The sequence below is a fragment of the Triturus cristatus genome, chromosome 12 (assembly GCF_964204655.1).
Source record: "Triturus cristatus chromosome 12, aTriCri1.1, whole genome shotgun sequence".
NCBI classification, from domain to species: Eukaryota; Metazoa; Chordata; class Amphibia; order Caudata; family Salamandridae; genus Triturus; species Triturus cristatus.
Window position 1 is genome coordinate 361785333 of NC_140595.1, and position 72089 is coordinate 361857421.

Consider the following 72089-nt stretch of genomic DNA (forward strand, 5'->3'; position numbering starts at 1 on the left):
GGTCTGCACATGGAAACAGAGGGCTGGGGGCAAGGGGGCAGGGCAGGAGCAGCAAGATGACCATGGAGGTCAGGCAGGTTGGGCACTAGAAACAAGACACACCATGGAGAGCAACAATGAGACTATGATGGCATACACACAGACCATGAAGGGAAGGAGGGAGGGGGTCAGGGGCAGCTAGCTGACCACACAGGGAAGGTGGGAGGGGCCATGGCAGCACAGAAGACCATGCATGGCAAGCGGGAGGGTTAGTGTCAGCACAATGGCTATGATGGGCAAGAAGGAGGGTGCAGGGGCATGCACAAAGGACCATAGAGGATAGAAGGGAGGGTCAGGACCTGGGCACAGACAAGAGAGTTCAGGGGAAGGGGCCTCACAACAGACCGCGTGGGGCAGGCAGGAGGAGCAGTTGCAGCACAACAGACCAAGGAGGACAGAAGGGTGTGGCAGTAAAATGGACCATGGAGGACAGGAGGAAGGGGATAGGGGCCTGGCATGTGGACAGGCAGGGTGGAGGTGGCAGGGACAGGTTACAGTCATCTGACAAAGCTAGGCAGGTGGGAGGGGGGTGGCAGCTCAACAGAACACTCAGAGTAGATAGGAGTGGCAGGTCCATGGAACATGGTGGGCAAAAAAGATGGAGCAGGGGCATGCACAAAGACATCAGAGGGCACGGGAAAGGAGAATAGGGGCAGCAAGCTAAGCACAAAGGCTAAGCAGGAGGTCAATGATGGGCCATAGAATTGGGCAATGGAGGGCAGGAGGAGTGGACTGGTACATCATGCTAAATGGAGGGCAGTGGCAGCACATCAGACCATGCATGGCAGGAGGGAGGAGGCTAGTCCATGGATTCAGACAACAGAGGATAGGGAGGAAGTGGATGGGGCAGCAAGTTAACTGATCAGAGAAGGTGGGTATTAGGAACTTTATTGTTTTTAAAATGTGTGTCTGTGCAAACTACTTAAAATATGAACAAGTATGCAGCATAATCTCACTTTTATTCAGGAAGAAGAGGACGTTTGTGACTGTGACTCTGGGCTCACTTGGCAGAAACACCCCCTGAACCTCCACCCCCCATCGCACAATGTAAAGCCCATGAAAAGGGTAGGTGGACGCAGTGTTATATAGAACATAGTCCTGAGAGCACTATTGAAAATGAAAACTAGATATAGTATATGGTATAAACTATGCACCAAAAAGTGTGATATAAGATGAACCGGGGCGTGAAATATAATATGCAATACATTGTGCGCAGTGACAGATTCATTGGAGAGCGCGAGATAGCACAGGCACTAGTGTGTGCTATGCAATATGCGCCTTGGAGTGTAATATGCACAGGGCAGTGTTGTGTAACCTAACTAGTCTCTAAAGTTGTCATATAAAATATGTGCTGGGGAGTGTAACGTTGCATATGCACTGTGACAAAGATATGGATCCCAGATTGTAATATGTATGGCATAGCGCTGTGCGTTATAACATAGGCATCGAGGAAGGCACGTTAGATGGGGCAATATAACCTGTGCGAAGGCAAGTGTGGCATGACATATTCACGGGGTGGTGTTACAGTGCACATGTGCTAGAGAGTGTCATAGCATACGCACTAGCTGGTGGAATACAACACAGAGGTGTGAGGCACTTGGCGGGCACTGGTGGGTGTAACACAGCATTGGGCTCAGCCAGGAGCACGCTGTGACTCTCAAGTGAGGTTCGTCTCCTTTCCAGAGAGTAAAATAAAAAGTATTACACATCCGGTGATGGATGTGTGTTTTATTAACCATGAGGGGGGTTTCTTGCATAGTTTGGTCGAATTTTTGTCGAATCCCCTTTGAATGGCTTGGTGTGCGTGTATATTAAATGTACCCGTCAATAGCTACCCATGTTTGTATAAATAAACGACAAGGGTGTCTACTTGGAGAGTACCCACCGGCGGGGGCGCCGGGATTAGGCACAGTAGGGCGTCAGACACGTCAAAGCTTCACTAGCGGTGTAAATACATTCCATGTGGATTCATTCTATGCATAGTCGCCTTTTAATGAATATCACGCAAATCGTCATGGTGATAGGTACATACGGTTTGTCCAGCATGTGCTAGGTGTTTCTATAAATATATACTTTTTTTTAAATAATAAAAAACAAAGGCCGGCCCCGGGGGATGAGGTCCCCGGGGCCACAAGTGGCCTGAGGAGAGGGGCAACGCAGCCCCCTCCTAAAGAATAAAAAAAAAAAAGGCCATGACCCGGGGGTTGGGGTCCCCGGGGCCGATTAAGGCCTTGGGAGGGCCAAATTTATTTTTTTCAACAAAAAAGATTAGGGTGCAGGCCCTGGGGGATGGGGTCCCCAGGGCCAGTAAATTAGAAAAAGAAGGGGGGCCACACAGCCCTCCTTCTTAAAAAAATAAAATAAATAAAAGACCAGCATCGCGCCGGAGGCCACTCCCCCTGCTTGCAGCACTCTGCAATCGCGCCCCCTGGCCAGTTGTAAGTTGGGGAATTAATTCCCCTTCAATACTGAGGGTCCCTGAGGGCCAACTAGCCCAACAGGTATCTCCAGTATGCGCCAGGGAGCCGCGTTGCAGACAGGTGTTCTGTGGTCACGCCCCTTTTTACACCTCTATGCAACGCAGCACTGTGGCGCTTACTGGAGGTACCTAGTGGGCTAGTTTGACCCTAGGGACCCATAGGATTCAAGGGGACTTAATCTCTCAACTTAGAACGGCCACAGGGCGCGTTTACACAGTGGTGAAGGGAGGGGACGGGGCCTGAGGTGACGTGTGCAAACACGCCCTGTGGCGCATTTTAAGTTTGGGAAATAATTCCCTTTCAATCCTGAGGGACCTTGGGGGCCAACTAGCCCACCAGGTGCTTCCAGTAAGCGCCACTGCTCTGCGTTGCAGAGAGGTGGTGCAGGCCGTGCCCCTTTTTACACCTTTCTGCAATGGCGTTTACTGGACTTACCTAGTGGGCTATTTTGCCCCTAGGGATCCTCAGGATTCAAGGGGACTTAATCTCCCAACTTAAAAAACGGCCACAGGGCGTGTTTACACAGTGAGGAAGGGAGGGGACGGGGCCTGAGGTGACATGTGCAAACACGCCCTATAACGCGTTTTAAGTTGGGGAAATAATTCCCCTTCAATCCTGAGGGCCCCTGGGGGCTAACTAGCCCACCAGGTGCTTCCAGTAAGCGCCACTGAGCTGCGTTGCAGAGAGGTGGTCCAAGCCGTGCCACTTTTTACACCTCTCTGCAACGCAGCTCTGTGGCGCTTACTGGAGGTACCTAGTGGGCTAGTTGGACCCTAGGGACCCCCAGGATTCAAATGAACTTAATCTCCCAACTAAAAACGGCCACAGGGCGTGTTTACACAGTGGTGAAGGAAGGGGACGGGGCCTGAGTTAGCATGTGCAAACAAGCCCTGTGGCGTGTTTTAAGTTGGGGAAATAATTCCCCTTCAATCCTGAGGGACCCGGGGGCCAACTAGCCCACCAGGTGCTTCCAGTAAGCGCCACTGCGCTACGTTGCAGAGAGGTGGTCTAGGCCGGGCCCCTTTTTACATCTCGCTGCAACGCAGCTCTGTGGTGCTTACTGGAGGTACCTAGTGGTCTAGTTGGACCCTAGGGACCCTCAGGATTCAAGGGGACTTAATCTCCCAAATTAAAACGGCCACAGGGCGTGTTTACACAGTGGGGAAGTGAGGGGACGGGGCCTGAGGTGACGTGTGCAAACACGCCCTGTGGCGCGTTTTAAGAGGTAGTTTTAAACCCCTGCCCCATTATATACTAGGGGCTTACAGAGGAGGTCATGCTGAGCACAGGGGGACCCCAACGCATAGTGTTCCCTAGTGTATGTAGGTGTTTTCACTGTATTCTGAGTGTCTTTTAACATAGCACTGGCTCTAGGACTGGTTAGTCAGACTCAGTTACCACCAGTATCCGTCTGAAAAAGTTGAGGATACAGGATGATTTTGCAACAAGGCTTCTTTCTGCTCTTCTGTTTGTTCTTTCTGCACGTTATCCTTCTTCCTGCACTTTTCTTTGTCTTTGAGGATTTCTGTTGCTTCTTTCTGCATTTCTTTTTTTTCTTTCTGTGCTTTTTTCTTCTTTCTTCACATGTCCTATCTCTGTAGGCATAGTTAGAAATTAGCATTTAAAAAACCTTTGAAATTCACTGAAAAAACCATAGGTTTCAGGCACGTTATAGTTAGGAATTAGCATTTAAAAAACCTTAGAAATTCACTGAAAAAACCATAGGTTTCAGGGGCGTTATAGTTAGCTGGACTTTTCACTCGTACAAAACCATTGAAATTCCCCCGTTATAGTTAGTTCAGCTAACTATAACTCGCGCGCCCGCAATGCACTGCTGATGACGTCACATATTACATCACTCATGACATGGTCAGTGACATCACTCATGACATCACTGATGACATCTCAAATGACATCACTGATGACATCATCTTTGTGATAGAGTGGCAGACCTCCTCTCCCCCTAATATAACCTTTGATACACACATTCAAAAATAGAAACTAAAATTTTCAAAAAAATGGACATACCAATATCAGTTACAACAACCTATTCAGTAATTCTAAGATCCACATACACACACGCTCATTCACCAACAGTCCTATACAGTCACTCATACATGTACTCACTCATCATATGTACTCATACACCTATACATCCTGTTACACAATGCCACTCATCCATAGAGTTACTCACACACATAGTCACTCATGCTAGTAAAGAATCAAACATCCATTTACTTGCATATACAGTTATACACACACCACCACACTTACTTCTACAGAAACTTACACATACTTAGTCTTTTAAACAATCACTTATAGAAACACATACTTATTCATACAGGAACTCTTTCAATCTCTCACTCTCACATATACTCACTTATATACACCAATAGTCACATATACTAGTTTAAAACATATGTAGTTACGGTATACAACCTTTACAACGCAACTTTTACAACGCACTACACTTACAACGCATTTTTTACAACGCAACATCCACTACAACGCATTCCATTACATCGCAGGACACTACAACGCATTTTTAAAAACTACCTTTACAACGCATTCCATTACAACGCATACTACCTTTACAACGCATACCATTACAACGCATATTATTACATTAAAACCCCTACACTATCCAACACTTACCCTACTGTTGCACCCCCTGGAGTTAGAATAGTAATTTTTACCCCTATACTATCCAACACTTACCCTACTGTTGCACCCCCTGGAGTTAGAATAGTAATTTTTACCCCTATACTATCCAACACTTACCCTACTGTTGCACCCCCTGGAGTTAGAATAGTAATTTTTACCCCTATACTATCCAACACTTACCCTACTGTTGCACCCCCTGGAGTTAGAATAGTAATTTTTACCCCTACACTATCCAACACTTACCCTACTGTTGCACCCCCTGGAGTTAGAATAGTAATTTTTACCCCTACACTATCCAACACTTACCCTACTGTTGCACCCCCTGGAGTTAGAATAGTAATTTTTACCCCTATACTATCCAACACTTACCCTACTGTTGCACCCCCTGGAGTTACAATAGTAATTTTTACCCCTATACTATCCAACACTTACCCTACTGTTGCACCCCCTGGAGTAAGAATAGTAATTTTTACCCCTATACTATCCAACACTTACCCTACTGTTGCACCCCCTGGAGTAAGAATAGTAATTTTTACCCCTATAGTATCCAATACTTACCTTAAATGCAATGTAATATTATGCGTTGTAATGGTATGCGTTGTAAAGGTAGTATGCGTTGTAATGGAATGTGTTGTAAAGGTAGTTTTTAAAAATGCGTTGTAGTGTCCTGCGATGTAATGGAATGCGTTGTAGTGAATGTTGCGTTGTAAAAAATGCGTTGTAAGTGCATGCGTTGTAAAAGTGTGCGTTGTAACGACGTACATCCGTAGTTACTCATAAAGACACTATTGAGACAGTCATTCACTTACTAACACACCCATGCACACACTCATCCACCCATACAGTTCTGCACACATGCTGTCTTCAACACAAACAGTGAGTCACTCATTCATGCACCTATGCACTACGTAATACCCCCCACCGAACCATACAGACACTCAGACACTGATACTGATACTCAAAAAACCAACTAATAACCTATATAGACACTCATGTAGCTACTCACCAACCCATGCAGCCACTTATACACAAAGTGAGAGACTGATACAGATATTTACATATTTAAACATTACTCACTAAGCCATGTATTCACTAAGATACACTTAATCAGTTTTACAATCAATTTTTCAAAAACAAATCATCCATTTAGACACTTATATTCCCATTTATTCTTCCATCGACCTTGAGATATACATATATAAAATATATGTAATTTTCAGAAAAACACACATTCACTGGATGATGTCATCAGTGATGTCATCAGTGATGTCATTTGAGATGTCAACAGTGATGTCATGAGTGATGTCACTGACCATGTCATGAGTGATGTAATATGTGACGTCATCAGCAGTGCATTGCGGGCGCGCGAGTTATAGTTAGCTGAACTAACTATAACGGGGGAATTTGAATGGTTTTGTACGAGTGAAAAGTCCAGCTAACTATAGCGCCCCTGAAAACTATGTTATTTTCAGTGAATATATATATATTTATACTTACTGGTTTAATTAAACTAAATTAATAGATAAATATTTATCTTTTTAAATGAATAAAAAATATTATGAACACATAGACATATGTATAGCTTTATCTTTATGTATCCATATATAAGTAGATCAATTTCAATTGTCTATTTAACTTTATTATGATACGGAACTCCGAAGGAGGATTCATGAGACTTTTTCAGGCCAATCATACCCATTCGAGTTAAAACATGGGGAATTTGCCAACACCGCAGTACTAATACCGACCAATACAATTTTTCATCAGTAATGCTGTTTTTCGTATTATTTATTTATTTTTTAAAAACTGTACATTTGGGATATTTGTGGTACTCAAATTTGGTTAATTTAATAGAAGAGAGAATACTCAAGGTGTACATACAATTTTGGCAGTCGTTTTACCAACTTTCAATACATCTAATCCTGCTAATCACATCCTATGCTGTTCTCTTGCCCCTCATCTCTCATTCCGCGCTCTTCCCTCCGCAACGGAAATTATATTTCCGCAAGACAGGAAACAACCTTGTGTTTAATTTCTGCAATGGTAGCGTGGAATATCCATAACATCTCCATTTCAGTGGTCTAGTATTACCCTATCAGTGACTGCCACCGGAGCATGAACATGTGAGTGGCACTTGTGGCGATAATTATCTGTCCTTAAAAGGGCAATGTGACATACCGATGGTAACTCCACTCATCCTCGTGGGAGACAGTGATGTTTGGTGGCGCTTAAACGTTCTCAGAATTGTAAGGGTTGTTAATTAATGGAGGGTCCCCAGGTGCTTAAATAAGTGAAATGAACAAATGCAAGCATGGGAAGCTGTGCAAATAAAATATCAGCACATTGGGAACATGATAATAATGTGTCTGTTTTTTCAGTGATAATGGTATGTAAGTGATAATATAATAAGTGACATGTTGCACAATCCTATAAGCAACTACAAATCAAGAGGGGAATGAAAATGTATAACTGTGACTTCCCAGTGGGCTGTAGGAGGATGATATATTTTCAATGTAATCTTACATTGTACTAAACTTGCTAATAATTGTTATGAGGTTGACTGCACTACCGACCTGTTAAACATCGGAAACATTTTTTGAAGTTAGGAGTGACATACATTTGTTAGCATAAACAAACAATCCATTATGGTAAATGGAAATTGCACATTTTATGGCATGAACAAGTCATTCAAATAATACTTGTAGTTCAATGTTGAACTATTCTCTTTTTGCTTGTTTTCTATCACACACTTATGTTCATAAATCTGAATATTATAAAAAAAAGGCTTGACAGGAGACATATGTGTCAAAACTATTTACATAAATAAAAAAGAAGATGCAACTATAAACATTCATTATATATATATGACTATGTAAGGAAACTCAATGGAATGTATGCCTGTCCATAGGGTTTTTAGCAGTACAATGGCAGAAAAGAACTGAGAAAAAAATCTTTTTCCGTTCCCTATTCTCAAAAACTAGATGCTTTCAATTAAATATGACCTGGAAAGAATAGACTACACGCTTCTGTGTACGTGTTCATATCATGATGTGCAACGAGATATCTGAAATGTGCTGCAATGTGTCTTCCTGTTAATACTATTTCTGCCCACCAATTAAAATCTCAGTTTTACGCTGGACACGATTCCCAAACTTCTTTGCATTCAGTGCACTGATAAAAAGAAAATGCGTTTTGTTATTGGTGGTATCCAGAAAAGGGAAATGAGCAACTCTCAATGTTAAAAAATTAATTAGGCAGGAGCAGTTTCTGCACTTGCACTAGGTACAAGGGTGTGCAGAAGCAAATACGTGGTCATTATTTATTGTCAAAGACGGGAGGAAGGCTTTGCACCTTCAATAAACCACGACTACAGAGAAGTATGCCTTGACCAAACATGGGACTCATGCAAGACAAGGAGTAATAAATACGTGGGGGGAAAAGGGGGTATCCCCCTGGATGCATAATAATCTTCGGTAAGTCAAACTGATGCAGGGTACGACCGTCAATGTACAGGATTACTTTCATAGTTCTATATTAGGGTTAGGAATGAAATCCTTTATATTTCTCTAAACAGAACACTTAAGCACTGCCCAGACAAATTTGCTTACTTGACCACAAGTGTGGAGTCCTGGATGGGTACGTGCATGAGCAGATCCCTGTGCTTTCCCCCACGTTGATATGCGAAATTATTTTTGTGAGTATGTGTGGATTACTCTTAGAGTATTCCTCTCTTAGTCTTGAATTTTCAGGGGTGAGTCAAGAGCACTCCAAGAGCATATGTCAGCAAAATCATTGTGAATCAGACCCATGGAATTGTAAAGTAGAGGACATTTCCCTGCTCCTTTGGTATTTAAGGAAAGCACTAAGGGGCAGATTTCTGTTTCCTGGCGTATCTCTGCAAATCAGCAGGGATGCGCCAGGAAACTTGCGACACGCATCTCAATCCTTGCGCCACCACGGATGCACCGCATTTACAATGCAGCACATCATGACGCAAGGAAATGCAGATGCATGTCGCATCTGCTGCCGTAAGGTTGGCGCAGTGCTGGAGTTGTGTCACGGGCACGACGCAACTCCAGCACTGTGCCAAACCTGCCTATGTCTAACATGGTGCGTCAAGCCTTTCGCCTGCCCCTAAGTTTGCAGCAATTGCATGGTCAGTCCGACCCTTTTATTACACCAAGAACCTGTAGGAAATTGGATAACTAGGTGAGGGTGGTGAAATTCTACTCAAGCGGCAACCACAATCTTTGTGTGGGTTAAACACAAGCAAACCCCAAATTAACCTGTGCTTAACCATTTGTTAACTTGGTACAAAGCAGTAAGGCTTAACATAGAGGTGATGTGTAAAGTATTTATTCCTCACTTCAAATAGTAATAAAGTGAAAACACAATGCAAGAAAAACCTAATTTAGAAAAACAGAGTCATATTTCATTGATTACTTGAGACTAAAATGACAAAAATCCAATTAATAGAACCAGAGATGAGCAATTTAAAAAATATAAGGAAAACCTCGAGACCATCATACTACATGCCAGTAAGCTGCGAAATTCTAAACAGTTTTCGGCAAAAATAAATCTCATGCTTAACGGCAAACATCGGCAGTTCAACTCAGACATGACAGATCAAATTTGGAGCACTCACATCGACGCAACATACAGTACCACACTGGACATGCGCATAGACAGCATAACTGACATTTCAACAGAGCTCAAACAGACTCTCAGTTCGAGAACAACACCAGAAGGCAGGAATCCCAGCAAGCAAAAAGGTTCACATTACACCCTCCGTCTGGTATCAGGGGAAGCCTCAGCCGCGGACCCAAAAAAGCCATTCAGAATCAATTCACAAATGACAAATAGAGAAACCTATAAAGAAAGTAGTAAGCTTGCCATTCTTGAGCACAGGGAAGAAACAGACCAGATAACTCCAAAGCAGGCTCTGAAGACAATAAACCACTTGATAACGGACGGGGCTCCCGGACCAAATGGCCTACCTAACGCTCTATTTAGGCAAGATCCTACGTTTTGGTCCAGCTTCTTATCCCCCTTGTTTTGCAACAGCTTAAGGACCGGGAATATTCCCGACTCCTGGCGGGGCAGCATCCTTCAACCGATTCACAAATCAGGGACTCGCTCAGACCCAAGCAACTATAGGTTAATAGCCCTAATAGACGTTGAGGCCAAGATCTATGCATCCAACCTACTGGCAGACGTGGAGACTTGGGCCAGAAGCAAAAACCTGATCCCAAAGACACAAACAGGATTCCGGGCCGGCATTGGCACCCTAACAAACTTATCAGCATTAACTCTTCTTGCTAAGAAAGCAATTGACAACTCTAACATCGTATATACATGCTTTCTAGACCTCAAAGCAGCTTTTGATAAAGTGCCAAGAGCCAAACTATGGGCTAAAATAAAAGCTTGGGGCGCCCCTCCTAACCTATTGGGAGCAATCATCAACTTATATTCGCATACCTGGGTCCAAATAAAAAAAGGGGACGGTCGGCGTCTCACAAAGAAATTTCCAACAATAAATGTGTTAAAGCAAGGATGCGTGCTGGCCCCTAGCCTATTCAACATCTATGCTGCCGACCTAGAGAGCAACCTACGCACAATCCAGGGTGACCCACCAAAATTGGGACAAACCACCATAGCGAGCCTGCAATATGCAGACGATATCCAGCTTCTCTCTCAAACTCCACTTGGCTTACAACGGCTGAATTCACAACTCGCGCTGTACATCTGAAGCGCAAATTTAACAATAAACCTAAAACCTAAAAAAATCTAACGTCCTATGCTTCTCGAGGACTCGCAAAAAATGATCAAAATTTGTTTGGAGGATAAATTCTTGTAATTTAAATGAAGTGGATGAATACAAATATTTGGGCATCCTACTAGATCACCAATTAAACTATAAACATCATTTAGACCTTGGGAAAACAAATTCACTTTCAAAACTATACAAAAAAAAACTACGTGGAAGCTCAACCAGTCACTTACTAAACGTTGTAACAGCAAAATTTCTGCCCTCAATCACATATGGCTCGGAAATTATGGACACCAAGGACTCTAAAACGCTAAATCTTGTCCATTCAAGATTGTTAAAAAAACTTTTCTTAATTCCGCTGCATATTTCCCAAACGCAAATACGCCTGGAATACGGATTAACAAACCAGATACCAGTCAGACAAGGGGTCCTGGCCAAATATTACTGGCGAATTAGGGCCGCTGAAGACAACACGCTAGCCCGTCACTGTTGGGAAGAAGTCGAAAAACAGGCTAGGCAGACCAATTCCACATGCTAGACTCTTAGGCAAGCTCTTCTATCGCTAAACTTGGAAAAAGCTTGGCATTCACCAATGTCATATTTTGCTTTTAAACAAATCACCAACAAGGCCATTAGACAAGCATCATTGCAAATAGACAAAGCATCAGTGCCTGGCAAAAGTCATGATTGTGATGCCAACGTATAAACAACTGAAACAGCAATCCTATTTACAAGAATGCTTCAGGGATCACTATAAGAGGAAACTAAGCTTACTGAGATTGGGGTGGTTTCCGATCAAAGACCTTACCCCAAAACGGTTACGGATTTGGACATCTCTGGATTGTCGCCTCTGTGACAAGGGAGAAGAGCTGCTATTACATCTATTATGTATTTGCCCGGCCTTACACAATCTAAGGAAGATCCTTCTGAGGCTAACCATAAGAGAAACACAAGTCAGGACCTGCAGGGCGGCTGTGATAAAATGCCTCAGTGGGTCTTTGATACAACTTTCCTGCAAAACAATAAAATTCCTGACATTTGCGGCTCAAGAGCTCGAAAAAAAGGCAGCAGCAAAACAGGAACTGGGCCATATGGACACTTTGCAGCTGGACCCAGATCCTCATTGATGCACTTCACAGCCTACTCTCCTCCCTCTTTTCTTTTATTCCATGACACTGCAAGCACTTTAGTTGAGACAGGGGGGACAGACACATTTAATCAAATATAAGCCCTAACGTGTACTGCATCTGTGGTGATGTCATGGTATTAGGTCACATGTGGAACTTTGTTAGGTCATTTAGAGTGTTGATAGATTCTGTGTGTTCAATGTACTTTACTGCCAGTTGGTTTCCTGGGCTGGTGATGCAAGGGACGGCTCTCTGTGTCCGAGAATAAATCTACATTACAATCACCGTGTTCAAGTCATCATTTCATTGGCGACAGAAGGATGGGATTTCGCTCCACAAGCTACCACCATACAACGAGGTGCCAATTCTGACTCGCTTACGCTTGAATACAGTGTGCTCTTATCTCGTGAGATTGAACTTCTACTGTGAGTGAGTTCGTTTTGCTTTAATTTTACTCTCACAACACGTCTTCATTATTCAGGACGCGGACTTTTTGACTTTTAAATGGAATGGGAGCAGAGCCTTATTTAAACAGAACGAAAGCAGAGAGCCGTGCCCTTTTGAACTCTGCTCCGAGTTTTTTTTTCTTTCCGCTCATTTAACTAGACTCGCTTTGTGCACACTGTTTAAAAGCCTGTAATATTTAAAGATACAGTTCGATCGGCAGTAACATTTTATTTTTAATTGTCGCGCTTGTATTGCTCGAGCTCGAGCACAGTTTGAAAACGCTCACGCGGCTCACCTTCGTCAATGTTCTGTCATTCTTCGTCTACCGAACTTCTGCTGCTCTGAATTCTTCGGTAAGAACGCACAGAACCTCTTGACGTAATAGCACTGTGGAACGCATCATCAAGGAAGCCTCACATTCACGCTGATGCGCACAGCGTATGCGCGTCAGTTTCACTGCTCTACAGCACTGTGGAACGCATCGTAATTGTCTTCATCAAGGAAGCCTCACATTCACGCTGATGCACACAGCGTATGCGCATCAGTTTCATTGCTCTACAGCACAACAACCGAGCGTCAGTTTCGTTTTTTTTTTGTTTTATTTGTTAACGCTGATACGCACAGCAGGAGCGTGTCAATCTCAAAGAGGATCACGAAGTTGCATATCGCGCTGATGTGCACAGCAAGCACGTTTTGGCTCAAATCAATCAAAGGATTTATTTTGCATCGCGCTGATGCGCACAGCTTTGTCTGATATTACTAAGAACTTTACATGACAGTGTTCTAGTGTTTGCGCTCTATCTCGTCAAACAAATTACTCATACATTATAAATAAAGTATCGTAACAGTTGCAGTTCCAATATTGCAATTATTATTTTTTTTCTCTCTTCCTTTTTCTTCTTCACTTATTTTTTTTTTTACACTTTGCAGCATGCAGAGTGTTACTCCTCCGGCACCATTTTTACAAGAACCAGGTGATCCTCCACTTGAATGGAAACTATGGATTAGATCTTTTAAGGCTTATCTTGGTGCAATTGATGGTCAGAGGTACAGACCAGAAAGGAAGAAAAATGTAATGTACTATCACTTGGGGGTAGAAGGTCAAAATGTGTTTGATCATCTTCCTGACTTTGAGGCACCTGAAGGGGAAGATCCTGATGATTTTGATATTGCAGTTATGCACTTTGCGAAAACTAAAAATATAGTTGTTTATAGATACAATTTTTTCACTAGAGCGCAAAAACCTAACGAAAGCTTGAATACTTTTATAACTGCTTTGAAAGTTCTTGCTGCAAAATGTGAGTTTGACAATTTTACTTCGCAGTTGATAAGGGATCAACTTGTGGCTAGGTGCTATTGTAAAAAAGTCCAACAGAAATTGCTCACTTGTAAAGATCCCACTTTAGATGAAGCAGTAGATATCGCTAAAAGCATCGAAAGGTCAATGGAAGATGCGAAACAACTTGAGTCTGCATTATCGAATTCAACTATTTCTGGAGCAATCAACTCTAAGCCTTCATCTTTTGGTTCATCGTCTGCTCCAAGAAGACCCATTACATTTAGAGGTGGAAGAGGTTTTACACCTAACAGGGCTGGAAGAATGTTCACACCTAATAGACAAAATAATTATAACATAAGCTGTTATAGATGTCGATCATCCATGCATGTGTCATCTTTTAAGAATTGTCCTGCACTCAATCGTCAATGTACTAAGTGTGGTAAAATAGGACATTTTGCAAATGTTTGCATGGGAGGTAGAAGAGGCAATGTGAGATGTGTAGTTAATGATCCTGTAGGGGTATCTAATGATTTTGACAGTCAATTCAGTGATGAAGTTACTAATCAAGAATATCTTGTGGTTGTTAAAAATTGCACGAACAATTGTGTTACACTAGATATTCCTGATCCAGAGGTTGATGTCATCATTGACAGCAATCACATTCAACTTCTTGTTGACACTGGTGCTCGCATCACCATAGTGTCGCAAGAAAAATACCTTGTGTATTGGTCCAACAAGAATCTATTACCTCCTGACATACTCACGGTTGCCTTTGAGGGCAGTAAAATTGACCTCCTGGGTTATTTTTGGGCAAGTATTAGTGTTTTCGACTCAACTATCAATGGTAAGATTTATGTAGCCAAACAGGCATCAATGTCCTTGGTCTTTTACATCAAGCAGAATTTGGTCTCACTATTAAACCTGGTCTACCAAATCCAGTTTTCATTGACAAGCAAAGTCACGCTAATCTTGGTACTAGTATTGGCTCTACGGTTGTCCCTCAATTAAGTACCTCTTGGGAAAAGAAATATTCAAAGATTTTTGAGGATAGATTAGGCAAAATTACAAATTTCCAGCATTTTATCAAAGTTAAGGATGGTTCGTTACCAATTAAACATAAACTTCGCAATGTTCCTTTAAGCATTAGAAGTGATCTCTCAAAACATTTGCAATCCCTGTGTGAGCAAGGCATAATAGAGAAGGTTGAGTCCACACTTTGGCTTTCTCCCATAGTTTTGGCTAAAAAGAGATCTGGGGCTCTGAGGATGTGTGTTGACTTGAGGAGTCTCAACGAAGCTATTTGGGTTGATAGTTTTCCTCTTCCGCGTATTGAAGATCTTATCGCCAAAATAGGGAAGTCTTCTTGGTTCACCAAACTTGATCTCAAAGCGGCTTATCACCAAGTTGAGTTGCATCCTCAGTCCCGACATCTGACAGCGTTTGTTACTCCTGATGGGGTTTTTCAATTTTGTCGTCTTCCTTTTGGTCTTGCTTCAGCTGCGGCAATATTTCAGAGATTAATGACAGAAATGTTTAGTGATGACCCCAATGTAGTGGTTTTTCAAGACGATATCCTTATTTTTTTGGAAAATGAAGTTGAACATGATGCTGTGATTGATAGAGTGTTCAATGTTTTGTCGAATAGAGGTGTTACTTTGCAAAAGAGTAAATGCATTTTCAAAGTAAGGGAAATTGAGTACTTGGGGCATGTCATCTCAGAACAAGGAATCAGACCCAGACCAGGCCTTATTAAAAGTATAATTGAGGCTCCCTCTCCACAAAACAAAGAACAACTAATGTCATTTCTAGGCCTTTGCGAATTCTACTCCAAATTTATGAAAGATTTTGCCAAAACCACTGAATGTTTTAGGGCATTACTTAAGAAGGGTGCAGATTTTATATGGTCTGAAGAGTGCCAAAAAGGTTTTCAAACTATTAAAGATCACATTGTCAAGGCACCTGACTTGCAGGCATTCAAGGAAGGAAATCAAACTGTCATCACGGTTGATGCTTCTGACTATGGTTTAGGAGCGATTCTCTCACAGTTTGCTTGTGGGAGAGAATATACAGTTGGTTTTGCTTCCAGGACTCTCCGTCCGGTTGAACGGAAGTACTCTGTGATTGAAAAGGAGCTTCTAGCCTGTGTGTGGAGTGTGGAAAAATGTAAGCAATATGTTTGGGGTAGATCTTTTATTTTAAAAATTGACCATAGACCCCTTGTAGATATTCTCTCTGGCAAAAATGTCAAACGTACCACTGCACGCATAGCACGCCTGTCAACAAAACTCATTCAATACACTTTTAGTGTAGAATACATTCCTGGAGGAAAAAATTGTAGAGCTGACTGTCTGTCGAGACTTCCTATTTCTGACCCGGATGATCAAGATTGGGAAAGTGAAGTTGAGGAATGTTTTGTAGCTCTTATTAGTCAGGAGAATTTATCCTTTGCAGAGGAGGATTGGATTATACAAACTGACAAAGATCCGGTTTTAAAAGAGGTTGCATCTTTAATAAGGAAAGGGTGGCCGAAAGAGAAGTGTTTATCACCTGAACTTCAAATGTTCTGGAAAATCAGTAGTGAACTTTCTGTAGAAGGTGGTAAAATAATTAGGGGTGACAAACTAATTCCTTCCAGTATTTATCGTGAGAAAATTGTTTTGGCCGCGCATTCTGGTCACCTTGGGTCAACTATCACTAAAAGAAAAGTCAGGAATGATTTCTGGTGGCCCAGGATGGACATTCAAATAGACACATTGGTTAGAAATTGTTCACGTTGCAATACCAGCGACAAAGTGTGAGTACTTGAGGGTACTGTTGAGTCTCCTGTGGTTCCTCCAAGTAGAGCGTGGCAAAAAATTGGAATGGATTTTCTTGGTCCGTTTCATGTTCTTCCCTCTACTTCAAGGTATTTTTTAGTAATTATTGATCATCTCTCCAGGTGGGTTGAAGTTGAGCCCATCTCTGCACCAAATTCGAAAAGTGTTATTAATTGTTTGAACAACATTTTTGCTAGAGAAGGCTGTCCGGAAAAAATTCTTACGGACAATGGGGTGCAATTTGTGTCACATGAAATGACCACTTTCTTAAATTCCTGTGGCATAAAACATACTAGAACTCCTTTATATCATCCACAGAGTAATAGTAAAACAGAAAGATTTAATAGAGTTGTGGTAGAATGTGTACAAGCAGCGTTCAGATCTAGATCTTGTGTTTTTAAAGCTGTTAAAGATCTTGTGTGGTCGTATCGCACATCACCTCATGTTACTACAAACCTCTCACCGTTTGAACTTATGCGAGGAAGAAAAACATCTAGCCAAGTATATCCTTTCTGGATGGTTAAATCTTATCATCAGGGTTGTGATTTGAAATGTTTATGGGAATCTGCATGGAAAACTTTGAGTGATGCTTCATCTAAATGTTGTCATTCTTCAAGTAAAAAGGAGCCGCATAGATTATCAATTGGAGATTGGGTTAGAGTAAAAAATCCAGTTTCGGTAAGAAAAGGATTTACTAAATTTCTAGAGTCACAACAAATTATAGATGTATGTAAGAATGCTGTGAAATTGTCAAATGGTAATTGGTGGAGTACTTCTCGCATAGCGAAAGATCCATCTTTCTCTTCTAATTTTAGCAAATGTAATCAAAATGTTTCAGGAGGGGATAGTGTTAGGAAAAGCACTAGAATGTGTTCTAGACCTCGTAATTTGCAGGATTATGTATAATTGTCAGTAATTGTTTTTTTTGTTGTTGTCTGAAGAAAAAGTTGTTTTATTTAAGGGGGGAAGTGTGGTGATGTCATGGTATTAGGTCACATGTGGAACTTTGTTAGGTCATTTAGAGTGTTGATAGATTCTGTGTGTTCAATGTACTTTACTGTCAGTTGGTTTCCTGGGCTGGTGATGCAAGGGACGGCTCTCTGTGTCCGAGAATAAATCTACATTACAATCACCGTGTTCAAGTCATCATTTCATTATATAAGCCCTAACGTGTACTGCATCCCTTGTTATAACAGTCATTTGCTGGCCCCAATCTTCTAAGGGCCATTGCCTTATAAAGTGCTACTCCTGTTTCTATTCTTCTTGTATATTTAAAAGCGCTCTCCCTGTTTTTACTTATCATGTACGTTTGTGCAATGCTGCCAAACACACAGGGGCATGTTTTATTCTATATGTTGTTTACCACATGGTGGTATGTTCCACCCTTTTACAATTTTAACAAATCAAATTAAAGTATTTCTTCTTTTCTCTCGATATCTTGGAATGTTTCTAGATAATACTGAAAATACAGAGAGTCATGGTAAGCATGATATGTGCAATGGTCTTCAGAATGTTTCAGATAATGTTCTAACTGTTTCTGAACTTTTTGCATGATCTGAAACAAAAAACTTTTTCTATTCTTAGCCAAACAGAAAACAACTGTAGATTGATGTTTTTTTCTGAAGAATAGATTTGTTTCACTGAGTGGCGATATCCATTTCTACTGGAAATCCCAGCTGTGTTAACCAGTTTAATAACTTTAATAGTTATTTTAACTATTACCGAACATTTTAAGGGAATATTTGAAAATCAGATTAATGCTCTTAGTCTGACCATTATTTTGTGGGTGATTACTGTGAGAAGTTGGCCTGGTATATGCTGTCCCGAGATACCCGTGTTACCTATCCCAGAGGAGCCGGTGCATAGGGGTCAAGTGATGTTGGAAACCTTCGTCGTTTTCAATGGCGTGATGCGGAAAAGTGCTGCAGCCATGAAGATGAAAAGTTTCCAGTGTGATCCAAGCCTGGATCTGAGGTGAGAAGAATCTGAAAGCAGAGGGGACAGAGTCTGTGTCACTTCACAGTGACCAAGGGCAGGATAGACGAATGTCCACAGATGTCGGGTGTTTCAGGTGAGCAGAGGTAAAGCTTGACTCTGCAGCCACAGGGACCAGGAGACGTCGATGATGACTAAAATCCAGAGGTGAGGTGTTCCTTCAAGGATGTCGAGTGCTGGGGGGTCAGTGTCCGGATTGAGCACCAACAAGCCTTGGCAACTGCAACCCACGCGGGCAGAGGAAAGAAGCTTCAGTGAGGAGCAGCAAGGTCCTGGAGCCTCTCCAAGCTATGGAGAGTCAGGTCACGTCTGGAGCAACCAGGAAAGCCCATGGAAAGTCAAAGTTACCTTCACAGGGACCCACAGGCCAACGGACCATGGATCGCGAAGGGACCTCTAGCTGAATCACGAAATATCAGCCCATGGAAGACTCGTGGAGTGTGGGCCAGAAATCTTCAGTGGAAATGCTGCTCAGGGTGAGGACTACAAGAAGCCCAAAGCACAGCCTCAGGGATTGCCAAAAAGCACATGCTGCTGCAAAAGTACACAGTGCACAGGGGGTTTAGGTTGCACGGTCCCCATGAGGGATACGGGCCTCAGAATTGGTGAGAGCGCAGATTAACCTCAGAGACCTTGGGAATCCTCCTCCTGTGTTGCAGAAATCTTCGGAGTCCTCGGGAGCTTGGGAGATGCAAACCGGTCAGATGCATTTAGGTGCCTGCCTTGCAGGGGAGTAACTCCTTTACTCCAAAGGAGATTCTTCAGTCATCCAGCGTCATGCAGATCGTCAAAGTACTTGGTTTCTGTAGCAGAGTTTAGTCCAGGTAAAATTTAAAGTCCTGTAGTCAGGGGTTTCTACTTTATACCCAAGGAAGGGGTAGGACAAACTCCAGAGAGCCACCTATGGGAGGGTCAGGACAGAGGGGTGGCTACACCTATGTCCTTTGTCCAGTTTCACGCCAGAGCAGGAGCAAATGGATCCTGCAACCGGTTTGACATAGACTATGCACAGGGACACCAAATGTGCCCCCAGTGCAGACATCAAAGCACTCTCAGACTGCACCCACCCAGCTCCAATACACTAATGCCTGTCTGGGAGGTGGTTCCAACTCCCTGTGACAGAAAGCCTATTGTCAAGCCTTCCCCTGCTCGAGTTTGGCTCAGCAGCAGGAGGGCAGACTCGGGTCTGTGGCTGGCAGCCTCCATTTTTGATGCTCAGGTCGAGAAAGCTGGTACCGGGTGTACCGATGTGTCGCATATGTCCCTTTAGGAGGGTGGAATCATACCTCCCCTGCCAGTTACTGGTGGGAAGGTATGGTTCCAAGGTGTTCGACACCAAACACGACATGTTTCAATGCAGCCGTTTTAAAGTTAGCATTTACCGCGAGGTTATAATGCACTTAAATATATATGGTTGGCTGCATCACAAAAAAACCCGGAAAATAGGTTCAGAAGGCTGCAGAGGGGCTCTGCTCATGCAGGTGCACCCTCTCACATCATACCCAGCACCCTGCCTTCAGGATTGATAAGGCCTGCCATAGGGGTGACTGAAAGGTTTATATGTGCAGTTATATAGCATAGATATAGTGAACCTATATCTAAGTAAGGGGTGCAAGCACCACCTTACACAGGCTGCTGTAGCAGACCTGTGGTGTCATTTTGAATGGTCTCTCAGGGGTGGCACAATACATGCTGCAGGCCCTGGGAGGCTTGTGGGGTACTTTGGCCCTTAGTACATAGTATACTATATACTAGGGACTTATAAGGGTACTCCTGAATCCAATATGGAGTGTACCTATAGTACATGCAATCAAGTTATAGGAGAAAACAGCTAGACTGGGGTCCTGGATAGCAGGATCCCAGTCAGACTAAGACGAAAACAGTGATACATCAGCAAGAAAGTGGGGGGGGGTAACTATAAGAAGCAGATCCTACCCTCCTACACAACCCTCCCCAAATGTAAGGACATTAAACTAACCTTGACCAGTTGAGTCTTCATGTTCTAAGTGGAAATATCTGGAGAGTCCATCTGCAGTGGCATGGTTACTCCCAGGTCTATGTTCCACTGTATAGTCCATCCCCTGTAGGGAAATGGACCACCTCAAAAGTTTGAGGTTTTCACCCTTCATCTGTTTTTGCCATAACAGAGGCTTATGGCCTGTCTTAACAATGAAGTGAGTGCCAAACAAGTATGACCTCAGCTTCTTCAGAGCCCAAAACCGCAGCAAAGGCCTCCTCTCAAAAGCTGACCAACATTTCTCTCTGGGGGTCAGCCTTCTGCTCATAAAAGTTACTGGCTGATCCTGACCCTCATCATTCAGTTGTGATAACACAGCCCCTACCTCCAACTCAGATGCATCAGTTTGAACAATGAATTGTTTGGAATAGTCAGGACTTTGCAGAATGGGAGCAGTGCACATGGCCTGCTTCAGGTCATCAAATGCCTTTTGACAGCTAACTGTCCACTGAACATTTTTTGGTATTTTCTTGGAAGTTAAGTCATTCAAAGGGGTCACTATGGTAGGTAACATCTCCATTTTGTTCAATGATTGTATGAGGGCTACTCCACTTGTCTTGGAGGGCTGCTGGGGCCACAGTCTTAAACACTCATACGTTTCTGTCCTGGCTGGTAAACAGTCAGCACAGCCTTTTGGTCATGCCAGGCCTTTTGCAATTCCTGGCTAGCCTCAAGGCTTTTGGTTGCCTTCTTCATGTACTCAGCCATCCTGGAGCAGAGACCAAATACATAGTCCACAATATCTTGTTTAGGGGGTTTGAGAGGTAACTCTCATCCCTCCTTCACTAGACTTAATGGACCCCTAACTGGATGTCCAAACAGAAGTTTAGAAGGGCTGTAACCAACCCCCTTCTGAGGAACCTCTATGTAGGCAAAGAGAAGGCAGGGCAAAAGTATGTCCCATCTGCGCCTAAGCTTTTCTGGGAGACCTTTAATCATGCCCTTGAGGATTTTGTTGAACCTTTCAACTAACCCTTTGCATTGTGAGTGATAGGGGGTGGTACATTTGTAATTTACTCCACACTCCTTCCACATAGTAGTCAAGTAACTAGACATGAAGTTTGCATCTCTGTCTGATACTTCCTCCTTAGGAAAACCCACCCTGGAAAAGATTCCCAGGAGGGCTCTAGCCACCACAGGAGCTGTGGTAGTTCTAAGGGGAATTGCCTCTGGATACCTAGTGGCATGGTCCACCACCACCAGTAAAACCAAAGGAAATGATGGACGCAGTGTTGAACATTGCAAGCACTCACCCCCAGTCAACTGATCTGGGTTTAATCCATCACCGTTCTTTAGCCCACTCTGCCACCCCAGTTCAGACATGGCCATATGCAAATCAGTCTGACCCTGTGCCTCATGGGAACAGTCCAGCCCGAACTGCCAAGCCATGTCTTCCCTGGACCGCAAACAAGCTTCCTAGGACCGGTTTCTGGCATTTCAGCCGTCTTCAGCCAGGCTTGCTTGAATCTAGTGACAATGTGAGCAAGAGACTCACGTCTGAGCATACCCTGCCAACTTATGGCGAACAAAGCAAAACCAAAGGAAATGATGGACGGAGTGTTGAACATTGCAAGCACTCACCCCCAGTCAACTGATCTGAGTTTAATCCATCACCGTTCTTTAGCCCACTCTGCCACCCCAGTTCAGACATGGCCATATGCAAATCAGTCTGACCCTGTGCCTCTTGGGAACAGTCCAGCCCGAACTGCCAAGCCATGTCTTCCCTGGACCGGAAACAAGCTTCCTAAGACCGGTTTCTGGCATTTCAGCCGTCTTCAGCCAGGCTTGCTTGAATCCAGTGGCAAAGTGAGCAAGGGACTCACGTCTGACCATACCCTGCCAACTTGAACGGTGATGGATCAAACCCAGATCTGTTGACTGGGTGTGAGTGTTTGATTGGTTCTGATGCTCCGTCCATCACCACCCCCTTTTGTACTGCTTTGTTCACCATAAGTTGGCAGGGTATGCTCAGACGTGAGTCCCTTGGGGTGGCAGAGTGGGCTAAAGAATGGTGATTGATCAAACCCAGATCTGTTGACTGGGTGTGAGTGTTTGATTGGTTCTGATGCTCCGTCCATCACCACCCCCTTTTGTACCGCTTTTTTTGCCATAAGTTGGCAGGGTATGCTCAGACGTGAGTCCCTTGCTCACTTTGCCACTGGATTCAAGCAAGCCTGGCTGAAGATGGCTGAAATGCCAGAAACCGGTCCTAGGAAGCTTGTTTGCGTTCCAGGGAAGGCATGGCTTGGCAGTTCGGGCTGGACTGTTCCCATGAGGCACAGGGTCAGACTGATTTGCATATGGCCATGTCTGAACTGGGGTGGCAGAGTGGGCTAAAGAACGGTGATGGATCAAACCCAGATCTGTTGACTGGGTGTGAGTGTTTGATTGGTTCTGATGCTCTGTCCATCACCACCCCCTTTTGTACCGCTTTGTTCGCCATAAGTTGGCAGGGTATGCTCAGACGTGAGTTCCTTGCTCACTTTGCCACTGGATTCAAGCAAGCCTGGCTGAAGACGGCTGAAATGCCTGAAACCAGTCCAAGGAAGCTTGCTTCCGGTCCAGGGAATGCATGGCTTGGCAGTTCGGGCTGGACTGTTCCCATGATGCACATGGTCAGACTGATTTGCATATGGCCATGTCTGAACTGGGGTGGCAGAGTGGGCTAAAGAACTGTGATTTATCAAACCCAGATCTGTTGACTGGGTGTGAGTGTTTGATTGGTTCTGATGCTCCGTCCATCACCACCCCCTTTTGTACCACCACCACCAGTATAAATATGTGCCCAGATGCAGTTTGAGGATCCATGGGACCAACTATGTCAATCCCAACCCTCTCAAAGGGAACCCCCACCACAGGTAGCAGTATCAGGGGGGCCTTTGTAGTACCACCTACCTTACCACTGGCTTAACAGGTGAAACAGTAGTGACAAAATTCCTTGGTGTCTTCTGACATGTGAGGTCAATGAAAGTGAAAGATAATCCTGTCCCAAGTATTGTTTTTGGCCTAGGTGACCTGCTAATGGGATGTCATGTGCCAGCGACAATAGGAAGCCCCTAAACTTCAGAGGTATACTCAACCTCCTTGTGACACCAGGCTTGGGGTCTCTAATCTCTGAGTATAAGAGTCCATCATCCCAGTAGATCCTATGGGACCCACTGGCACTCCCAGCAGCCTCAGCAGAAGCTTGCTATCTAAGGGATTCAAGAGAGGGGCAGCTCAGCTGTTCCTGGCTCAGATCTGTCTGGAAGGGCCCCCTGTCCCCAAGAACTCAACCTGATCTAGCTCAAGCTCCTCTGAGACAGTTCCTTCTTGAGGACTAAGATCATCTCCCTCAAGAGACTGATCTGCACTCTGAGTCAGGGGGAAGACACTGCCTTACCCCTTACTGCTCCTCCTCTTGGAAGGCACCTGGTCCATTTTTCCAGGATCCAGGGGCTGTTCAGTTGATGACATTTTTGCCTGTGACATAGTCATGGAAAAACACATCTGCAGGGATACCCAACATTTTGGCATGAGTTCTACTTCAGCCCAAGCTGAAGTTTCTAAATCATTGCCCAACAAGCATTCAACAGGGGGATCTGAACTTACCACAACCTTCTTAGGGCCAGTTACACCTCCCCAGGTGAATTTAACAACTGCCAAGGAATGGTCTGTCCTGACATTGCTTGCATTGGTCACTTGGTATATCTTATCTAGTATGATTTGCTCAGGGGCCACAAGATCGTTTGTCACCATTGTGACACTTGCACCTTTGTCCCTGAATTCCAAGTCATCTTTTCCATTGATCAAAGGCTGCTATCTGTATTTGCCCAGATTACTGGGACTAACAAATAAGGAGGCAATATCCGTGCCTCCATCACAGATCAACACAGCTTGAGTTGGAACTCTGACCAGGCCAAAGTCCATCTCATATCCCAGGGTTAACCCTACTACAAAATATCACAAAAAGAGAGACTAGGGAAAGGAGCCTTCTCTGACTCCCCTATCATATATGAAAACTCACTAAACAAAGAAGTGCTACAATCTAATAAACCAATAGTTCTAAAGATAGAGACTTAGAAGTGTGGGACTATAAACTGTCCTCTACACTCTATGACAGTTAGAGGAGGATGATATACAACAAGAAAGACAACAAATGTCTTAGTACTGCCATCACACACTTTGCAGTGTCATGCTTCATCATAGGGCGCATCTGACGTCCAGGTGCAGACCAACACGCTGGATGGGGCGCAATTAGCGGAAATTAATACAGAGTAAACAATATCCAGGCACTGTCCGGCCTGATGAAAGAAGGTAATATACTCCAAATAGGGGTTTAAGACCAGACAACGAGGGACCAACACCCTGACGAAAGCCAGAACGACCTTCTTGGGCGTGAATAATTGGCAGAAACATGCTGGTATCTGCAGCAGTGTTGTAGGGGTCTTTACCTCCCCTGAATATCCCAACCTTTTAATCCTACCAAGGGGCCTCAGGAATAAAGGAGAATGATGGTATTCCTCTTAGGTAGTTTTATCTGTATATGTCTGCCCTTTTTTGGTCCTGTTTGAGGAGGATACTCTTCTCCTTCTATTGTTATGTTTTCTTTATATGTTTTGTGAATGTCTGTTTAATCTTTCACATCTTCTGTACCCTCACCACTAATCTTATATACAAAATAATTGCGCTTCGTCTAGCGTGTTGGTCTGCACCTGGACGTCAGATGCGGCCCTATGATGAAGCATGACACTGCAAAGTGTGTGAGGGCAGTACTAAGACATTTGTTGTCTTTCTTGTTGTATATTAACCCTACTACACCCTTATTCTGTGTACCACCACTTGGAGCTGAACTAGGGGGAACAGTTGCCTTAGGGGCAGTGGTGGTTGGAGTTGAGTCCTTGGACTTGGTACAATCACTTGTTCAATGGGTCATCTGTTTACAGATTTGACACCATGGCTTCTCCTTGCCTTTACCCTTGTTTGATTGTGACTCCTCACCAGATGAAGATTTTTGGGGCCCTTGATGAGAGTTCTGGTCTTTAGCCTTCTCCCCATCCTTATCTGAGTTTTTAGAATCTTGCTTCTTGGAGTCACCCCCTTGGTTCTGAACTTTCTGCCTCATCCTGTTACTGACCCATTTGTCTGCCTTCTTGCCCAATTCTTGGGGAGTCAGATCAGAGTACACCAGGTACTGATGCAACAGCTGATTTTGACCATTATTAAGGATCTGCTCCCTCATAATTAAACTGTACAATCCTTTAAAATCACACACTTCACTGCCAAGTAACCCGCCTTCCAGAGCCTTACTAGCGCAATCTACAAAGTCAACCCAGTCCTCAGTCTGTGACTTTTGGGTGTCTCTGAACATAATCCTGTATTGTTCAGTGGTTAAGCCAAACCCACCAATCAGAGCACTCTTCAAGACTTTGTAATTATCAGCATCCTCTTCTCTTACAGTGAGGAGCTTGTCTCTACCTTTGTCTGCAAAGGAGAGCCACAAGATTGCTGTCCACTTCTCTTGAGGGACCCTCTGTAGTTTACAGGCCCTCTCTAGTGCAGCTATCCATTTTTGGATGTCATCCCTACTCTGGTAGGGAGGGACAATCGTGTTCAAGTTCCTATGGTCATGAGTATTTTCTCTACCTCTAGGAACACTGTTGCTGCCACCATGTGGCTCTAGCCCCAACCTTTTGGAAGCTCTCTGGAGCTCCAGGGATTCCCCATCTACGGCCAATCGCTCTCTCTTGATTCTGAGCTTAGCTCTCTCAAACTCAAGCAGTTGGCACTACTTCTCATGAGAGGATTATCTTTTGTGAGAAGCAGAGGTCCCCACAGAAGTACCAGAATGATAATATTTCTGAGAAGGAGATCTTGATTTTCTTGGTAAACTGTTAACTTGTCCAGGTGGAGTGAAGAGAGGGCCACTGGGGCCTTCTTCCCCACGTGAGGGAAGAGTTGGTTTGTCCAGGTAAGAATCATCTTTTTTTTCTTTTCTTTTGGTCCTCATTTTGCCAATTAACTTGTAGGCGATACTCCATTTCTCTTACTGAGGGCTGGATAGAAATAGAGTCATTCCACACAAGAAATGTAGCTGCTTCCACTCCTACCCCTCACACACATGGCATGAGGGGGACCAGAACCAACAGCTATTTATTGACTTAATCATTGGACCCCATTCCTCTGACACCAATCAAGCAATATGGCCCATACTTGCTCTTGACTTCTAGGGTCACATGCCATATCCAGTTGGCTTATACGTATGATACCATTTTTACACTCAGAGAAAAGGGGTGGAACAGCCGATTTCCAAGCTTTACAGATCTCTCGTCCGCCCAATAAAATAACATAAAAAATTAATCTAGCGGCCCTTTTATTTGAAGCCAAAATACTTTCTTGGCCTAGTCCAAAAAATATAAGTACCGGTGTTACTTCTATCTGGATTCCTGTAACATCCGTCAAAAATTCACATATGTCAATCCAAAATTTAGTAATCACTAGGCAAGTTAAAAATATATGGCAGTCATTCGCTAAAGGGTCTTGGCATCTTGAACATAGATACTGAATTCCGGATAATTTTGTCAACTTCGCAGGGGACCAATAAACCCGATAAAGATTAAAAAGATGCGCAGTTTTGACTGTCTCTCGGAGCAACGCAAAGGAGCCCAACCACGCCTCGGTCAGATGAATATTTTCCAGATCATTTCGCCAAAGCTTTAGGATATCCTGATTCATGTCATCCTCTGCTTCAATCAAAGTACGGTACCACAAAGCCACTTCTTTATTAATTTTCCTCATTTTCATAGCTTGAATTAGCCAGGCATCATCCTCCTACTCCTCCCAATGTTGCCTAGCCCACCAAGCAGAGAGTTGGTAATATTTGAATCTAGTTAATTGTCCATGAGTACATAGAATCAAAGATTCCCAAGTAATCAGATCCGCTCCTGTTTTTAAGTCTCCCCACCGAGAGATACCCGCCTGCTTCAATGGTAGGCTGAGCAAATCATCCAGACATTCTGGAGTGCCTGGGGAACCCCAAATCGGCAAATAGTCAGAGTAATAAGATACACCCAATTTATTTTGTATATAAACCCAAGTCTTCACAGCCTGTAACAAGATCTTAAGTCTAACCTTTTAAAAAAAATGTGGGTCCCCAAACTTAAAAAGAAACTGCTCCTGCTCATCCCCCAAATCACTAAGCATTGCTCCATAAATGGTATCTAATGCAGAATCGTCTGGCTTATTTAGTAGCATCCTAAAGTTCTTGAATGAGCATAAACCCATAAATCTGGCAAAGCAAGTCCCCCCTTCTCCAACTTTCTCCTCAACCTTTTCCATGATATACGGGAAACTTTTGATGCCCATACAAAACTTCCAATCTTGTCCTGTAACGTTGCTACCTCATTCTTATCAAATGGAAGAGGTATATTATTAAAAAGAAAATAAATGTTTGGGAGCACAATCATTTTGATCAAATTGACCCTACCATATAAATTAAGGGGGAGATATGCCCATCTAGTCAATAATTTCCTAACCTCCTGATTAATCTTCCTCAAGTTAACAGTAGGAACATCAACTAACTTTTGAGTAATTGTTATACCGAGGTATCGCATCTGAAGTTTCATCCCAGGGGTCTGAGATGATTGATTCCACTCGATAAATTCAGTTTTATCCCTATTTACACTATACCCGAGACCTTCCCAAACAACTCTGCTTTAGCCAACAAACTGGGGATAGTGAATTAAATCGTCAGCATATAGTGCTAGCTTAGCCTTGAAGTTCTTATATCTAAATGGGAGAATGGTAGAATCTTGTCTAATTAATGCCGCAAAAGGTTCAATGTAAATATTAAATAACAAGGGGGACAACGGGCATCCCTGCCTTGTACCCTGCATAATACTGAACCAATCACTTAATTCCCCATTGACTAGAACTCTAGCTCTAGGTACTCTATAGAGTGACTGAACTGCTTTTATTAAATTATTAGGAAATCCCAAAATTCTAAGAGAGTCCCAAAGGTACGGCCACTGGACTTGATGGAACGCTTTAGCAGCGTCAACTGCCACCAAAGTAACTGGAAGGTGAAAGCATTCTGCTAGATCCACTATACCCAGCATTGTACATGTGAGTTCATTAAGTTGCCTTCTAGGAATGAACCCCCTCTGATCACTGTGAATGACACTTTTTATAATCTTAGCGACCCTGGCCGCCAATGTCCCCGTAAACACCTTATAATCCGTGTTCAGAAGGGATATAGGCCTATAGGATTCAGCTACCAACGGATCCGTATTTGGTTTTAAAATTAGAACTATCGTAGCCTCTGCCCAAGATGCCGGCGGTTCCTCCCCATCTCTCAGTATATTACCAATGAGCTCTTTAAGGATTGATATTATATTGTCCTCCAGAGATAAGTACAATTCTATTGGAAGGCCATCTGGCCCAGCCGCCTTTCCTCTTGCCATCTTCCTCATCTGTGCACGGATTTCTTCTTCCCTTATTCCAGAAGCCAATATTCTCTCTGATGTTCATCTAGGGAAGGAAGCTCAACATTCCCCAGAAAATCCTTAATCTTTTCCAACCCGGGCCCAATCTCCTCTCTATATAATTTAGACATATATCCCCGCACTTCGGCTCCAATTCTTACATTAGTATCTAATATCTGACCAGTAGAGCTCTTTTTTAAGCTGCTTATTTGATTTCGGACATTAGCAGATTTGGCCTTCAAAGCCAGAAGCCTGCCACTCTTCTCCCCAAACGAAAAATTCTGGAGTTTACTAACCTTCCATCTGTTTATTAAAATGTTATCCAGGTGACCCTTATATTCTAATTGGAGATTCTCCAGTTCCTTAGTAAGGAGAGGTACCTTACAAAAGGACTCTAAAGAGGCCCTCTGTAATTCCAGTTCCTTAATTTGAATATTTTTCAGAAGATCGTTCTCTCTCTTCCTGGAGCTGCAACTCTTCCCAATCATAATACATGTAGCCTCAGCCCTTAAAAATGCCTTAAACACATCCCAGATAACCTAAATTTTTGCTGAACCCATATTATCTTTAAAAAAGTCATAGCCTCTTCACGCATCTTTAATTGGACAGCCTCATCCAACAAAATTGTCTGGTCCAGAGTCCATCTTGTTACACCTCTCTTTTCTTGAAATCTCAGAGAGAGGCATACCGCAGAATGCTCGGAGAGGGTAGCAGGCTGATGCTTGACCCTTTCAAACTCCACACATAAATATTGATCGATTAAAAAGTAATCAGTGCGGGAGTGATGGGCATATTTTTTGCTATAAAAGGTGTATCTCTTCTCATCACCCATTTTAGCTCTCCAAACATCTACTAAATTTAGTTCTTTTATCAATGTTTTAAGTGTAGCCATTGAGTGTAAAGTGGTGTTATATTTTATTTTTGAAGTTCTATCCAACTTTGGTCTTTGGACTAAATTAAAATCGCCTCCAATGATCACTGGACTATTAGTTGACAAAAGAGCAGCCTCCCATTTAATTAAGGGATCTGGGTTATCCTGGTTTGGACCGTAGTAACTAACACATACAATCGCCCTGTTCTGGATTTTAATGTTAGCGAATATCCACCTCCCCGAGGAGTCTGTGGAATGACTTTCCATTCTAATACCACTATCTGATCTTATAATTATACCGAATCCTCTTGTACTACCCCTCTGATTTGAGCTAACGATATCCTGAACCCAAGCCCATTTTTTAAACATTTTCAAACATTCACTCTCTTCTAAATGTGTCTCCTGTAAAAGGATAACATTAGCCTCGGATTTTTTAAGGAACTCCATAATACGGGCCAATTTTTTCATGGATCTCACCCCATTCACATTCCATGAGGTGAGATGCACCAAGTTCTTACTCATTAATGAGTTGAAGAGACTCCTGCCCTTCCAATCCATAATATGAAAAAATCATTAACTCATGATATACAAAAAAGGGCAAGAAATTCACCAAAAGAATACAAACACTACATGGCTGATTGAGGAAACTACTTTTTTCTCTTTTCTCCCACATGCTCCCAACACCCTGTGACCTCCCCCTCACACCCCCAGGGTACCCCCCCAGCTATCTCTTAAGGCGTGAGCGCCTACGAGATACCCCCATGCTAACGAAACAAGTCCAGATGTTAAACCCAAAGTTAACGCTCACATAGCCACATATTCACATATTTACAGAAATAACACTGTTGCTTTACTGCCTTGATACCATCAAGTAAACCATTCAGCTAATAGTTACATGTATCCTTAGCACCTTAGCAGTGTTTATCAGTGTTTTATCAATGCCGGCAAACCTCGGCTCCATACTATCTACAATTATTTACAAAATATCTTTCTTCAAGGTGACCTGACATAGATCTACACTCTTTTCTGCTGCCCCATCTGCTTTAATAGGGTATCTACTTCCTCAGGCTCATGAAAGTTATACATTTTATTTTTCCACATGCTCTTCAACATAGCAGGAAATTTCATATGTACTTGCGCACCCCGGAGCCTGAGTTCATTCATTTTTTAGCCTAAAAGCCACTGTCGCTCCGCTGTTCTTTTGCCCATATCAGATCTTATTAAGTACATAGAATCCCCAAATGTCAATGACCGTTCTTTTAAAGCCCTGGCTAAGACAAGCTCCTCAATTGAGTAAGTAAGAAAATTGACAAGTATCTTCCTCGGGGCTTTCCTCCCTGGCTGTATCCTATAGGGATCTCTATGCACTCTTTGGAGCTCCTTTGCCCAGTCTATGTCCGCTCTATCTGGAAATAGCTCACCCAACAACCGACAGAAGAAACCATTTAAATCTGCCCCTTCTGCATTTTCATTATTTCCCAGGAGCTGTATATTATTTTTCCTAGCCTGGATCTGGAGCCTTTCCATTTCCTGCTGTAATTCCTTGTTTCCTTGTTTAAGCTTCTCGATCTCTCTAGCATTAGAAGCAGTGGTCTCACCCAGAGCCTTCACCTCCTCTTCCAAGTTCTCAGTTTGTTTAGCTAGTCCGTCGATCTTCTGCTCAAGGATCTCCCCTCTGTCCTGGATCTCCTTTTGATTACTTTCAGAGGTCTCAAATTTAGCTAGAATTTCTTGTCTCAAACTGTTCAGAAAGCTCACTAGCTGACCGCCAGAGGTCCCTGAGGTGTCTCCCTCTTGTATAACATGCGAAACAGCAGGACTCATAGCTGGTGGTAGCTGGATCACGGTGTCGGGAACATGGCGGCTGGCTAACGCCAGTCGGGAGATGCCCTTTGCGAGACAAGGTGTGCCCGGGGTTTAGAACCAGAAAATCGGCTGTGAAATGACGACGACCGGCATATGTGCGTTTTTGTGGGTGGACGCTGTGAGTTCGAGGAATGTAGCCAGCCGATAGTTTCTCTTTTGAGGCTGCAGCAGGAAACAACGAAAAAAAAAAACCATTTGAAGCGTGGATTGCAGCAGTATACAGCCTCTTTACAGCCTTCTACATTTGTGATATCCTGATTGCTGGTTACTACTATAGCTGTTTTACGGTAAGGTTGTGTGGGTCCGAATTCTACCCCCTCTACCCCGGCTGCCGAGAGACATGGCTCCACCCCTTTAGGGAGTTGGAGTCGGGCGGCGGAGAGCTGGAAGAGATACCACACAACTGAGCTACTGTACGTAGGTAAGCGCGGTATTTTTGTTAACCGTCTTTATAAAAAAGGCAATAAGGATTTCGAGAGCAACAAAACTCTTAAGTTTAGAGCTGGCAAATTGGGATTCTCTGAAGAGCCAGGAGTGTTTGGACAGTCTGAGTTTGTTGTGGGCAAATCTCGAAGGTTAATTTCTCTTCCAGTAGGGCCAATACAGAGGAGGGACGGGGTTAAAATTAATTTTACATGTGGGGAGGATTGGATGGAGAGTGAGCCCCGTCCCCGAGTCTCAGTATCTAACATATTTCTCTTACAAGTTTGTCTGAGGGGGGAGCTAAGGTAAGCAAACCAGACCATATATCCTCAGACGACTTAAAATCCTGCTTTGAGAATAATAATACAAAAGGAGCCACCTCTTCGTCAGTAAGGAGTAGGTATCAACTTCAATCAGATCCTGACAAGATCAAGAAAACTACAGCTAAAGATAAGGGGAGTGATCCTCCGCGGGTGGTGACTCCTAGGACCCCTCTTAAAAAGAACACTAAAGTTCCAATAAAAAAGTGTGGGTCAAGAAAAGTGCAGCCATCATCTAAACCACTACCCTCCCTTAGGTCATATTTCAAAATAATGTAGCAGGTTGCAGGGTCTCAATCAGTTGACGGAGCTGTTGGAGGTGATAAGAGCTTATCAAATACTCCGGGAAAAATAGTATCCCCTAATCATCAGGGTATTCCATTGAGACTTGAGAATCGTTTTTCTCCACTTGCGGAGGCCCAGGAGAATCCAATGGAGCCATTTCAGAAGGGGTCTGAAAATGACACAGATGAGTTCAATGGAGCATGTCTGAGAGGAGCTATGAGATAAGAATCATCTTGATCCTCCTGGCCAGCATCTGAGTCCAGGTCATAGAATGTTTCACTCCTTGGCCTTTCCTCATCTGCTGTCCCACCCAACTTGTCTGCCTCATCAGACCCTAGGGTCTTTCTGAGGTCATCTAAAAGCAAAGTCTCTATGAGACGTTAGTGCTTGCATATCTCCCTGTCTTCAGTTTCCTAAATGTACACATATTTCTCAATTCCTGAAATGAGAGATGGTCATACTTAGTTGGCAAGGAGGCACTGGCTTCAGGCCTGGAAGACATACTAGAGTTATGTGGTGTAGGCACCTACCTAACCTAGTGGGAGCTACACTATCATGAGTTGGAGAAAGGGTGTGCTAGACCCTTGACTACCCAGCTCCAAGTTCAGTAGAACTTACTTATTCTAGTCTTGATTTATATGTACCCAATCTCTTTAGTGGTTTTCAGTTAATCACTCAATGAGATGTATCTGGTAAAACAATAGCAAGCTTGAATCCCAATCGCTTGCCACCAATGTGAGAAGTTGGGCTGGTTTATGCTGTCCATTGGTTAAAGTGGGCACCTTGTACCAATCCAAACAACCCGTACTGATGATTAGATTAAAGACAACCTTTATTGAAAGCTATCCTAGTGGTAGCTATGGAGAGCAGCCTTCAGGCTAAGTCTCGAAGGAATGTAAAGCAGCTTGTTTTACCAGATTACAACCTCCTGAACGACCAAATGAAAGGAGAACCACACAAGGAATATATAAAATATATGTATTTATTACTAAACAAGCTCTACTAACCTCTTTATGAGATTAGAGAACAAAGCACACAACATGAAATCACTAGAACGACAGTAAATAGCACAATACATAGTGGGCTCCAAAGGGAGACCAAACCATATACTAAGAAAGTGGTATAACAACCACGACTTGACTAGACACAGTTCCTAGAGCATGTAGAATCACTGGGACCCAAGGAAACGACCCAAAGTAGTGACACAGGGGACCCACGGAGGACGGGTGCAGTGTGTGAACACAGGCGCGAGCTCCGTACAATCCTATGGGAAAGCCGCGGTTGGAATTTTAAAGATTAAGAACACTTCGGAGAGGACTTTAAGCAAACCAAGTTAAACATAGAAGGTTCTAAGGCCAGCACCCTTGAGAGTCCCAAGATACCCATGTTACCTATCCCAGAGGAGCCGGGTGCATAGGGGTCAAGTGATGTCTGGACCCTTCATCGTTTTCAATGGCGTGATGCGGAAAAGTGCTGCTGCCGTGAAGATGAAAAGTGTCCGGTGTGATCCAAGCCTGGATCTGACGTGAGAAGAACCTGAAGGCAGAGGGACAGAGTCTGGGTCACTTCACAGTGACCTGGGGCACGATAGACGCATGCCCACTGATGTTGGGTGTTTCAGGGGAGAACAGGTGAAGCTTGACTCTGCAGCCACGGGGACCAGGAGACATCAATGACAACCAAAGTCCAGAGGTGAGCTGTCCCATGAAGGTTGCCAAGTGCTGGGGAGTCAGTGTCTGGATTGAGCACCAACAAGCCTAGGCAACTGCAACCCACGCAGGCAGAAAAAAGATGCTTTGGTGAGGACCAGCAAGGTTCTGGGGAGTCTCCAAGCTATGGAAAATCAGGGTACATCTGGAGCAACCAGGAAAGTCCAGAGAAAGTCAAAGTTACCTTCACAGGGACCCACAGGCCAACGGATCAGGGATCGCGAAGGGACCTCAAGCTGAATCACGAAATACCAGCCCATTGAACACTTGTGGAGTGTAGGCCAGAAATCTTCAGTGGAAATACTGCTCGGTCAGGAATACAAGTAGCCCAAAGCACAGCCTCAGGGATTGCCAAAAGCATATTCTGCTGCAAAAGTACACTGTTCACTGGGGTTCGGGTTGCACGGTCCCCACAAGGGATACTGGCCTCAGAATTGCTGAGAGCGCAGATCAACCTCAGAGACCTTGGGAACCCACCTCCTGTGTTGCAGAAAATCTTCAGAGTCCTCATGAGCTCGGGAGATGTAAATCGGTCAGATGCGTGTAGGGGCCTGCCTTGCAGGGGAGTAACTTCTTTACTCCAAGGGAGATTCTTCAGTCATCCAGCATCGTGCAGATCATTGAAGTACTTAGTTTATGTAGCAGAGTTTAGGCCAGGTAAAATCTAAAGTCCTGTAGTCAGGGGTTCCTACTTTATACCCAAGGAAGGGGTGGGACAAACCCTGGGGACCCACCTATGGGAGGGTCAGGACAGAGGGGTGGCTACACCCATGTTCCTTTGTCCAGTTTCATGCCAGAGCAGGAGCAAACGTCTCCTGCAACCAGTTTGAGCTGGACTATGCACAGGGACACCAAATGTGCCCACAGTACAGACATCAAAGCACTCTCAGAGTGCACCCACCAAACCCCAATACACTAAAGCCTGTCTGGGGGGTGGTTACACCTCCCTCTGACAGGAAGCCTATTGTCAAGCCTTCCTCTGCTCGAGTTTGGCTTAGCAGCAGGAGGGCAGACTCGTGTCTGTGGCTGGCAGCATCCATTTTGTGATGCCCAGGTCGAGAAAGCTGGTACCGGGTGTACCGGTGTGTCGCATATGTCCCTTTAGGAGGCTGGAATCATACCTCCCCCGCCAGTTACTGACGGGGAGGTATTATTCCAAGGTGTTGGAAACCAAACACGACATGTTTCTATGCAGCCATTTTAAAGTTAGCATTTACCGCGAGGTTATAATGCACTTAAATATATATGGTTAGCTGCATCACAAACAACCCTGGAAAATAGGTTCTGAAGGCTGCAGAGGGGCTCTGCTCATTCAGGTGCACCCTCTCACATAAAACCGGGATTGATAAGGCCTGCCATCGGGGTGACTGATAGGTTTTATGTGCAGTGATATACGATAGATATAGTAAACCTACATCTAAGTAAGGCGTGCATGCACCACCTTACACAGGCTGCTGTAGCAGACCTGTGGTGTCATTTTGAATAGTCTCTCAGGGGTGGCACAACACATGCTGCAGCCCCTGGGAGGCCTCTGGGGTACCTAGGCCCTTGGTACATAGTATACCATATACTAGGGACTCATAAGGGTACCCCAGAATCCAATCTGGAGTGTACCTATAGTACTTGCAATCAATTTAGAGGACAAAGCAGCTCGACTGGGGTCCTGGATAGCAGGATCCCAGTCAGACTAAGTCGAAAACAGTGATATATCAGCAACAAAGTGGGGTGACTATAAGAAGCAGATCCTACTCTCCTACAATTACTGACATGGTGTGTTGACTATACTCCCACTATATTATCCACAAAATGACGGGTTTGGAATGAAAACATTGGGTTTCATGAAAGTGCCTATGTTTATGGACAAGTCTGGTGCATAATGGAAGACTTGTAGTAGCTGAAGTCTCAGCCAAATTATCTTATACTCAGTAGCATTGTATGGAATACTAAATACATGTTTGAGACATTGTTTTTAATATAATGAGTATATTGACAATCTAGGTAGCTCAAATTTGATTGTAGCATGAGAAAAACAACAGTGCAAAGAAGAATGTATTTCTTTTATTCACCACAGCTGATGGCTACTGCTGATAAGCTGCACCTTAGGAGCCTGAGACCAAGAATCATAAGCACTTGTAATGTGAGGAACCTTAAAAAAAGTGGGACAGCCAATAACAGAAACGTAAAGAACCAAATCTCATGTAAAAAGAAGGAATGCCATAAACGCAACTGCAACAAGAGACTCTGGGAAATGGTAGGATAACCAAATGTTCGGACAAAACTGGCCAGTGAGCAGACCACATTTTGGGTTTCCCTGTGCTTAGAGATTGCAAAGTATCAGTGTCAAGATTATAAGAGCGTGGAAGAGTTTGAACTTGGCCACATCTTCTGCCAGTTTCATTTATTGGCCAGGTTCTCTTTCTCAGTGAGATAGTGTCCTGCAGTTTTTAATATGGGCAGGAGGAAGGATGTGTCCAGATCAAATCATGGCTTGGGGGGGGGGGTAAGAAAAAATATACTTTAAGTCCAATCACATTTTTTTGTTACAACATGCTGTCAATGTAATTTTGATGAGATTGCCAATGCTGAATTTTACATTGATGGCTCACAAACTTGCATTTCAGATGTTCCAAGGAATGCCAGTGCTCATAACCTGCTAGTTAACACCAGCTAGATGCATCATCCTCCAGAACCTGTTTTGTTCAATGTTGACAAAGGCCCTCACTATGCTACTTGCCCAAGGTAATCCAAAGACAACTCTACATGAAGTTGTTTTAAACTAATTTTAATCAAATGTTATTTAACTAATTGGATTACTTCTTATTTTTAATGGAAAAAATATGATAGTCTTTCTGCTTTTGAGGGTAGAATATTAAAGCAGGACATATTGTTTGGAAAATCAGATGTTGACTCTCAAACTGAAACCCATGTTGAAGCTGTGATCAAGGCAGGTGGTCTTTGTAACAACCAAGCAACCTGTATAAGCCGAATCCATGCTGGTTTACAAGATAACATTATTGATAATAAGTCTAATTTGACTGCAACCTCAACGCTGTGAGGCTCTTTGGTAAAGCTGCTTATATACCCCCATTAAATAATCACCATAACCAGAAAATAAGGTGCTGGAGCAGGGTTTTCTATTTAAACCCGAACATCAGCTTATATGTTTATATGTCGTAATTAAGATTACTAATAATTAATTACTAGTTATTAAGTTTTGTCGAGTGGTTTTGACTAACCAACCTTATTAATGAAAGAATTACACGTGGGAGTGCATTGGTGTGGCTTTAATTAATACGTGAACTAAGTTGGTGAGCAAACTAATTAAATACGTGTGGTTAATGAGCTGTTTGTTGTGTTATGTTATTTGTTTTAAGCGCAAACGCTTTGAAATAATACGCTTTAATGCTTCTTTATGTCGCAAATGGCTAGATAATTACATACACATAAGGGTTTAAGTGGGAATTAACACTGTATAATCATTACGATGTAGTAACGTTGTTTTGTGTTTCTTTTAATTAAGATTATCCATTTTGGCCTATTGAAAGATGGCCGACATCTACAGCCTGCATTTGAGTAGATGAAATGTGAAAAGAGGCCTCGCTGAATTTGGTTGAAAATTTGACCTCGGCCTCTGTCGGAGCTAAAAGTTATGAAAGAACAGCAGCTCCGGGCTCGACGCCAGTTATCCTTGGGAGAGAATAAAAGCCACAATGAACATTCGATAAACTTGCGGTGGCTTCATTATGATTCCGAGGAAGAGCATTCATGAATGTTGCATTTTTTTGTTGTGTTTCCTTCTTCCGTGTTTTTTATTTTTGAGATATTCGAGAGCGGAGGTTTTTTCTAAATGTTGCGAGTCAACATCCTTTCCTGCTCGCTCTGCTCAGCGGACGTTTAGAGCTTGTTTGTAACTTTTAATGTGTAAGTTTTGCTATAAATATTGTTAGACTAGAGAGGGACTGAGGCCACTTCTTCCTGAACTTATTCTCGAGAGGATCGATGCTGATTGAGAGGACGGCGACTCAGGAGACTTTACTGAGAGACCTGTCCTGACCTGATTATGATATTTAGCTAGAATAGGTAACTATGAGAATAATGATTTTGCAATTGAATAATTTTCCCATTGAACTAATTAGATAAAGTAATTACTTGTTTGAATATCAGTGTCGGGTGGTTATTTCTTGTCATTTATTGAGATCTCAAATGTGTTTATATTGTTGAAATTATGACTCAAGACAAATCATTTAGGTTGCATTGACCTCAGTTTAGATGCAGATTGATTTAGGTGTTCTCTATTAGTGTGGATAGAGTAATAGAATGAATGTTGGTGTGATGGGCCCTAGTGTATGGTGAGTGTATGTGCGTATGACTGTGGAATTACTCTATCCGTGGGAGTAGGGAGAATATATAAGCTCTGATCTGCAGCAGTTTCCTGGTAGCAGTATGATGGTTTTGATTATTGTCTTGATTTGGTAGATTGCTTGTACATAGGCTTTTGGATATATTGATTTTATTGATTGATGTTTTTACATGTACTAATACTAAATGTTGAAGTCATTGTATTGAGTTATATGTAGTCTGTACGGCTTCTGGAATGTAGGGAGCTGGTGACAATTTTGTAGTAGGGCAGAGGGAAGTGTGTGCTGCTCTCGGGAAAGACGGGATTGTTGGAATTACCTGTACGTATGCAGGGAAAAGCGTGTGACAATTGAAGTTGCGCGTCGCATTGTCTGGGTTCGGAATCGGTGACATCGTCGTGTGTTACTACTAGAGATATATTTTCTGTATAAGTGAAGTGTGTATGGTTGCGAAGGTTATCTGTGAAGTTCTGGTTTTAGGTACCAGGGATCCTTTTGGGATTGCCGTTATCGCTTATCACTGGAGAGGTAATAGGTATTCTCTGAGCTTGTTTGAAGGACTGGGCAGAGGTAAGCGCTGCTTGGTTAACGTATGTTATAATTCTGTAGCAGGACGGATTGTTCGCTGTTCTCGGGAAAGACAGGATTCTGTGTAAATGTGCTACATTTTCTGGTGTGAAAGTGGGTGAATGTATGAGCATTTAGTTGATTGTGAAACTCTTAGGAGCATTCCGAGAGAAAACAGTTAATGGATGCATGTTAGAAGGGCAGAGTAGAGGGATGTGCTACTGTATCAACAAAAGTAATAATTCCGTAGTGGAGCAGAGGTAAGAGCTGTTCTAGAGAGAAGCGGGATTCTTGTGAGAAAGACCTTTCTTTACTATTCTGTGGTTAGCGAAGCAGACAATGGAGATGTTTACATGTTGTAACTAATAGATTTGTAAAGTCTGAAACAAAGCCTACTGAGAAGGTTTTGTAAAGGAGGGGTAGACAAGTGACAGAAGACAGGAGTAGAAGCGACTGCAGCGACTACTGACGTCAGGAAGACCGCGCTGTGATTGGGCAGTGGGTTAGAACAGTGCTCGTGCTGTGATTAGTGCGTTGGTGTGAGCCACGCAGGGATTGGAAGGAGTACAGGGTGACGTAGACGCTCCAGGATTGGTGCGTTGGTGTGAGTCGCGCTGTTATTGGACAAAAGATCGTACAGTTGCAGAAGGGACTAGAGTGTTGTGGTAAACGTGAAAATGTATTACCAAACAGAAGAGAAAAAGAAGAAATCCTTGTTTAGTAAAATTAAAAGGTGGTTCGACAAGGATAAGAATATAATAACTAGAGAGGGTGAGTTACTACCTCCGACGAGAACCCCTGCATCCTTCATGGCTGCGAAATATGGGTATCATACCTGTATATGGTTAGACAATTGGGCTAAGTACACTAGAGAAGATGGTGTTTTAGCATTCCCGGAACATGGTTCATTTAATTTGGCCGTGTCAAGAAATTTACGGGAGAAGATGATGTGTCTAGAGCCTAGACCAAGGCCGACACAGTTTGAGGCGTTGGTAGAATGGGAAGATGAGGTACATGAGCGAGAAAAGCAGAGGAGTGGAGGTAACTATAGGTATATTTTTGGGAGGAAATATGATCGTGAAACACATCATGATCGAATGAGGAGATGGCAAGATGCTAGTATGTCAGAGGGACTATATCCTATGAGAACTGTTGAGGAAACGGAAGGGAGGAAGAGTACGGAAAGGGTACCTGATGCAGAATTGAGGAGGTATGGGGCTAATGAATATGAGGATGAAGTCTTGGATGACATGATTTACAAGAGACCACCTCCATATAGACCAGAACCAGAAATGAGAACACCGGTTGCTACTCCAATAAGGGATACTTTGAAGATCATTAAAACAGAAGGTGTTACACCTGATCTGAAAAGTGGTAGCTCTTTCACAGAAAGGGAGAGAGAGAGAGAGCGAAAAAGAGAGAGTGCAATTGGGAATGACAAAACAAGAGAATTAGCAAGGACCACGTCTGAGTTAACAGAGACGATTAGGGAACTGACCAAGAATCTAGAAGCTGTTACAGTGCCTGTAACCATAGGTCCGGTAATGCCTATTTTTGATAAACAAAGAACGAGTGAAAGTGGTTTGACAGTTCCATATGTAGGAAATGGACTAGTTGATTCTCGGGAAGAGTCAGGATTGAAGACGGGAGACAGTCAGTTGAGACAGCTGAGACATGACACATGTGTTGGAGAGTCAAATGTAAGGCCTAATTCAGGATTGAATACTGATTGTTTAGGAGGATCAATTTTGGAACCACAGAGGATGGCAGAACAAGCAGGTACAGTTAAAAGGTCTACAGAAATAACGGCTGAGGATTTGAATGATTGGTTAAAAGTTCTTCAAAAGAAGGATAAAGATTCTCAGGCAATTGATGTAGCCAGGTTGCGCATAGAACTGGAGGAGCTTATTGCAGGAACAATTCCTACAGAAATACTGAAAAATCATCATGATGGGGAGTTGTTATTTATGTGCAAGAGTATCACCTGGAGGGCTAAGAGTACACATGATAGGTTAAAAGGAATAGCGAGTGAAATGGGAGTTGACATGGATAAAGTGAAAGCTTTGCAGAAACCTTACAGGGTTGATTTTTCTGACAAGGACATTGAGAATCTAAATGATGCTGGTAGAACAGGACAGATTAAGGAAATGATTTCTATATTGCGAAAATGGGGTGATGTGGAAAAGTGGAAGGATAGATGGTACAAGAAAAAGGAAGAACCAGTGGACAGGACTTACTCAGCATTTCCTATGAGAGAGAAGGAAAAAACAGTGGATGCCTATCCAATCAGAGAGATTCCTGGAGGAGGATATGTACATGTCCCGTGGACTAGACAGGATAATTTGTCATTTACGAATGATTTCCCTCGACTGAGAGAAAAGCCCGTCGAGTGGTATAGGCAGGTAGATAGGTTTGTGAAATTGTCAAAAGTGCTGTGGATTGACCTGAATAGTCTGTTTGATATAAATGTTCCAGCAGACTTTTGGGCAGAGTGTAAGATAGTCATAGATTGGCCCACTAAAGAATACCCGAGGGATCAAAAGACAGGAGCTCCAGACCCGGAGGTAATGAGAAAGTACGAGCAGGTCATAGTGTTCCTGAAAAATAAGGTACCTCCTAAAGAGACAGATTGGGTTAAGATAGATCGAACACACCAGGAAGCAAAAGAATCAGGTCATGCCTTTTATGAAAGGTTGATACTGGCATTTAAACAGTTCAGTGGAGATGAACACTTGGGTGATAAGGATTTGAGTCATTTTGTATACAGATTTGTATATGGCTTGAGACCTGAGATCAGTGACATGATACGTGAGCATACGGTTGACTGGCAGAGTAAGAAGATTGATGAGATCTTGAGACATGCAAAGTACTTCAGTGATGAAATTGAGGCGAAACAAAGAAAGCTGAAGGAGAAGGCAATGTGGGCACAGGTGAAGGTTGCAGAAAGACAAGAAGCACAGCTGGTGGAACAGGCAAACAACCCAGGAAATAGACCTAGATATAGTGCAGGAAAAGGAAAGGGGAATTTAGAAGAGGCCAAAAAAAAGTTCCCATGTCACAACTGTGAACAATTGGGGCACTGGAGATCCGAGTGTACGAATCCACCATTAGTGAGTAATGAGAGTAAATCTTTGACTCAGCAGGTGCAGAACGAGGGGTGTAATCATCAGCAGCAACAGCAGAAGGTTGTCAAGCAGCAGAATCAAGAGCCGAAACCGCCCTTGCCGCAGAATAGAGGGTCTCAGAAATAAAACCAGGACTCAGGATTCTACAATGACGAGCAGGTAATCAAACCGAGATGTAGTAACCCAGTACAGCAATACTGGTTAAAGAATGAGGGGAGTGAGTCTGAAGGGGACTACTGACAGTGCCGAAGAGAGGAGGAAGAGTGCATACTTGGAGCAACTCTAGAAATAGACCAGGCAGTACCATTTGTAGATGGGAAAATAAATGGGGAAAGTGTTACTTTTTTAGTAGACACAGGAGCGACGAGATCAACTGTCAGGTCAGCAGATATAAGAAATCTTCCTCTCTCGGATGAAGCAATCCAAGTGGTTGGTGTAGCTAATACACAGATTAAGACTCGTCTTACCGAACCAGTAAGGGTAAGTATAGGGAGATTTTCAGATATGCACAGGTTTGTGGTCTGTGACACTAGTCCACTGAACTTGTTAGGTAGGGACTTATTGTGTAAAATGAATTGGACAATTTTTTGTACTCCGGATGGAATAGCTTTTGAGACACCGGATGAGGATGTTTTGTACAGGATGACTCTAGATAATAGAGAAAATGAAATTGTTGGAACATATGCTGTATTTAATCCAGAGGATTTGCCTCAAGAGTTGAGAAACACAGTAAAAGCAGCAGTTTGGGATTTTACTGGAGAAGATGTGGGACTGATGAATAATGTAGATCCAGTAAAGATTACTGTGAAAGAGGGAATCACTTATCCTAATATCCCACAGTACAGACTGACACCAGAGATAATTGAAGGAATAACACCTATAATTGACAAGATGATTCAGCAGGGTGTTTTGAGAGAGTTACTGAGTAGCCCATGTAATTCACCAATAATGGGGCTGAAGAAACCTAATGGGAAATTCAGGATAGTACAAGATTTGAGGAAAGTTAACAAAATTGTGGTGTCATGTTGTCCCATTGTGCCAAATCCATCAGTGATTTTGTATCAGATTCCTCATGATGCTGAATGGTACACAGTAATTGATTTGTGTCATGCTTTCTTTTCAATTCCATTGCATCATGACAGCCAGCCGATTTTTGCATTTCGGTTTGGACAGCGTATTTTGGCATGGTGCCGAATCCCACAGGGGTATACAGAGAGCCCTTCAATATTCAATCAGTTGCTGAAGAAATCTCTAGAAAGTCTGACTATGCCTGAAAGCTCAGTACTAGTGCAGTATATCGATGATCTACTTGTGGCATCGAAGACACGTGAAGCTTGCGAAGTAGATACCATAGCCTTATTGAATCATCTGGCAGATGGAGGGTTAAAGGTATCTCCAGCCAAATTGCAGTTTTGCAAGAAAGAAGTACATTATCTTGGACACAATATTGAAAAAGGTCTAAGAAAAGTGACGAATGACAGGATCAAAATTATCAGAGGAATGAGAGCACCAAAGACCCAGAGAGAAGTAAGAATGTTTCTGAGAATGGTGGGGTATTGTCGTCAGTGGATAAGTAATTTTTCCTTGATAGCAAAGCCACTGATTAAATTGACTAAAAGTGAAGTAAAAGATCCATTGGAACTGAATGCAGAACAAATGGCAGCATTTGAAGAGTTAAAGAGCAGATTATGTGAGGCTCCTGCTCTATGAATGCCAGACTATGAGAAGGAGTTCAAACTGTACTGTAGTGAGAGAAATGGATGTGCACTTTCAGTGTTAATCCAGAAACATGGACGTCTGAGAAGGCCAGTTGCGTACTTCTCATCAACACTTGACCCAGTAGCTGTGGGTTTACCAGGTTGCTTGAAAGCGGTAGCTGCTACATGCAGAAGCTTGGAACAGAGTGAGGGTATAATAATGGGATATCCTGTACGGGTATTCGTACCTCATGATGTGGCAATTCTTTTGACAAGAAGCAGAACTCAATATATGTCACATAGTCGGCTGACTAAATATGAGAAAATCATTCTGGGAGCATCAAATGTGACTCTTGAGAGATGTGTGAATGTGAATCCAGCGACATTGTTGCCAGATGCTGAAAATGTGAGTGTGAGAGATGATGTTGATCATGATTGTTTGGATGTGCTTGATTACTGTACAAAACCGAGACCAGACATAAGAGATCTGCCACTGCCTGAGAGTGATCATGTGTTGTTTGTGGATGGATCATGTCTGAGAACGGAAGAAGATGTGTTGAGTGCAGCATATGCAGTGTGCAAAGTTTCAGAAGTTATGGAAGCTTCATCTTTGAAGGGAGTTAAGTCTGCTCAGGTAGCGGAATTGGTGGCACTGACAAAAGCTTGCAAGATTGGGAAAAATTTGAGAGTGACTGTAATGACTGATAGTCAATACGGATTTGGAGTTGTTCACGACTTTGGCCAACTTTGGCTACAGAGAGGTTTCCTGACCTCGAGTGGAACTCCTATAAAGAATGCTGAGGTGATTGAGAAATTGCTTGAGGCGATACAGCTGCCTAAAGAACTAGCAGTTGTAAAATGTGCTGCTCATGGACAAGGAGATGATTTTGTTACTCTTGGTAATCGGTTCGCAAATGACATAGCACAGTATTGTGCAAACAACAATAATTCGATTAACAAGGGAAGAGAGAAGGAAATGTCTTTTTGTTCAGTGATGTTTACTAATGTCCTGGAAACATGGGATGAGGTGAGGCAGTTGCAGGATGAAGCAGGAGATGAGGAAATGAGAGATTGGATCAAAGCAGGTTGTGCTCCGAGAGAAAAAGATCATGTTTGGATTTATAGGGATGGAAGACCAGTCATGCCAAATAGTATGTTGTCAACAATGGCAAGAATGTATCATGGCCAGGGACACCTGGGAAGGGATGCTATGATTAGATCCTTTAAACAAACCTGGTACAATGCAAAGTTCAGGCTGATTGCAGAGAGCAGCTGTCAAAGATGTTTGATTTGTCAGCAGTTCAATACTGGAATGAAAACAGTGGTGAGCCTAGGAACAATAGGCAGAGAAGGAGGTCCTTTTACCAGAATGCAAATTGATTTCATTGAAATGCCCCAAGTCAATAGGTTGAGGTATGTTCTAGTGGTAGTCTGTTTGTTCTCAAGGTGGGTGGAAGCATATCCAACTAGGAGAAATGATGGAATAACAGTGGCCAAGTTGCTGTTAAGAGAGTTGATTCCTAGGTACGGGTTCCCAGTGACAATTGAGTCAGACAGAGGGGGACCCTTCTACAATGAACTCATGGGTTTAATTTGTGAAGCATTGAGCATACAGCAGAAGCTACATTGTGCATACAGGCAAGAGGCTTCTGGCGTTGTTGAGCAAATGAACGGCACAATCAAAAACAGAATTGGTAAGATGTGTTTAACCACTGGAATGAAATGGCCTGATGTCTTGCCTCTAGTGCTAATGACTATTAGATCTACTCCAGACAGAACTACGGGGTTGAGTCCACATGAAATATTAATGGGACGTGCAATGAGACATGCATTCGTGCCTGTCAACAAGCTGATGACTATAACTGATGACATGATTTTCGATTACTGTAAAGGCCTGGCTGACGCAGTTCATTCTGTGTTTCACCAGGTTGGAGAAGACGCCACCACACTTGAAAAGAAGCAAGCCCATGAGCTGAGTCCAGGGGACTGGGTGAGAATAAAAGTGCACAGAAGAAGGAATTGCTTGGTTCCAAGGTGGGGAAGGCCAAGACAAGTCATTCTGACTACTACGACTGCTGTGAAGTGTGCTGGAGTAAAGAACTGGGTTCATGCAAGTCATACTCTGAGAGTTCCAAATCCAAAGGATGGGACCAGGAAAGAGTACTTTGACGAGTCGGATTCCAGTGATGTCGAGGACACGGAAACAGTGAGAAGAAAAAAAGAATCCTGAAAGGGGGGAAGGAGAAAGAGAGTCAGGTGATTCTTTTTTCTTACCAGAAGAAGTTTCAAGAGTTTCAAGAGGAACATTGCGAACCTCAGAAGAGAGATCAGATTCTGGAAAGGTGCCTGAAGTTTCAACGAGCAGTGGAGAAAATAAAGAGAAAAAAAGAAAAGAAAAGAGCAGTTCCACAGAGACTATACCTGAGTCAAATGAAAGGATTGAGAATCCACCTGAGATTACTTCTGAAGAAGTAGTGTCAGAAGAAGATAGAGAGGGACAGATTGCGGAAGACCCCCGAGGAGGTGTAGGGAACATTCCTGATAAGCTAGGTGAAGGGACAAGTAGACAGCAAGAAGACTGCGTGTCGGAGACCCAAGGAGGGACAGTAGCAGGGAAATCTCAATCGGTGGAGAAGAGGACTGTGGAAAAAGAGAAAATCGTTGATGCAAATGAGACAGAATCTGATGAGAGCGAGAATGAGATACCTGAGGGTCGAATTCTGAGGAAGAGAACTTGGATTGGGGAGAGAAACAATAAAGAAGCAAAGCAGAAAAGAAGTGTAAGAGGAGATCTTTGGCCTAATAAGATAAAGAGGCTGAGATATCGATTGACACGAGTGAATTCATCAAAAGCTGAACAGGTGAACGAGGTGTCAAGTCAAAATCAAGCGAAAGAAGAGGAACAAAAGAAATCAAAAGAACCAGAGGAGATCAAAAGAATCAGAAAGCCCAACCAGAAGTATAGGTCACCGGAATGGACGTATGTGGCACTGTCTGAAGGAGAAGAAGAGGCAGAAAGTCAAGGAAATCCAGAGGGGACCTTACGGAGAGTGGTTGAGGAAGAGGAAAACGTTGGAATCCTGAAAGTTATCTTGACTGACATTGGAGAAGAGTCAGATGCTCAGGATATTGAGGATTTGATACAGTTTGATGTTGCTGAAGAAGAAGTGAAAAGTGATGAAAACCCAAATTGAGTGAGCTAAAGGAGTCACTTGGAGAAGAGTGGAGAAGAGTTCTGAAAATTAACAGACTGTAGAATCTAGTGTTTTAGTGATACAGTGGTGAAGTAGTAGAGGCTGAGTCAGAAGACACGGTCAAAGTAATAAAATGGCTACCACAGAAAATAATCAAAGTAGATGTATCTTTCTGAAAAGATGGTGTAGAATGTGCTGCTGCTGTACAGGATTATTAATGCTAATATGGAGTGTACTTGCTCTATTAGTTACTTTTAGAGTTACAATAGATACTTTGGGAATACATACTGAGAATATGACTAATGTAGGGAAGAGTTCACAAAAAGTAGTGCCAACTAGAATTAGTAATATATACATACACAAAGATAGGTCAATTAATGATTTTTCTAGCAATGTTTTTTCAAAATTATTGTATGAATACGTGAAGACAATGGAAGTAAGGGATTGCTACGTCTGTATGCAGTTACCTGCATCCGTTTCAGAGGGAGTTACTTATCATCATCTTCCAGCCACGTATGGGATTTCATGTAGTGTGTTGATTAGTATTTTTTATCTGCTAGGGAAAATGGATTATGAGATGTCTAATAAGAATAACATTTTTGGGCAATTGCCTATGAATAAGAGACTTAATCCTGCTAAAGAAGCTAACATTTTAGGTGAGATTTTTATTGAAACAGAAGAATTAACATTGGATAACATTTTTAGAAACAATTTAACTTGTAGTTTGAAGGAAGAAGAAAAAGCTTTCCTAGACATGGTAGAGGAAAGAAGAGTGGGCATGCGTGAAAAGGCAGGAGGATATAAAATGGGTGAGACAATTTGGGACATTGAGATGGGAAAGGAGTTGAAGAATGGGGCCAGTCCAACTTTGGCTTTAGTTGCACCACAGAAGGGTAAACTATGCATTACCAGAAGGAAATCCCAATATGATACTTATTTTGTTGGGACTAGTGTGTGCCATGATACATACTTCATTGCAACGGGATTGGGATTCAAAGGAGGAGAAGATCCGGTTTTCCCGGGAGTGTATTATATTTGTGGGAATAGGGCTTACTACAGGTTGCCTGACAATTGGTATGGCACATGTTATGTTGGCCTGGTCTTTCCAAAGATTTTTAAAAGAGACCCACAAGAAATCGAATTAGAAGAATTTAGAGAGAGCATGTATTTAGAGACTAAAAAAGATAATGTAAGAGAATCTGGGGTTTAATGTGTTTCATGCAGAAGCAAAAAGACATTTTGAATTTCTCCTAAGAAAAGGGAGATTTGAATATCAATATAGAGTCTGGCACCTTAAATCAACTAGGGAGTGTTTATACGGGGAGGAAGCCTAGGGTATATCGTGCTTTAAAAAACTTAATAGATCTGCATGGCTTAACGGATGCATGGGCTTTTTTTTATCCGGCTGACCCCGGCTTTACATATTTTTCTGCACCTCATAGGATATGTTCAAGGCTGGATTATTTTTTTGCTTCACCCGTACTACTTCAGGGCTCTGGTATTTTTAGATTTCCACGAGTAATGTCTGACCATAATCCGCTCTTGCTTGAAATAAACACTATGGTCTGTAGGACTCAAATTAACGCGTGGACGTTCAACCGTGCATTACTTAGGGATACAGGATATATTGATAATATGTCTGTATGGATTACAAGGTTTTTAGAAGAAAACATTGATAGTACAGATATACAGAATGTCTGGGATACATTAAAGGCAGGGGTTAGGGGTGAAACAACACGGTTTGGCTGGGAATCTCAAAGGAAAGAAAAGGCCGAACTGCAACGATTATATACAGCACTCGCAGAAGCAGAGCAGAATCTGGTTAGTCAGATACGGACGGGTGGTGATAGCGATGTTGCCCAAAATCGGATTATTTTAGTAAAATCAGCTATAATTGAAATTTCTCAGGCTAAGGCAGCCAGTAAATTTTTAATTTGGAAATCCAAAATGTTCGAAAATAGTGAGCGAGCAGGGCACTTGTTAGCCTCAAGAATCAAGGAAAGAGAAATAGCCACGCGTATTCAAAATATTCAAGATCCAGATATTGGTTTGGTGTCCGGGGATAAGGATATTCTGTTTGCTTTTCAAAAATTTTATCAAAATTTGTATAGTGAAGATATAAGTGATAATGATTTGCATCAGAGGGAAATACAAGAGTATTTACGGGAGGTTGTGGTTGACACACTACCTCCGGAAGAACGTGACGCATTAGAAGCTGAAATAAGTATGGAAGAACTTTTGCAAGCTATAGATCTGCTCCCGGGCGGGAAAGCTGTTGGTCCAGATTACATACCAGGAGAGTTCTATAAAGTATTCCGCCTTCAATTGACTCCTGTTATGTTGGCTCTATTTAAGATAGTCCAGATGGGGGAATCTTCCCCTGAGTCCTGGCAAAAGGCCCGAATTATAACATTCTTAAAAAAAGATAAAAATCCTACAGACATGGGCTCATACCGTCCTATTACGCTTATTAACAGTGATGTCAAAATCTATGCCAAGGTGCTCGCCATGAGATTCTCTGGTGTGATCAAGTCGCTGGTTTCTGTTTATCAACACGGCTTTGTCCCAGGTCGGGAAACAATCAATCATATTCGTCGCACTATTACACTTTTTGATTATACTAGGGTTTCAGGGGACCCTATGGCCTTAATTCTGCTAGATGCGGAGAAGGCGTTTGATAGGGTCTCCCGGCCCTTCTTATGGGCGGTTTTAAGATATTATGGGTTAGGAGAAAGATTCATTACTGCAATACAAATTATGTATAGACAACCCACCGCGCAAATCTCAATTATGGGCACACAATCGGGAACTATTAATATTTCAAGAGGTACTCGACAGGGTTGCCCCTGTTCCCCTTTATTATTTGCCATTTATATAGATCCCTTAATTAGAAAATTTCTTTTGAACAACCTGATCAGTCCAGTAAGATCTAAGGGTGGTGAAACTAAAATACTGGGCTATGCAGATGATCTTGCTATTTTAACAGATTCACCCGAAACCGCTTTAGTGGAAATTCAAAAACTGACATTTCAATTTGGCAAATTATCTGGCTATCATCTAAATGAATCCAAAACCCAAATTATCTGTAATGATAAGATCTTACTGGTGGACTCTAGGGTTACTGAGACTGCTAAATACCTTGGGATTTTAATAAATTCAAATCCAGAGGTGATTGTGGAGATTAATTTGAATCCTTTGTTGGGTAGGATTGAACAAGATGCCCGGCGGATGAATAATCTTTACCTAACACTTATGGGGAGATGCAATGTTATAAAGATGCTTTTTATGCCAAAGATATTGTATCTCCTCAGAGCTATCCCCGTTCTATTCGATTTAATATGGTTTAAAAAAATCGAACGTATTATTTCATGGTTTCTTTGGGCAGGGAAAAGACCCAGACGTGCCTTTAAATTTATGACTTTACCAAGAGAAAGGGGGGGCTGGGCTGTGCCTAATTTTCAGATTTATTATTGGGCTATCACTTTGAGACATATTCCTGTATTGCTAGATTGCCCTGATTTTGAGGAGCGGGAAAATTCAATATATAAACTGGTGTATGGAGAGGAAATCTCAGGGGTCTTATTTAAGCATATAGATTTTGCATATTTTAAACGTGTGAGGTTTAAAGGTCTATTTGCGGCTTTCAAAATCTGGACATCTATCCGCAAATTATTTAATATTGGTAGAATACATTTATACACTCCAGTTAATAGTAATACTCTTCTGCCCCAAATTTTTGCTGATGGATACTTTAGAGAATGGAGGGCCCACGGGGTCAATAGGCTAGGGGACTTGGTTTCGGTGGATGGGGTAAGGACTTTTGAATACTTAAAACAGAAATTTACTCTTGGTAATCAACATTTTTTTAAGTTTTTACAGATCCGGGATTTTTTCTCTCGGAGGATGGTTAGCTGGACTGCTATTTCGTTACTCGAGGCTATTAAAGGTGGGCACTCCACAATATCTTCAATTTATAAAATGATTAACGAAAAAAGAAAAGACGATTTGGATAAACATTTTGGCAGATGGCATACAGGATTGCATGTTGGGCAGGAGGTCTGTGAAAAATCATTACGGCTTAGCTACATCTCTACCCTATCCGCAAATCTCCAAGTTCAATGCTTCAAAACCTGGTATAATTTGTATATAACCCCACAGCGTATTCATCAATGGGGGGGGACTTTGGGAGCTAATTGTCCCAGATGTGGTGAGTTTGCGGTTGATATTATTCACATGTTCTCTTCTTGCCCCAATTTGCTTCCTTTGTTCAACAAAGTTGAACGATGGCTGGATATATTGTTTCACCGTGTAGTTCCACTCTCATCACAGGCAGTTATATTAGGGGTAACTGAAGTGGATATGACGCCCCACGAGCAAAAGTTATTTTTTGTCTCAATGGCTGTACTCCGATTATGTTTAGCGACTGTTTGGCTAGATCCATCCCCTCCATCGGAACATGAATGGTTTAGCAAATTTCTAAATATAGGGAAGTGGGAGCTGTTGGTTTTTAGAAGGAGAGGCCCAAGAGCCCGCAGAAATGGGGAATTGATTTGGGCTCCTTTGATTAATTGGTTGGATTGTGTAAACCATTGATTCTTGAAATGTAGTATGATAGCAATGTATATTAATTATGTTTGTATCATGTATATTATCTAATTAGTTATGAATTTAACGGGATGTTTTCTTTCTTCTTTCTTTCTTTTATCTCTAGCTCTCAGCCCTCAAGGGTAGCTGGGTGGGTTCAGGGTGGGGGGTGGTCAATTCTGCTAAAATCAGAGTCATGATGCAGATAATGTATTTGATGAAAATTATGGTTGAGTGTATGAAGGATATCTGTGTCATGTTACTCGTCAATAAAAAAAATTAAAAAAAAAAAAAAGAAAAGGGATCTAAATTTTTGGGTTGGATTTTTGTGGTGATGATATATCATCAAAGGGGGGATTGCTGGAGCAGGGTTTTCTATTTAAACCCGAACATCAGCTTATATGTTTATATGTCGTAATTAAGATTACTAATAATTAATTACTAGTTGTTAGACCTGTCAGCCCTTTGGGTGGTCCCTCCTCATCATTATTTATTTTGTCCCACTTTTGCCTCAAACCCTGTTAGTATTTTTCCTTTTTGGGAACCACCAGACTTTTTAGTGTTGATGCAGGGTCAGGGAGCCATTTTCCCTACCCCTGGAACTTCTGTCTGAGGGCCTGAAACACAAAATGGTGGCCACCCATTGTCACCTGAGACATAGCTGGAACCTACTAGTACCTTCCAGAACATTCTAGAACCCTGTGACAGTGTGAGGCAGGTTTAGAATGTTGGGAAGCCAGCTCAGAGTTGGCAGTTGGAGTAGGCAGTTGGCATCTGACTAGAGAGGAGAGAGGACCAGTTCAGAAGGAGGTCGGAGTAAGGCAGCAGGGGTGGAAACCAGTGCTTGGAGTGGGGTCCAGAAACCCACCCTTGATGCTAGTCCCTACTGACCAAGCCCAGCCTAGAGCCCTGTGTGGGATCAAGACCAGAAAAACCATCTTAAGGACCTAAATATTGTGAAGAGGCCTTAAAGAAGAAGACCAGCAAGCTCCTGACCTGTTTAGCGGTGTCCTCCTGGAGTCCTGACGTCGAGAAGCCTGGAGACCTGAGGCCTGAGGTGGAGAAGCGGCGCTGACAGAAAGCAGACATCGTACCCGGAGCCGTCAGAGGTCGTGATAGGGCACCGACGGAGGTCGTGGAGAGGCACCGGAGGTCGAGTAAGGAGTCACCTGAGGTCGAGGTGAAGCGCGCCGTAGGTCGGGAGTGGAGATCGCACTCCGGAGTCGCCGGAGATCGAGGTGAAGCGCGCCGGAGGTCGGGAGTGGAGATCGCACTCCGGAGACGCCGGAATCTGAGGTGAAGCGCGCCGGAGGTCGGGAGTGGAGGTAGCACTCCGGAGACACCCGGAAGCGGGGAGACCGTGACCCTGCGACGCCGGAAGGCGACATCGAGCCGGAGCAGCCCAGCGACATCGAGCCGAGGCCGCCCAGCGACATCGATCCGGAACAGCCCAGCGACATCGAGCCGGAGCAGCCCAGCGACATCGAGCCGAGGCCGCCCAGCGACACCGAACCGAGGCCGCCCAGCGACATCGAACCGGAGCCGCCCAGCGACGTCGACCCGGCGCCGAGCGGAGCCGATCATCGTGAAAAGGGCAGTAAGTGGTAGAAAGGGCATCTGAGGCCCTGTGGAGCCCTAAAAGACCATTCTAGGTGCTAGAGGGGTGTTAGAACCAGCCTGGGAGTGCCAGGGGTGAACTGAGACTGGTGCAAGGCCCTCTGTGAGGGGTTGTGTATTTTGGGAGAACCAGATCCTTAGGTTACCCTTATTCTACCTCAGTTCAGGCCCAGCCTTGACCAATCTAGGTGGGACACCCCCCATGTCATCCAAATGACCACAAGCTGTACTTGGGCATAGTAAAACCAAACTACCTCAGGAAAGTGATGTGAACTGTAATTGTCAGTAATTGTGTTATTTAAGTTATTGAAGATGCTTTATTTATTGACTGTATTTATTGTCTGACTGTATTTATTCCTGCATTGTATTTATTGTCTGACAGTATTTATTAGCCATTTGTATTTATTGCACCCCTATTTATTCCGTGTTTATTTATGACCTGATCCTATTTATTGAAACCCCACTGTGGTATTATTTATTTGACCTGCCCTTTTAAAGGAGAATCTTCTGGTACTGTATTTATTTTATGAACCCTGCAACTAAGAGAAAATAAGATAAAGACAAACTACTTTCTTTCATAATTTTTACGGTGTAGTGTCGTTTTTGGAACGGATGAACGCATGGTTATTGTGAGGGTGTGACGTACGCTTAACACGGTGCCTGACCCCCAACCGCTCGAGCCAAGCTACCATTGTGCTGGGAACCTGGTGACTACTAACCCGGTTGCCCGGTTTCCAACATAAAATTGGTGTTCAGTGGTGGGATAGAGCTGTGCTTGCGTCCACTCGACAATAACTGTGGGTTGTCCATAGGCCTACACCGGGAGTTTTCTCAAAGCGGACTTCCTAATTTTGAGTTTTGTTTTTCCAAATTTACTTCTGGTGGTGGGAGGAGGTATTACAAAAGGTTCCCCCCCTGCATAGCTTCTGTAAGCAACTGTCTTCTATCCTGAGTGGGCAAAATGGAGTTTGTGTTGGAGGATGTGGAAACCTACACTGTGGCCCAACTCGGAGAGTTTTGTGAGCGTGAGGGGGTGTTTTGTCCCCAAGGTGCAAAGAAAGGTGAGCTCCAAACCAGCTTGAGGGCTTGGGGGGAGGCACGACGAGAAAGTAAGGCTGAAAAGGAGGACAGGGATGGAGAGACTGACCGCGAGGGGGCTGGTTTGTACCAACCTGAGGTGGGGAACCTAGTAGAGGGGCCCAGAACACTTTCAAGGAAGGGCAGCAGTGTCTCTAGTGGCGGCTTATCAGAAGTAGAATTAACTGACCGGAGGGAGAAAAGACAGCTCACATGGAAGTTGGCGGAGCTGGAGAAAGAGAAGGAGGAACGGAGGATGGCTCACGAGTTGAGGCTCAAGGAGATGGATCTCCAGATCCTACGAGTCGGGGCACAAACCGTTCCTAATGGTGGCAGCAAAGACAGAGAAATCACCAGGGAACCCAAACCCTATCTGCCAAAAGACATAGTAGCTAGCTATAGTGCAGGGGATGATATCGCCAAGTGGCTAGCGGCCTATGAGGTCTCTCTAAGAGCCCATGGGGTTCCAGAGAAATATTGGGGAGGGGGATTGTATAAATACATGCCTCCAGCTGGCAGGGATACATTATTGGCCCTGGAGCAGGATGAGCAGACCCACTACCCCACCATGAAAGTGGCGCTCGTAAGAAAGTTTGGACTAACACCCGAGAAGTACAGACAGAAGTTCCGGGGTAGCCACAAACTGGGCACACAGAATTGGGTGGATTTCCTGGACTATGCAAAGAAGGCATTAGAGGGTTGGATACAGGGCAGCGAGGTGAGGGACTACGAGGGGTTGTTTGATTTGATGTTGAAGGAACACCTGCTCGAAAAATGTTTCCCCAAACTGCGTCAACACCTGGTGGATAGCAAGCTGACCAAACCCCGGAAGCTTGCTGAGGAGGCGGACATTTGGGCTAGTACCCGGGTGTCCACAAGGGGGACTGGAGGGGACTCTCAAAAGACCGGACAGGGCGCCCCCCCCAGAAGAAAGAGGGAGGGGAAAAGAAAACAGAGTTCTCTAAAGGCCCCCAAAATAATTTTCAAGGGAAAGGAACGGGATTCACCCCTAGGGCTAATCCACCCAGAAACCCTAATCCTGGCCAGAGTCAGCAGCCAAGGGTTGTCCATTGCTTCGAGTGCGGTGGTGTCGGACACTATAAAGGAGATGTGAAGTGCCCGAAAAGACCACCCCCTCCCATCGGAGGAAAGGCCCCCGGAGTAGCTAGTGTAGTGCTTGGGGAGGAGATGCCCTTAGATAAAGGAAGGGAGTGGGCGGGTGTCACTTTAGTGTCCCTGGGAGAACGGGAGATGGTTCCTAAGATCCAGGTGCCCGCAAATACCACAAAGTATGGGCAGTGAGTCACCATCAACGGCCAAAGAGGGGATGCTCTGAGAGACACAGGAGCCAGTATGACTATGGTACGTAGTCAACTGGTGTCTCCAGAGCAGGTGATTCCCAATGTACTCCACCCTGCCGCGAAGGCTGACGGCAGAATGGGCCACTATCCGGTGGCCGAGGTTCCATTTGAATGGGAAGGGGTTGCAGGTTCACTTCGAGTTGCCGTAAGCCCTGCCGTGCCAGTCGATTGTCTGCTGGGGAATGACATGGAGCATAATGCTTGGAAGGAGGTGGAATACCGGACTCATGCTGAGATGCTGGGTACACCTAACTGGGCCTGTGTCAGCACAGGGTCTACGACTACCCGGAGGGGGAGTTCGTTTAGGCTGGAGCCTGGAACAAAGGCACAGCCGGCTGCTGATCAAGGGAAGAACCGAGGACAGGAGGAGCCTGCCTCGGCATCCGCGCCCCGTGAGACGGATAGGCCACCGGAGGTGGTGGACCAGGAGTCCGCGGAGGGGGATGTTACCGAACTGGGGAACCTACCCATCCCGGCCGAGTGGCACGTGGAGGGAGGGCCGACCAGGGAGGAATTCTGCAAGGGCCAGAGGGAGTGCCCTACCCTTGAGGGACTGAGGCGACAGGCCGAAGCCCAGGCAGCAGGGAACGTTGAGGGGAACTACAACATTTACTGGGAGGATGGCCTCCTCTACAGTGAACCCAAGGCACACATGCACGGATCATCACGGGCCTTGGTAGTCCCTCAATGTTATCGAGCCTTTCTCTTGGAGTTGGCTCATGAGATCCCCTTGGCAGGACACCTGGGGCAAGACAAGACCTTTGCCCGTCTTGTCCCACACTTTTATTGGCCTCAAATGAAAGTGTCGTCCGACACCTACTGCCGGACATGTGTGTCTTGTCAAGCCAGTGGGAAAACAGGGGTGAAGCTGAAAGCTCCCCTGGAACCACTTCCTGTCATTAGCACCCCCTTTGAAAGGGTGGGTATTGACATTGTGGGTCCGTTAGATCCGCCTACTACAGCTGGTCACAGGTTTATCCTGGTTCTGGTGGATCATGCCACACGGTACCCAGAGGCTATACCTCTGAGGACCATTACTGCACCTGGTGTGGCTAGGGCCCTGATGGGAATCTTTACCCGAGTGGGTTTTCCCAAGGAAGTTGTGTCTGACAGGGGGACCAACTTCATGTCAGCATACATGCGGGCCATGTGGAAGGAGTGTGGAGTGACCTACCGGTTCACCACTCCTTACCATCCCCAGACCAATGGTCTGGTGGAGAGGTTCAATAAAACCTTGAAAGTCATGATCAGAAGTCTGCCTGAAAGCCTGCGGAGGAAATGGGACGTCCTCCTACCCTGTCTATTGTTTTCTTATAGGGAAGTGCCACAGAAGGGAGTGGGCTTCAGCCCCTTCGAGCTTTTGTATGGGCACCCTGTGCGTGGACCTCTCAGCCTGGTGAGAAACGGATGGGAAAGAACTCCCAGGAAGCTTCCCCAGGACGTGGTGAGCTACATGCTGGCCTTCCGGAGCCAAATGGCTAAGTTGTGGAAGCAAGCTTCTGACAACTTGGAAGCCAGCCAAGCAGTAATGAAGGCGTGGTATGACCACAATGCTCACCCGGTGGAATTGGAGCCTGGCCAGAAGGTGTGGGTGATCGAACCAGGAGAGCTTAGCGCCCTCCAGGATCGCTGGTCAGGACCCTTTGAGGTGTTGGAGAAGAAGGGTAAGGCTACCTACTTGGTGGATCTGAAGACCCCTCGCCAGCCCCTACGGGTGCTGCATGCCAACCGCCTCAAACCCCACCATGAGAGGCCCGAAGTCATATTACTGATGGTGACTGACGGAGCAGAGGACGTGGAAAGCGAGCCTCTCCCCGACTTATTTGCGTCTCAAGAGAAGGATGGGTCGGTGGAGGGAGTGATTCTCTCCCCATCTCTAACTCCTGAACAGCAGGAGGACTGCCGCCAGGTCCTGGGACAGTACTCTTCGTTGTTCTCCCTTGTTCCGGGTAGGACTCACCTGTGCGTCCATGATGTGGACACAGGAGACAGCCCACCTGTGAAGTCCAAGATCTACCGGATGTCAGACAAGGTGAAGGCCAGCATTCACAGTGAAGTCATTAAGAGGCTGGAGCTAGGAGTGATCGAACCTTCCAGCGGCCCCTGGTCCAGTCCGGTGGTGCTAGTACCAAAAGCCGCACCACCGGGTGCCCAACCGGAACTGAGGTTCTGTGTGGACTACCGGGGACTGAACTCAGTAACCAAGACTGATGCTCATCCGATCCCAAGGGCGGATGAATTGATTGACCGGCTGGGAGCTGCCCAATATCTAAGTACCTTTGACCTTACTTCTGGGTACTGGCAGATCTCTCTGACTGACGGAGCTAGGGAAAGTTCAGCCTTCTCCATGGCCAAAGGCCACTACCAGTTCTGTGTGATGCCCTTTGGGCTCAAGAACGCACCTGCCACGTTTCAGCGTCTGGTGAACCAGATCCTCACTGGAATGGAGAGTTTCTCTGCTGCTTATCTGGATGACATAGCCGTCTTCAGTAACAGCTGGGAGGATCACTTGCGTCACCTGCAAGCTGTTCTCCAGGCCCTGAGACAAGCTGGTTTAACGATCAAGGCCAGCAAGTGCCAGATCGGGCAGGGGTCGGTAGTGTACCTTGGACACTTGGTGGGTAGGGGAGCGGTGCAACCCCTCCAGGCGAAGATCGAGGCCATCATGGCCTGGGAACCCCCCAAGACTCAGACTGAGGTCCGAGCTTTTCTGGGCCTCACCGGATATTACCGCCGCTTCGTGAAGGGATACGGTACCATTGTGGCCCCCCTCACGGAGCTTACATCCAAGAAACAACCTCGACGGGTAGTCTGGACAGAGGCTTGTCAGCAGGCCTTTGTAAAACTGAAGCAAGCCATGTGCGAGGCCCTGGTCCTACGGGCCCCAGACTTTTCCAAGGAGTTCATTGTCCAGACGGATTCATCGGAACATGGCATTGGGGCAGTGTTATCGCAACTCAATGAAGAGGGTCTGGATCAACCCGTGGTCTTCTTATCCCGGAGACTACTTCCCAGGGAACAGAAGTGGAGTGCAATAGAGCGTGAAGCCTTTGCAGTGGTATGGGCTCTGAAGAAGCTGCGGCCATACCTGTTTGGCACGCACTTCCTAGTTCAGACCGACCACAGACCCCTTCGTTGGCTGATGCAGATGAAGGGGGAGAATCCCAAGTTGCTAAGGTGGTCTATCTCCCTACAGGGAATGGACTTTCAGGTGGAACATCGGCCTGGAGTGGACCACGCCAATGCAGACGGTCTCTCAAGGTATTTCCGCCTTAGTGATGAGAACTCCCAAGGGGTTGGGTAGCTCTCCCCACTTTCAGCTGGGGGGGACGCGTGTTAGACCTATCAGCCCTTTTGGTGGTCCCTCCTCATCATTATTTATTTTGTCCCACTTTTGCCTCAAACCCTGTTAGTATTTTTCCTTTTTGGGAACCACCAGACTTTTTAGTGTTGATGCAGGGTCAGGGAGCCATTTTCCCTACCCCTGGAACTTCTGTCTGAGGGCCTGAAACACAAAATGGTGGCCACCCATTGTCACCTGAGACATAGCTGGAACCTACTAGTACCTTCCAGAACATTCTAGAACCCTGTGACAGTGTGAGGCAGGTTTAGAATGTTGGGAAGCCAGCTCAGAGTTGGCAGTTGTAGTAGGCAGTTGGCATCTGACTAGAGAGGAGAGAGGACCAGTTCAGAAGGAGGTCGGAGTAAGGCAGCAGGGGTGGAAACCAGTGCTTGGAGTGGGGTCCAGAAACCCACCCTTGATACTAGTCCCTACTGACCAAGCCCATCCTAGAGCCCTGTGTGGGATCAAGACCAGAAAAACCATCTTAAGGACCTAAATATTGTGAAGAGGCCTTAAAGAAGAAGACCAGCAAGCTCCTGACCTGTTTAGCGGTGTCCTCCTGGAGTCCTGACGTCGAGAAGCCTGGAGACATGAGGCCTGAGGTGGAGAAGCGGCGCTGACAGAAAGCAGACGTCGTACCCGGAGCCGTCAGAGGTCGAGAGAGGGCGCCGACGGAGGTCGTGGAGAGGCACCGGAGGACGAGTAAGGAGTCACCTGAGGTCGAGGTGAAGCGCGCCGGAGGTCGGGAGTGGAGATCGCACTCCGGAGTCGCCAGAGATCGAGGTGAAGCGCGCCGGAGGTCGGGAGTGGAGATCGCACTCCGGAGACGCCGGAATCTGAGGTGAAGCGCGCCGAAGGTCGGGAGTGGTGGTCGCACTCCGGAGACACCCGGAAGCGGGGAGACCGTGACCCTGCGACGCCGGAAGGCGACATCTAGCTGGAGCAGCCCAGCGACATCGAGCCGAGGCCGCCCAGCGACATCGATCCGGAACAGCCCAGCGACATCGAGCCGGAGCAGCCCAGCGACATCGAGCCGAGGCCGCCCAGCGACACCGAACCGAGGCCGCCCAGCGACATCGAACCGGAGCCGCCCAGCGACGTCGACCCGGCGCCGAGCGGAGCCGATCATCGTGAAAAGGGCAGTAAGTGGTAGAAAGGGCATCTGAGGCCCTGTGGAGCCCTAAAAGACCATTATAGGGGCTAGAGGGGTGTTAGAACCAGCCTGGGAGTGCCAGGGGTGAACTGAGACTGGTGCAGGGACCTCTGTGAGGGGTTGTGTATTTTGGGAGAACCAGATCCTTAGGTTACCCTTATTCTACCTCAGTTCAGGCCCAGCCTTGACCAATCTAGGTGGGACACCCCCCATGTCATCCAAATGACCACAAGCTGTACTTGGGCATAGTAAAACCAAACTACCTCAGGAAAGTGATGTGAACTGTAATTGTCAGTAATTGTGTTATTTAAGTTATTGAAGGTGCTTTATTTATTGACTGTATTTATTGTCTGACTGTATTTATTCCTGCATTGTATTTATTGTCTGACAGTATTTATTAGCCATTTGTATTTATTGCACCCCTATTTATTCCGTGTTTATTTATGACCTGATCCTATTTATTGAAACCCCACTGTGGTATTATTTATTTGACCTGCCCTTTTAAAGGAGAATCTTCTGGTACTGTATTTATTTTATGAACCCTGCAACTAAGAGAAAATAAGATAAAGACAAACTACTTTCTTTCATAATTTTTACGGTGTAGTGTCGTTTTTGGAACGGATGAACGCATGGTTATTGTGAGGGTGTGACGTACGCTTAACACGGTGCCTGACCCCCAACCGCTCGAGCCAAGCTACCATTGTGCTGGGAACCTGGTGACTGCTAACCCGGTTGCCCGGTTTCCAACACTAGTTATTAAGTTTTGTCGAGTGGTTTTGACTAACCAACCTTATTAATGAAAGAATTACACATGGGAATGCATTGGTGTGGCTTTAATTAATACGTGAACTAAGTTGGTGAGCAAACTAATTAAATACGTGTGGTTAATGAGCTGTTTGTTGTGTTATGTTATTTGTTTTAAGCGCAAACGCTTTGAAATAATACACTTTAATGCTTCTTTATGTCGCAAATGGCTAGATAATTACATACACATAAGGGTTTAAGTGGGAATTAACACTGTATAATCATTATGATGTAGTAACGTTGTTTTGTGTTTCTTTTAATTAACATTATCCATTTTGGCCTATTGAAAGATGGCCGACATCTACAGCCTGCATTTGAGTAGATGAAATGTGAAAAAAGGCCTCGCTGAATATGGTTGAAAATTTGACCTCGGCCTCTGTCGGAGCTAAAAGTTATGAAAGAACAGCAGCTTCGGGCTCGACGCCAGTTATCCTTGGGAGAGAATAAAAGCCACAATGAACATTCGATAAACTTGCGGTGGCTTCATTATGATTCCGAGGAAGAGCATTCATGAATGTTGCACTTTTTAGTTGTGTTTCCTTCTTCCGTGTTTTTTATTTTTGAGATATTCAAGAGCGGAGGTTTTTTCAAAATGTTGCGAGTCAACATCCTTTCCTGCTCGCTCTGCTCAGCGGACGTTTAGAGCTTGTTTGTAACTTTTAATGTGTAAGTTTTGCTATAAATATTGTTAGACTAGAGAGGGACTGAGGCCACTTCTTCCTGAACTTATGCTCGAGAGGATCGATGCTGATTGAGAGGACTGCGACTCGGGAGACTTTACTGAGAGACCTGTCCTGACCTGATTATGATATTTAGCTAGAATAGGTAACTATGAGAATAATGATTTTGCAATTGAATAATTTTCCCATTGAACTAATTAGATAAAGTAATTACTTCAGTGTCGGGTGGTTATTTCTTGTCATTTATTGAGATCTCAAATGTGTTTATATTGTTGAAATTATGACTCAAGACAAATCATTTAGGTTGCATTGACCTCAGTTTAGATGCAGATTGATTTAGGTGTTCTCTATTAGTGTGGATAGAGTAATAGAATGAATGTTGGTGTGATGGGCCCTAGTGTATGGTGAGTGTATGTGCGTATGACTGTGGAATTACTCTATCCGTGGGAGTAGGGAGAATATATAAGCTCTGATCTGCAGCAAAGGCACAAGGGATTTTTTTTTTAAATCTATCTTTTGGCTGAATAGCAACTTTGCTGTAAGCAATGTGTGTTTTTCAGACAATCTGATGGTTAAATGTTGCCATTCATTTGGGTCATTTCTGAAATCTAATGCTAGTGACTCTATTATACTACTTTTAAGGAACCCTTTGTTCACAAACAGTTCTTTCTGGTTTCCTGCTCTCTGAACCCATACTCGAACACTGTACCAGTACCATTTTTTCTATAAAGCCTTGATCTAGGCATCAGGCTCAGGCACCTTTTTACCACACTGGCAATCCAATTAGTATTAGTTGCTTATGAATGATTTTGAATGATTGGCATGTCTGGAGGACAATGATTGACACCCACCTTTACCATAATTGCTATCCTAGCCATCCCCACTGAATATGCAAACAATTATGGGCCTTCTTGATGAGGAAGGGCTGTTATCTTCAGCCCATTTCTATTCACTTATTTACAATCCCGCTAACTAGTCAGTCTTACACTCATAATCAAATTTTGTGGAGACCTCTACACTTAGATCAAGTCATGTCCGTTAACCAGTATTACATATTGGAATGTGCCAAGTCTGATATCTAAATAAAAAAATGATAGATGGGTCACTTTTATTAAAGCTCATGGCATAATTTTACTTCAGGAGGTCTGGGAATTACTCTGTTATTTGGATGGGTATTCAAAATGTTATATCCCAGATATTCCTTCCCCTGTGGTGAGAACGAAAGGGGTGTCATGTTGTCTGAATTGAAGTAAACATAGTTTGTTCAATTTAAGTTCTAAATTCACAATGTTAGCCTTGGAGCTTATTTTAGCTAGCAACTTTAATATGAAGCTAAGAGGGAGGGGTTATGATCAGTTAGGTGAAGTTTTGTTTGAGGATCAGCCAATTTATATTTGTTTTCACAATGATCTACAAAGTGAGGCGTTGACTGAAATTTTGAATCAAGAAAATCTGATTTTTTTTTTGTTCAATGCTTTTGTCGAGGACTAATAATGTAGCTTCATCTTTCTTTTCGAGAGCAGCAGTTTCTTTCATCAACAATGTTTGCATCTCCTCTGACATACTCAGCAGGATATAGGACCTCTAAAAGTCAATTGTATTTGCAGTGATCATAATACATGTATTACTTAGTATTAATTGGCTTAAGTACTTTTTTCCCTTGGTCCTCTTCTGATTTATACTTAGGACTGAAACAGTGGATTTACAAGGAAAATGTAAAACGTGGTCTCCTATTGTTTCCCCTGTCATTATAGAAAGATTACTGTCAAGATCATGTAGCAGCATGTTAACCTGCCTAGATCCCACTGCACGCAGTATCAAGGCCCCATCAGCATTTTCATATCTTACTCAAACTGTGACAGCCACTCTTAAGTCTTCTTGTCCTGAAACAAAACTATCAGGGGCTTTACTATGTATAGGGCGCACTTTCCCTGTTTGCGCCTGGCGGATCCTTAAAACAGGTGCGACAGGCACAAACACGGAAAGTGCACTCTATTACATAGAATGCGTTGCCCCCTAGGGCAGTCACAAACTTGCGCTGCCCTGGAGGCAGCGCATTCAGTTGAAAAACAGAGTGGCTTTAAAGCAGGTGCAACTTGTTTCACTGTGCAGGCGGCAGCCTGCCTGCACTTTTAAAGGGGATTAGAGATCCCCTTGAAGGAGGGTGTAGTGAGTGACTGCACCCGCCTGCAAGGGGATGTCTGGGGGGGTCCATAGGAACCCCTGTTGAGTGCTAATAAGAGGGGATGCACTGACAGTGTGCACCTTTTAGGTGGCGCTCTGTCAGTGTGCCCTCATACAGCTTCTTTGCACCTGCATCTATAATACGGCATGGGTGCAGAGGCAAAGGAATTCATTCATTTGCATGGGGCCACGCCCCCATGCAAATGAGGGAACGCCCTCTTGAGAAAGCGTCAGCGTTGTATGTGCACTGGTGCTTTCAGTATTACAGAAGAGGCCATACAAGCGTCTGCGACCCCTTTTGTAATACCAAAGTGCCCCAGGGGCGTGCAGGCACCAATGTCCGTTATGCTCCAGGGCACTTTGTGTAATATGGCTCCTGTACTCCATTGCAGTGCTGCCAGCAAAAATCTGTGCACTGTTTTGAAATGTTTGCCCAGAGTTCCTAGAAGTGATCCACAAAGCCAAAATACACTACAATAACTGTATTAACATTTAGAAGAGGACTTGCAAACATTTTTTTTAGAGCAACTCACTGTGGCCACATACTGCAATGGCACAATGTCCTTTGCAAAATTGTTAACAGTCTCACTTCCCCCTCAGAATGAGGACCACTTAAAATGACCATTTAAGCTGCCACATGGTTGGAACGTTTCTCAACATGACATGGCTCAAAACCACAGGAAGGAGATCCTTGTGTTTACAAGGCTAAATCTCTGCTGTTTCTTTTATTTGAGGTCATTGAAGTCATTTTTCTAATGCTAGCAAAAAAAAAGTTCCAGGACCAGATGGTGTCTATTTGGATATCGTAAAATACAATGATACGTTTTGTACTCTTGGCTTTCCATCCTGTGTATGAGAGGATGATTTTGCTTGTTCATCTGTGTTTTTATTCTTGGGTTCTGCTCTTAACGAGTGTTCATGGCTGTAAAGCTGAGACAATCATAAAGGTAGATGCCACCTTGCTCTTTTAAGACATTTTCTGCTTGTGGTGACTCTTGGGATTTCTTCTGCAGAATCATTTCAAAAGACTCTCCTCACATCCTTGGACTTTTCAAAGAACGTCCTTGCTTTCTTTGAACTCTATTCTATCACTGTGTTTGAAGCCTTCACGGTAACAATGAGCTCATGAGAGATAAATAGATGTGCTTGGATTGTGAGACTACTTTTGGATTCTTGATCTGCCCCTTGTACTTGTCAGAATTATTTTCAAATGTGGAGTAAACCTGTGGTTCTGTCTGGTGCCTCAAATGTGGAGCTTTAACAAATCTGCATAAGACAATGTAATAGGACCATTCTCATTAAGGATCCTTTGGCTCTAGCAAGATAAAGGTTTTTATGCCTTTGATATATTGAGTGGTACTATAATGCTCCTGTGGCTAAGATGAGTCTTAAATACTATTTCTGGTACTGTAGAATGTTGCCAATCCCTAAATCTTGCAAAAGAAAAAACAATTGAAATTGATGTAAGATCAGAGACTAACAGTAGCCTTGTGTTTTGTTTAGTATAAAGTAGCTGCTATGTGTGTGAAACTGTGGAACACCAAATAGAACCGCAATTTTGACAGAACAACGTGTGTAACTACAACCCAACGATGTCTCATGTGCCTTCTCTCATATCTCTGTCCGGATTTCCCCATCCCTATCTTCTCCATCAGTATCAGGCACAGTCTTGTATGTGTTTGACGCTGTCGATGGAAAAGGAGGCTGGTGGGTTCCACATCATTCCTGCTGCAACATTCGAAACTACAAGTTAATGCCAGCTTGAATCTGGCATTGGGCATCCTTGCAAAATTTGGTTTTAAAAAGTATTATTGAGTTCACTTTTTCAGACACCTAATGCTATTAATATTCCAATTTATAAACCACTAAATTACCATCCTGTATCCATTATTGACTCCACTATCACATTATGGGTGTATGTTTCTCACAAAACTTCAAGATTTCTTCAATCCATCTTGCCTTAATGGACCTAAGTTCTAATTTTGATGTAGTCATTCTCAAGAAACTCTGATTCAGGATGGCTTACATGGGTATTGATTTTCATTAATTTCTTCCTGCAAGGGCTGGTACAGGCCAAATGGTGAGAGTATAAATGCATTCATGTCAATGAGAGTGGTCCAACAAAGCTGACTGTTAGAACTTTTTTGTTTAAGAATCAAAGTTATGTTTGGCACTCACTCCAGGTGCCATAAGAAAGTGACAACATTTTATTGTAACATTCCCATCATAAAGCTTGCTTATGTATTTTTTGTTGACATGTTTTCTCATGGACAACATAGCAAATTGTAATTTTCGTGCCATAAGTGCGCTGTGCAAAACATATCAAACAGACTAGTGTAACAAGATGTTTGTAACGTTTGCGCCATCTTGGAATAGTACAGCGTACCTATGAATTAACATATTTTATTTGATACCAGCTACATTTTACAAGTTGTGTTCTATGTTAAAACTAATCATTTCAAATTGGTGACAAATATTTATCCGTTAAGACTCCATAAAACCATATAAAGTTCTTGAGGTGTTGGTATACCATATTCGGCCTCTTCACAAACTGTAAAAATTACAGAAACTTAAAAAAACATCACAGGACTACATGTTGGTTAGTATAAGATCCAATTATGCCAGCCGCGGCCCGTGGAGGGAGTTCCGTGGGGCGGTAAGGCAAGGCGGGGGAGGGGCAGGCTGGGGGGTTCTAAAAACCGGAATATGGATAATTACAGGTAAGTAAACAAATAAATTTAAAAAACGAATTTCGTAGCGCACGCTGCATCGCATTTTTGCTCTAAATACTAATATTTATGACATTGATAGTGCACTGGAGTCTGCTTCACAGACTGTGCTCGCTCCCAAAACTGTTATGTTCAACTTTCTTGCCGCAAATTGGCAAAGCCTGTTCCCCTTTAAAAGTCCCTAGTTTAAGTTGCCAAGGGCATAGGTGGTAATGGAGTCCCCAGGGCTGTAACACAGCGTTGTCCCACCCTAAGTGACCCAAACAAAGTGCTTACAGCCGGCCTGCCCATGAAGATTGCAGGAGCAAGGCAAACTACTTGAACTCACAATGCACACTAACTTTAATATATGTCAGGCACCTCTAAGGAAGGCCTCCTCAGCCCAGGAGGCAGGGTGCAATATATTATAGGTGAGGACATAAAAGTGCACGCCTATATGTTTCTATAATGATCTATCCCATTGGAAACTACTATAAGTGTTTGCGCTCCATAGGATAACATGGGCTGCCACCCAGGCATTCTCGAGGCTGGCAGCTTCATTATGGTACCACCAAAATATGTCATGTTAATATCATACAATGTGCCTTTTCACCCCTGACATGAATCTTGTGCCCTGGGTGATGTGGCATGCTCCCAGGTGGCTGCCTTATAGGTTTCCCACCTGGTTGCGCCAGCTTCTCTGTGCTCAGGCTGGTCCACCCTTTTCCGTGTCTATTGCCATCAAGAGAGGAATCTAACCTCCTACCAGGAAGCGTTATCACACCTAGGAGTCAGAAACAAAGGCTTGGGCAGGGAGGAGGTCACACCTCCTTCCTCCCAAGCAGGCTACTGAAGTGGCATATCAAGGTGGTGAGCTTCAAAGGCTGTATCACCTCTGATATGCATCAGAACTCACTCACAGTCAGGGAACAGCCCTCCCCCTGCTCCAGGCACATTTTCTCCTGGGCAGGTGAGAAATTAGTTAGGTAACCCCAGAAGGCTAGCCACAACTCCAGTGGGACAGCCCTGTTTGTATGCTAAATTTTGTTTTCTGCCATCTTTAAGAGTGGCAGAATCAAGTGTGCTGGGTAGTAAAGGTGACCTACACCCTCAGTTGTGGTTACCTAAGGGGCAGACTAGGTGCAGGGACTAGTTGTCCATTGGCTAATAGCTCTCACACACCTAACCCCCTAAATCTATGTTTTATGCGACCCCCCCTGACAGCTGAATCTCAGTCCTAAACAACTTGCATCAAGGAAGTACCAAGATGAGACCCGTGTTGCCAACAATAGGACTTTGCCTAAAGAAAAAGAGAAATACGTTGTCCCTGTGGCAACAGACTTGGAACTGCATGATCAAGCCTTGTCCTTGGCTAAAACTTGGCACTCCTTGGCAGAAAGACCCATGTGGAAGCCAGAAGCACCCTCAGGTTCCCCTGGAGTAGGAGCACTAGTCCCCTGCAAACTTCAGGTAATAAAAACTCACCAGACCTGAAGAACTGCTGGCCATCAGGCCCTCTGCTGGATTGCCCAAATCCGGGTGGTACAGTGTAGTGTAGTAGTTGTAGTCCTGCCTGCCACAAAGTTGCAGGCCACTACCTTGCTCCTGGTACCATGTGAAGTGTCAGTACCTTTTTGGTGGGCTTCGCTCTGCCAAGGCTTGTTGTGCCCAACTAACCCCCACACTCGATACTGCATTGACAGGGAACACCATGCAACCTTCATCTGACGTCCACAGCTGTGCATCCATTGTGTTTTTGCATTCTGATTTCTTGCAGCACAGTGTAAGTTTTAAAACCAGCATCTCACGGTTCCCGTTCAGCACCACGGATGGAGAGGACAACTCTACACCTGGACTCCACGGGCAAGGGAAAATTGAACTGACCATCATGGTTTGGTCCACGGGCCTGCATGACCTTAACCTTGTAATGATTCCACTTAATTTGGCCTGCAAGTGTCTGATTGTCAATAGTGTTTTTTACCATTGACCGCAATGTTATGTTTTCTATGTATTATTTTGCACTGATTTAATATTGCTACGTAAATCCATGACTCCAGTTATAGGTGTGCTATTTCATTTGTTTTGGTATCTAAATTAGAATAAAAATAAATTTTAGTTTTATAAATGTGTAGACTTTTATTGAGTCTTGTCAATTACTTATCTTCCATGCTGGTACTCTGAAATGCTTAACACTTGTTCCATCAGTAAAGCCTGACTGCTCTTTACCACACTACCAGGATTGAGCTAAGGATTTATTAATGTGAATCAAAGGACAAACTCTGGGGTACTGTGATAGTATTACATGGTAGTTGCTGTGGGTCTGTGGTGGTCCCTCCGCCGTAATCGTGTTACAGCGGGTGGACCGCCGAACTTGTAATCAGCCCCTTAGTTACCAGGGGGCAGATTAATCAAAATTTCACACAAAGTAACACAGCAAGACACCTTGCTGCACTGCATGAAAAGGAGAGGGTAGTAATGCACCATATTGAACATTATATGGCACACTCCTGCCCTCTCCTTGTGCTGGCACATTTTTGGCTTCCTAGTGCCAAAGCAGGCACAATTGCATCATGAAGCAAGGGTGCCAGCATTACAGGCAAGGTTGTTATTGAGCTGGAGGGGACACCTTCCTGTTCAAAAACAATCCTCTGAAGCTTTTTCCTCTCTCTCTGGGTGCTGCAGATGTAGAAAGCAGAACCAAACAGGAGAAATAAAGATATTTTCCATGTAACACCTTCCCTGAGAAGGTGTAGCATTTTGATGCATTCCCATGTCTACCACTCATGGAAAATCTAGGATGCCCCCAAAATATATGCCTTGGGTGGATACATGAGAACACTCATGCTCTACCCATGGAACACCTCCCTGGGGCAGAGTAACGCAAGGCAGCAATGTGCTGCCTTGCCTTAATCCAGATTTAACAAGCACCACAGGCCACACAAGTTAGCCTTGCATGAATTGGAAAATCTGATTTTAATGTTGCGTTGCCTTTGCATTAATTTGCGTGACACAAGGGCAATGCAACACTTTGATAATTCAGGTCTATAAGCTAACTGAATTCTAACTGTCAACAATAGTAATTCTCTATTGCCATCCTGTTATTGTGTGGGATCCATGGAAATGCCTTACTTCCGGGAAATGTCTATCACTGTGAGTAATGATCCTTTTGTGTTCTAGTATCCTTTTCTTAACAGGGTGGATGGTGCTGCAGTTATTTATCTTTTCATAAAAGGGCACATCAAAATATAGATGACATTGCATTCACGTATGATAAATTGCTTTATCAATTGTTTGCCCTTATTGAAGGGAACCTCATATTTTGTATATGTGTTTGCTGTACTTCCATGCATTCCATCTGCCACATACAGATGTGGTAGGTGGGTGGGTACTGGGGCTCAACAACTTACTCTGTCTGTAGGTGATCTTAGAACTCTTGTCAGTAGAGTCACATTAGGTGTTGTTGCTTTTGATTCCCCAGTGTTTCTTTAATGATGCCTGCCTGGCAGCTAAATTTGGTAATTATTCTTATGCCCGCACTGTGTGCATCATTGGCCATCTATGGATTCCCATAAAGTGTCCCCTCTCTTTACTTTGCATTAACTCTCTGAACTGTCCAACCAAGCACCCACTGGTGATATCCCCTTTACTTGAACCTTCCAATCATAATATTTTGCTCAGGTTTGAAATACTCATCAATGATACAGTTTCTCCCAATCTTAGTACCGCTCTATGAGGGATGCCCCACTGAAGAAGGTCATGCTGACTACTGCAAGCACGTATTACACTTTTCCTTACTGTCAGTTCGTGATTTAATTTGGTGCCAATAGACTGCCCAGTTACAATAATCTCAATATCAAGAGAAACAATACTGGTATAAGTCACATTACATGTACATGTTAATGTTCGATTCAAATGATTAAAATTGAGTTTTTATGCAAAGTTCTCAAAGATATACTAACTATACCACTGATCAAAATACTTGCTTTTCCCAACATTCATTCAGCAAATTTTTGTAAGCAGAACTTGAGCAAACCATGTACCTACAGCAGTAGCTTTTTGTCATATGTATTTTTCATGCCTGTAATGTATAAAGAAAAACATTTCTTTTTATACTGCAGCAGCCATTTTTAAATGCTTTCATCGTGTTTCGAGCACATGCTTGACCGTAACATGGACTATTCTGAGGCCACACTATAGAAATGTGATAAAAGAAAGCAGTTAGAAGGTATATGAGGTGAGCACATGCTAATACCAACACCACCAACAATATCAAACGAATACCACCATTTCCACCACTAATGCCATAACACTACCACCATCATCAACGGTACAATCACTAGTACCATCAGCAACACATTAACTCCCCAATATCACCACCATCAGGAACACCACCACCACCAATGCCACTGCCACCACTATCATCACCATCAACTTCTCCGCAATACCACTAACACCCCCACCAATACCACCATAATATGAGCACCATCAATAACACCATTGCGAATACCACCATCACTAATAGCACCATTGCAACACTACACCACCAGCAATGTCATCATCACCTACACCATCACCAAACCTACCACCAATACCATTACTACCAATGCCATCACCTCAATATCACCATTGATACCCAAAGCATGGCCACCAATACTAAACAACCAATACTACTCCACCATTGCCTTCACCAGCACGATTACCACACCACCAACACTACCAAAAAGGATTACCTGGAGGTGAGGACAGAACAAAAAAGCTGTATGATCATAACCTTTAAATTGGGTGGATGGTTGAATGGCTAACGTCCACTGGCCCATATCCTGTTGGACTAACAGAGGATTATCTCGACAACAGAACCAGAGTTGGCACTGTCATTGGCATACTTAAAGTAACCCCACCTCTAAATTTAGTGGATGGATCTCGAATTTGGCTGAGAGGGTACTCTGTCACCCTTGTGACCAACCTCTAAATCAGCCCCCTTCCTATGCAACCTTTCAAGTACACGATTGCTCTGTATCATTATGTAAATGTTGATGATGATTGTGGATGAAGGTTTTAATCCATTAT